The sequence below is a fragment of the Rutidosis leptorrhynchoides genome, chromosome 11 (assembly GCF_046630445.1).
Source record: "Rutidosis leptorrhynchoides isolate AG116_Rl617_1_P2 chromosome 11, CSIRO_AGI_Rlap_v1, whole genome shotgun sequence".
Classification (NCBI taxonomy): domain Eukaryota; kingdom Viridiplantae; phylum Streptophyta; class Magnoliopsida; order Asterales; family Asteraceae; genus Rutidosis; species Rutidosis leptorrhynchoides.
Genome location: NC_092343.1, coordinates 30,829,350 through 30,901,438, shown reverse-complemented (window position 1 = coordinate 30,901,438; position 72,089 = coordinate 30,829,350). Strand labels below are relative to the sequence as shown.

The 72,089-nt window shown below is 34.0% G+C and overlaps 4 protein-coding genes across 4 annotated transcripts; 3 read left to right on the top strand and 1 right to left on the bottom strand.

The window, feature by feature from the left end:
- Positions 1–51,382: 51,382 nt before the first annotated feature.
- On the top strand, positions 51,383–56,670 carry LOC139877773 (inner membrane protein ALBINO3, chloroplastic-like). Its single transcript, XM_071865195.1, has 11 exons — positions 51,383–51,871; positions 52,236–52,346; positions 52,459–52,533; positions 52,803–52,863; positions 53,261–53,334; positions 53,959–54,063; positions 54,173–54,280; positions 54,382–54,485; positions 54,705–54,854; positions 55,737–55,860; positions 56,448–56,670. The coding sequence occupies exons 1-11, from the start codon at positions 51,530–51,532 to the stop codon at positions 56,538–56,540; spliced, it is 1,347 nt and encodes a 448-aa protein (XP_071721296.1). The 5' UTR covers positions 51,383–51,529; the 3' UTR covers positions 56,541–56,670.
- A 3,154-nt stretch (positions 56,671–59,824) lies between these two features.
- On the bottom strand, positions 59,825–61,168 carry LOC139877662 (ATP synthase small subunit 6, mitochondrial-like). Its single transcript, XM_071865095.1, has 3 exons — positions 60,967–61,168; positions 60,806–60,848; positions 59,825–59,992 (listed from the first exon to the last, which is right to left on the bottom strand). The coding sequence occupies exons 1-3, from the start codon at positions 61,085–61,087 to the stop codon at positions 59,989–59,991; spliced, it is 168 nt and encodes a 55-aa protein (XP_071721196.1). The 5' UTR covers positions 61,088–61,168; the 3' UTR covers positions 59,825–59,988.
- A 1,455-nt stretch (positions 61,169–62,623) lies between these two features.
- Positions 62,624–64,166, top strand: LOC139876987 (small ribosomal subunit protein uS8). Its single transcript, XM_071864391.1, has 4 exons — positions 62,624–62,681; positions 63,304–63,454; positions 63,540–63,700; positions 63,856–64,166. The coding sequence occupies exons 2-4, from the start codon at positions 63,322–63,324 to the stop codon at positions 63,952–63,954; spliced, it is 393 nt and encodes a 130-aa protein (XP_071720492.1). The 5' UTR covers positions 62,624–62,681; positions 63,304–63,321; the 3' UTR covers positions 63,955–64,166.
- Positions 64,167–65,575: 1,409 nt separating this feature from the next.
- Positions 65,576–67,135, top strand: LOC139874430 (F-box only protein 8-like). The gene is made up of 2 exons (XM_071861865.1): positions 65,576–66,803; positions 67,131–67,135. The coding sequence occupies exons 1-2, from the start codon at positions 65,576–65,578 to the stop codon at positions 67,133–67,135; spliced, it is 1,233 nt and encodes a 410-aa protein (XP_071717966.1).
- Positions 67,136–72,089: the final 4,954 nt, after the last annotated feature.

The window sequence follows — 72,089 nt, the reverse complement described above, 5'->3', positions numbered from 1 at the left end:
GAAGGATGGTACATTTAGGTTGTGTATTGACTACAGCGAGTTGAACAAACTTACCATCAAAAACCGTTATCCACTGTCGAGAATTGATGACTTATTTGATCAACTACAAGGCTCGTCGGTTTATTCGAAGATCGATTTACGATCTGGATATCATCAAATGCGAGTAAAGGAGGATGATATTCCAAAAACTGCTTTTAGGACCCGTTATGGTCATTACGAGTTTATGGTTATGCCGTTCGGATTGACTAACGCACCAGCTGTGTTCATGGACCTTATGAACTGAGTGTGTGGGCCATATCTTGACAAGTTTGTCATTGTTTTCATCGATGACATACTTATTTACTCAAAGAATGATCAAGAGCACAAAGAACATTTGAGAAAAGTGCTAAAAGTATTGAGGAAAGAAAAACTGTACGCTAAGTTTTCAAAGTGTGCATTTTGGTTAGAAGAAGTTCAATTCCTCGGTCACATAGTGAACAAAGAAGGTATCCAGGTGGACCCGGCAAAGATCGAAACCGTTGAAAAGTGGGAAACCCCGAAAACTCCAAAACACATACGCCAATTTTTAGGGCTGGCTGGTTATTACAGGAGATTCATCCAAGATTTTTCCAAAATAGCAAAACCCTTGACTGCATTAACGCATAAAGGGAAGAAATTTGAATGGAAGGATGAACAAGAGAAAGCATTTCAATTGTTGAAGAAAAAGTTAACTACGGCACCTATATTGTCATTACCTGAAGGCAATGATGATTTTGTGATATATTGTGACGCCTCAAAGCAAGGTCTCGGTTGTGTATTAATGCAACGAACGAAGGTAATTGCTTATGCGTCTAGACAATTCAAGATTCATGAGCAAAATTATACGACGCATGATTTAGAATTAGGCATGGTTGTTTTTGCATTAAAGACTTGGAGGCACTACTTATATGGGGTCAAAAATATTATATATACCGACCACAAAAGTCTTCAACACATATTTAATCAGAAACAACTGAACATGAGGCAGCGTAGGTGGATTGAATTGTTGAATGATTACGACTTTGAGATTCGTTACCACTTGGGGAAGGCAAATGTGGTAGCCGACGCCTTGAGTAGAAAGGACAGAGAACCCATTCGAGTAAAATCTATGAATATAATGATTCACAATAACCTTACTACTCAAATAAAGGAGGCGCAACAATGAGTTTTAAAAGATGGAAATTTAAAGAATGAAATACCCAAAGGATCGGAGAAGCATCTTAATATTCGGGAAGATGGAACCCGGTATAGGGCTGAAAGGATTTGGGTACCAAAATTTGGAGATATGAGAGAAATGGTACTTAGAGAAGCTCATAAAACCAGATACTCAATACATCCTGGAACGGGGAAGATGTACAAGGATCTCAAGAAACATTTTTGGTGGCCGGGTATGAAAGCCGATGTTGCTAAATATGTAGGAGAATGTTTGACGTGTTCTAAGGTCAAAGCTGAGCATCAAAAACCATCAGGTCTACTTCAACAACCCGAAATCCCGGAATGGAAATGGGAAAACATTACCATGGATTTCATCACTAAATTGCCAAGGACTGCAAGTGGTTTTGATACTATTTGGGTAATAGTTGATCGTCTCACCAAATCAGCACACTTCCTGCCAATAAGAGAAGATGACAAGATGGAGAAGTTAGCACGACTTTATTTGAAGGAAGTCGTCTCCAGACATGGAATACCAATCTCTATTATCTCTGATAGGGATGGCAGATTTATTTCAAGATTCTGGCAGACATTACAGCAAGCATTAGGAACTCGTCTAGACATGAGTACTGCCTATCATCTACAAACTAATGGGAAGAGCGAAAGGATGATAAAAATGCTTGAGGACATGCTACGAGCATGTGTTATTGATTTCGGAAATAGTTGAGATCAACATCTACCGTTAGCAGAATTTTCCTACAACAACAGCTACCATTCAAGCATTGAGATGGCGCCGTTTGAATCATTTTTTGGTAGAAAGTACAGGTCTCCGATTTGTTGGAGTGAAGTGGGGGATAGACAGATTACGGGTCCGGAGATAATACAAGAAACTACCGAGAAGATCATCCAAATTCAACAACGGTTGAAAACTGCCCAAAGTCGACAAAAGAGCTACGCTGACATTAAAAGAAAAGATATAGAATTTGAAATTGGAGAGATGGTCATGCTTAAAGTTGCACCTTGGAAAGGCGTTGTTCGATTTGGTAAATGAGGGAAATTAAATCCAAGGTATATTGGACCATTCAAGATTATTGATCGTGTCGGACCAGTAGCTTACCGACTTGAGTTACCTCAACAACTCGCGACTGTACATAACACTTTCCACGTCTCGAATTTGAAGAAATGTTTTGCTAAAGAAGATCTCACTATTCCGTTAGACGAAATCCAAATCAATGAAAAACTTCAATTCATCGAAGAACCCATCGAAATAATGGATCGTGAGGTTAAAAGACTTAAACAAAACAAGATACCAATTGTTAAGGTTCGATGGAATGCTCGTAGAGGACCCGAGTTCACCTGGAAACAAGAAGATCAGATGAAGAAGAAATATCCGCACTTATTTCCAGAAGATACGTCAACACCTCCAACTGCTTAAAATTTCGGGACGAAATTTATTTAACGGGTAGGTACTGTAGTGACCCGAACTTTTCCATGTTTATATATATTAAATGAAATTGATATTTACATGATTAAGTGTTTCCAACATGTTAAGCAATCAAACTTGTTAAGACTTGATTAATTGAAATAGGTTTCATATAGACAATTGACCACCCAAGTTAACCGGTGATTCACGAAAGTTAAAACTTGTAAAAACTATATGATGACATATATATGGATATATATATAGTTAACATGATATTATGATAAGTAAACATATCATTAAGTATATTAACAATGAACTACATATGTAAAAACAACACTACTAACTTAATGATTTTGAAACGAGACATATATGTAACGATTATCGTTGTAACGACATTTAATGTATATATATCATATTAAGATATATTAATACATCATGATATCATGATAATGTAATAATTTAACATCTCATTTGATTTAATAAACAATGGGTTAACAACATTTAACAAGATCGTTAAACTAAAGGTTTCAAAACAACACTTACATGTAACGACTAACGATGACTTAACGACTCAGTTAAAATGTATATACATGTAGTGTTTTAATATGTATTCATACACTTTTGAAAGACTTCAAGACACTTATCAAAATACTTCTACTTAACAAAAATGCTTACAGTTACATCCTCGTTCATTTTCATCAACAATTCTACTCGTATGCACCCGTATTCGTACTCGTACAATACACAGCTTTTAGATGTTTGTACTATTGGTATATACACTCCAATGATCAGCTCTTAGCAGCCCATGTGAGTCACCTAACAAATGTGGGAACCATCATTTGGCAACTAGCATGAAATATCTCATAAAATTACAAAAATATGAGTAATCATTCATGACTTATTTACATGAAAACAAAATTACATATCCTTTATATCTAATCCATACACCAACGACCAAAAACACCTACAAACACTTTCATTCTTCAATTTTCTTCATCTATTTGATCTCTCTCAAGTTCTATCTTCAAGTTGTAAGTGTTCTTCATAAATTCTACAAGTTCTAGTTACATAAAATCAAGAATACTTCTAAGTTTACTAGCTTACTTCCAATCTTGTAAAGTGATCATCCAACCTCAAGAAATCTTTCTTATTTACAGTAAGATATCTTTCTAATACAAGGTAATACTCATATTCAAACTTTGTTTCAATTTCTATAACTATAACAATCTTATTTCGAGTGAAAATCTTACTTGAACTTGTTTTCGTGTCATGATTTTGCTTCAAGAACTTTCAAGCCATCCAAGGATCCTTTGGAGCTAGATCCATTTTTCTCATTTTCAGTAGCTTTATCCAGAAAACTTTAGGTAGTAACCATGTCCATAACATCATTCGATTCCTACATATAAAGCTATCTTATTCGAAGGTTTAAACTTGTAATCACTAGAACATAGTTTAGTTAATTCTAAACTTGTTCGCAAACAAAAGTTAATCCTTCTAACTTGACTTTTAAAATCAACTAAACACATGTTTTATATCTATATGATATGCTAACTTAATGATTTAAAACCTGAAAACACGAAGAACACCGTAAAACCGGTCATATGCCGTCGTAGTAACCCCGCGAGCTGTTTTGGGTTAGTTAATTAAAAACTATGATAAACTTTGATTTAAAAGTTGTTCTTCTGGGAAAATGATTTTTCTTATGAACATGAAACTATATCCAAAAATCATGGTTAAACTCAAAGTGAAAGTATGTTTTCCAAAATGGTCATCAAGATGTCGTTTTTTCGACGGAAATGACTACCTCTTTAGTAATTGACATGTAACTTAAATTTCCGACTATAAACCTATACCTTTTCTGTTTAGATTCATAAAATAGAGTTCAATATCAAACCATAGCAAATTGATTCACTCAAAACGGATTTAAAACGAAGAAGTTATGGGTAAAACAAGATTGGATAATTTTTCTTGTTGTAGCAACGTGAAAATTGGTAAAAAAAAATCTATATTAATCATATCCTAGCTAACTTATATTGTATTATACTTGTATTCTAATATATTATGTAATCTTGGAATACCATATACACGTATGCAAATGTTTTGACATATCATATCGACCCATGTGTATATATTATTTGGAACAACCATAGACACTCTATATGCAGTAATGTGGGAGTTAGCTATACATGGTTGAGGTTGATTCGAAAAATATATATACTTTGAGTTGTGATCTAGCCTGAGACGTGTATACACTGGGTCATGGATTGATTCAAGATAATATATATCAATTTTTTCTGTACATCTAACGTTGGACAACTAGTTGTAGGTTACTAACGAGGACAGCTGACTTAATAAACTTAAAACATCAAAATGTATTTAAAGTGTTGTAAATATATTTTGAATATACTTTGATATATATATATATATATTTGTTATAGGTTCGTGAATCGATCAGTGGCCAAGTCTTACTTCCCGACGAAGTAAAAAATCTGTGAAAGTGAGTTATAGTCCCACTTTTAAAATCTAATATTTTTGGGATGAGAATACATGCAGGTTTTATAAATGATTTACAAAATAGACACAAGTACATGAAACTACATTCTATGGTTGAATTATCGAAATCGAATATGCCCCTTTTTATTAAGTCTGGTAATCTAAGAATTAGGGAACAGACGCCCTAATTGACGTGAATCCTAAAGATAGATCTATTGGGCCTAACAAACCCCATCCAAAGTACCGGATGCTTTAGTACTTCGAAATTTATATCATATCCGAAGGGTGTCCCGGAATGATGGGGATATTCTTATATATGCATCTTGTTAATGTCGGTTACCAGGTGTTTACCATATGAATGATTTTTATCTCTATGTATGGGATGCGTATTGAAATATGAAATCTTGTGGTCTATTGTTACGATTTGATATATATATATATATATATATATATATATATATATATATATATATATATATATATATATATATATATATATATATATATATATATATATATATATATATATATATATATATATAGGTTAAACCTATAACTCACCAACATTTTTGTTGACGTTTAAAGCATGTTTATTCTCAGGTGAATACTAAGAGCTTCCGCTGTTGCATACTAAAATAAGGACAAGATTTGGAGTCCATGTTTGTATGATATTGTGTAAAAACTGCATTCAAGAAACATATGTCGATGTAATATACTTCTATTGTAAACCATTATGTAATGGTCGTGTGTAAACAGTATATTTTAGATTATCATTATTTGATAATCTACGTAATGCTTTTGAAACCTTTATTGATAAAATAAAGGTTATGGTTGTTTTAAAAATGAATGCAGTCTTTGAAAAACGTCTCATATAGAGGTCAAAACCTCGCAACGAAATCAATTAATATGGAACGTTTATAATCAATATGAACGGGACATTTCAGATTGTAGCGAGAAATTTGGTTGATTTTGGTGTTAAAATGGTGAATTTTGGGGTGGATATGTGTGTATGTTCGTGTGTATATGTGTGTGTGAAGTGTGAGACAGAACACAGCTCGCTGAGCTATTTCTATCTGGCCTGTTTTCCAGCTCCATGCGATCGCATGGAGTTGGAGTTCAAAACCCATGCGATCGCATGGGGGTTCGGGTACAGTACTTTGGCTTTTTTTTTATATAACCTTATACTTAATAAAACATAAAATTAATTAAAAATTAAAATTTTGTTTCTTTTTAGGATGAGGGCGTTTCGGATCGTTGTCCTAGTCCGTCCCTCGACAAATTTTTAAAATTTGTCACTTTAAAGCGCTGTTTTAAGAGCAAAGATTTTTGGGTTTTTAATGTTTTTTTGGCATACTTTAATTCAATAAGATTAAAAATAAATAAAAGTTTTCGTCCCACCCTCGGGTAGAGCAATTTCGGTTCAATGACCTAGTCTTCAGCTCACGACGAATTTTAAAAATCATATTTTTAACTTAGCGAAATAAAGTAAATTTTTGTTTTTAAATTCACATCAAAGTTAAATTTAAAATGCATAAAATTAAAAATTCATATTATTAAAATTTTAAAAATTCACACCAAATTTATATTATAATTTTGTTTTTATACATACAAACTTATATAAAAAATATTAATTTTTCAAATATTTATAATTTTAAATATATTAATTTTTTTTAAAAGAAGTTTACAATATTAATTTAATATTAATTTTAAAAACAAAGTAAAAATAGAATTAAAAATCTTTTTGGTCTTTTATCCCACTTTAATTAATCAAATATTATCAAAAATATACGCCCCTCTTTTCGGTAAAGTAATTTCGGTTTCATAACCTAGTTTAACTTATGACGAATTTTTGAAATATTTTGGGTTGATTGATTAAAGATATTTATACCTTAAGAATAAACGGTAAATTTCGCAGTGATGTAATAAATTTTTGTATGATATCAATAATTTCGGTCGCAAGACCTAATTTTATTGAATACCAATTTAGTACTTTATAGCGAACGATTTAGCGTTTATTATCAAAAGGTTAAAAATAAAAAAAAAATAAAAAAACTGTACATACTTACATGTGAAATAGATTTCTTAGTGATATGCTCTAGCCCACTCATAAGATAGTCGGACTAATTGGTTTCCATGGCTATATAGGCGTAACCTCGAGCATTCAACGTTTTTTCTTCTAAACATATAAACGGTCCATCTCTGCATAAAGTAACGAACTCGGTATTGGAGTATGTATGATTCGTCGAGCATTTTCCTTCGTGTGACCATTTTCCGCATTTGTGACATCTTTCAATGTGTCGAGCTCTCCTTTTCGCTACGGATTTCGATTTTCCTGTACCAAATTGTAACTTATTATTTTCGTTCCTAGATTCTTTTCTTACTCCGTCCAATTTACCTCTGATTAATTATACCAATTCACTTGAAAGTGTGTTATTATTACGTTTAGTGATCAAAGCGTGTAGCATTAGACCATGGTTTAGTTCACAGGAAGTCTTCATCTCGTAAAAACCTAAAAAAAATCGGAATGGGGGGAGAAGACTAGTTCTTTAGGGTCTGCTAGGGAAAGACCACTAGGGTTCCATTCTCGAGAACTACACGAAAACAGAACATCTAACTCTAACAGAAATACAAATTATCCTTTTAAAAACTTGATTCTCCCCACACTTAGTTAGCTGTGGTATCGAAATTGTGATTAACTTCGTTGTCAACTTCCATCGGACTATCTATGTAGTGTTTAACTCTGTGATCATTAACCTTAAATTCAATCCCTTTTGAATTTATTAATTCTACTGTTCCGTATGGGAAAACTCTTTTGATTATGAATGGTCCAGACCATCTTGATTTCAATTTTCCAGGAAATAGCTTGAATCGTGAATTGAAAAGAAGAACTCTGTCTCCTTCTTTAAATTCTTTTGAACTTCTGATTCTTTTATCATGCCATTTCTTCGTTCTTTCTTTATAGATTAATGAATTTTCGTATGCTTCTTGTCTCAATTCTTCTAATTCGTTTAATTGACTTAACCGTAGACGTCCAGCTTCATGTAAATCAAGATTACATGTCTTCAAAGCCCAAAATGCTTTGTGTTCAATTTCTACTGGAAGATGACATGCTTTTCCGTAAACGAGTTTGAAAGGTGTGGTTCCAATTGGAGTTTTGTAGGCTGTTCTAAAAGCCCAGAGTGCATCCTCCAATTTCATGGACCATTCCTTCGGATTTGATCCTACGGTTTTCTCTAGAATACATTTTAAAGCTCGGTTGGTATTTTCAACTTGTCCACTTGTTTGTGGATGATATGCGGTTGAGATTTTATGAGTTACTCCATATCTTTTAAGAACTTTCTCAAGTTGATTATTACAGAAATGAGTTCCCCGATCACTTATTAAAGCTTTCGGTGTTCCAAACCTTGCAAAAAGACGTTTTAAAAAGTTGACTACAACTCGTGCATCATTAGTTGGGAGAGCTTGTGCTTCCGCCCATTTAGATACATAATCAATGGCAACGAGAATGTAGAGATTATTATGAGATTTTGGAAATGTACCCATAAAGTCAATACCTCAAATGTCAAATACTTCACATACTTGAATGACATTTTGTGGCATTTCATCACGTTGACTTATTTTTCCTGCCCTTTGACAAGCATCACAGGATTTGCAAAGAAGGTGTGCGTCTTTGAAAATTGTAGGCCAATAGAATCCAGCATCGTAAACTTTTCTTGCTGTGAGTTGAGGCCCATAATGCCCTCCTGTTGGTCCTGTGTGACAATGGTTTAAGATTTTACTAGCTTCATCCCCGAATACACATCGGCGTATTATTCCATCGGGACAACTTTTAAACAAATGTGGATCTTCCCAGAAATAGTGTTTTATATCACTAAAGAATTTCTTTCGTTTTTGGTATGATAATCCTTTTTCAAGGAATCCACATACTAAGTAGTTTGCATAGTCTGCAAACCATGGAATTTCATTATAATCTATCATCAATAGATATTCATCAGAAAAGTTGTCATGTATGGCCGATTCATTTAGAACTTCTAATTCGGGATTTTAAAGACGAGAAAGATGATCAGCGGCGAGATTTTCTGCTCCCTTTTTGTCTCGGATTTCAATATCAAACTCTTGTAAGAGTAAGATCCAACGGATTAATCTTGGTTTGGCATCTTGTTTCGAAAATAGGTATCTAGGAGCAGAATGGTCGGTATAGACCACCGTTTTTGCTAGAACGAGATATGAACGAAATTTGTCAAAAGCAAAGACAATAGCAAGGAGTTCTTTTTCAGTAGTTGTGTAATTCGTTTGTGCTCCTTGTAACGTCTTACTTGCATAATATATAGGTTGAAATCGTTTTTCAATCCTTTGTCCTGAAACGGCTCCCATTGCAAAATCACTTGCATCGCACATTAGTTCAAACGGTAGATTCCAATTTGGAGTTATCATGATCGGCGCATTAGTGAGTATTTCTTTAAGAATATTAAAAGATTTGATGCATTCATCTGAAAAGATGAATGGAGCATCCTTTTCTAGGAGTTTATTCATAGGAGTGGCAATTTTAGAAAAATCTTTTATAAAACGTCGAGAAAAAACCGGCATGCCCTAGAAAACTCCTAACTCCTCTAACATTGGTGGGATGTGGAAGTTTAGAAATTACATCTACTTTAGCTCTATCTACTTCAATTCCTTCCTTTGAGATTTTATGACCAAGAACGATGCCTTCTTTAACCATGAAATGACATTTCTCTCAATTAAGTACTAGATTTGATTGTTCGCATCTAATAAGCATTCGTTCAAGATTAACTAGACATGATTCAAAAGTATCACCGAAGAATTAAAAGTCATCCATGAAAACTTCCATGCATTCTTCTATCATGTCGTGAAAAATCGCCATCATGCACCTTTGAAAGGTTGCAGGGGCGTTGCAAAGTCCAAATGGCATGCGTTTATAAGCAAAAGTACCATAAGGGCACGTGAATGTGATTTTCCCTTGGTCTTCGAGTGCTATTGGAATTTGAAAATATACGGAAAAATCGTCAAGAAAACAATAGTAACTATTTCCAGCTAATCTTTCCAACATTTGATCAATGAAAGGTAAGGGAAAGTGATCTTTTCTGGTGGCGTCATTTAATTTTCTATAATCAATACAAACACGCCATCCTGTTACAGTCCTAGTAGAAATAAGCTCATTTTTCTCATTTGTGATGACAGTCATGCCACCCTTCTTAGGTACGCATTGAACTGGGCTTATCCATGGACTATCAGAAATTGGATAAATTAAACCTGCATCAAGTAGTTTAATAATTTCTTTCTTAACAACATCTTGCATATTAGGATTTAGTCTTCATTGACGTTGCACATACGTTTTATGTCCTTCTTCCATAAGGATTTTATGTGTGCAATACTAAGGACTTATTCCTTTAATATTATGAATCTTCCATGCAATAGCTGGTTTATGAGCTTTTAACACAGAAATGAGTTGAGATTTTTCATTTTCAGTAAGAGAAGACGATATTATTACAGGTAATTCAGATTCTCCATGTAAATAAGCATATTCCAAATGGTTTGGAAGTGGCTTTAACTCTAATGTCGGTGGTTCTTCTGTCGATGATTTATATCGATATCTGTCTTCTTCTTTTAGCATTTGAATTTCTTCCGTTGTTGGTTCATATCCATTAGCCATTAGTGTAGCTAACATTTCAGTTTCATCAATTGGTTCAGTTCCTTCTCCTAAAGAACATTCTCCTGTTCCTTGTAATTCTGGAAATTCTTCTAACAATTCTGCATGTGATTCTATAGTTTGAATATAATAACATGTATCATCTGCAGATTGCGGTTGTTGCATTGCTCTATCAACTGAAAAGGTAACACTCTCTTCCTCTATACTTAGGGTCAGTTTCTTACCAAACACGTCTATCATTGCTCTAGCCGTGTTTAAGAATGGTCTTCCTAATATGAGAGGAACTTGAGAATCTTCTTCCATGTCCAGAACAACAAAATCTACTGGAAATACTAAAGTACCAACTTTAACTAGCATGTTCTCCATTATCCCTCTAGGATATTTTATTGATCGATCGGCTAGTTGTATGCTTATTCTTGTTGGTTTCAATTCTCCAACGTCTAGTTTGGCGTATAGTGAATACGGCATTAGATTTATACTAGCACCTAAATCTGCCAATGCTTCTAGTGAACTAAGACTACCCAGAAAACATAGGAATTGTGAAACTTCCTGGATCTGATAATTTTTCTGGTATCTTATTCAACTGCACGGCTGAACAATTAGCATTCATAGTAACAGCCGAGAGTTCTTCCATTTTCTTTCTATTCGAGATTAAATCTTTCTGAAATTTAGCATATCTAGGCATTCCTGAAATCACATCAATGAAAGAAAGATTTGCATTTATTTGTTTAAACATATCCAAGAATTTGGATTGCTTGGCTTCAAGTCTCTCTTTTCTCATTTTACTCGGGTAAGGAAGTGGTGGTTGGTATGGTTTAACATAAGGTTTAGCCTTAACTGTGTTATCTTCATTAACCTTTTCAACTACCGGTTCTTTTTCCTTATCTTGTTCAGATTGTGGTTCTTGTGGAGTAGGAATAGCATCATCAGGAATTACAGGTATTTCAGGTGGTTTAAGTGTAATACCACTTATTGTGGTAATGGCTTTAGCTGTTTCATTCCGGGGGTTAGCATTTGTATCACTAGGTAGACTTCCCGGTTTTCTTTCACCTATTAACCTTGCTAGGTTACTTACTTCTTGTTCCAGATTTTAAATAGAAGCTTGTTGATTTCTAAATGCTTGAGCATTTTGTTCATTCGTTGGTTTCTGAGATGTGAAAAATTGCGTTTGAGATTCAACTAGCTTTGACATCATGTCTTCTAAATTTGGCTTTTTATCATCGGTTTGTGGTGGTTTGTTTTGAAAATTAGGTCTTTGCTGATTGTAAGTATTATTGGATACTTGTTGATTACTAAGACCTTGTTGGTTGTTGTATGGAACATTTCGGTTATAATTCTGGTTTTGATTGTAGATTGGTCTTGGCGGTTGATAATTATTCTGATAATTATTTCCAGGCCTTTGGTTTATGTATGAAACGTTCTCTCTTTGTTCCATTGTTAGTTCAATACTGAGACAATCTTTTGTCAAATGTGGTCCTCCACACTGCTCACAACTAATTCGTATTGAGTGTATATCCTTAGTCATCTTTTCCATTCGTCTCTCGACAGCATCTATCTTTGCAGAAATGGAATCTAAGTCATGGCTAGAATCGGCTCTAGCTGCTTTAGATGATCTAACGATATCTTTTTCTTGATGCCACTCATGTGAGTGGGAAGTAGTGTTATCAATAATTTTGTAAGCATCAGTTGCGGTTTTCTTCATAATGGAACCACCAGCTGCTATATCTATGTCTTTTCTTGTAGTGATGTCGCATCCTTGGTAGAATATTTGTACTATTTGACAAGTGTCTAAACCATGTTGCGGACATCCTCTTAATAACTTTCCAAATCTTGTCCACGCCTCATACAGAGTTTCGTTTGGCTTTTGCGTGAACGTAACAATTTCTCCTTGAAGTCTTAGGGCTTTAGATGCCGGAAAGAATTGTTTAAGAAATTTTTCAACTAAAACGTCCCATGTATCAATCGCCCCTTCAGGTAACGATTCTAACCAATCTTTGGCTTCTCCCTTTAAAGTCCAGGGAAATAACATGAGATATATCTGTTCATCCTCCACTTCTCTTATTTTGAATAGAGTACAGATCCTATTAAAGGTACGAAGATGTTCATTTGGATCTTCCTTCGGTGCACCACTAAATTGGCATTGATTAGTCACCATGTGTAGGATTTGTCCTTTGATTTCATAATCTGGCACATTAATGTCTGGTTGAGTAATTGCGTGACCTTGGTCAGTGCGTTTAGCTCGCATTCGGTCTTCCATACTTAGAGGTTCCAGATTCTCCATGATTAAATTTGATGAATCTGAATCACTAGAGGATTCTGATTTAATGGTTGGTTCCTCGACAATCTCTGTTTGAATGATTGGTGGTTCCGGAGGAAAGATTAATGGTTCAGGATCTATGAATTGTCCCTGAAGATTCTCCGGATTCTCAATTGTGAGGTCGGGTTCAAAGAATGGATTATCGGAAATTTGAATTGGAGTACTTGGTCGACTGGATGACGATTCTAAAGAAAAATCAACGGCGATAATATTTTCTAGATGTCTTGATCGAGTTACAGGTGGTGAACGTTTTGCTCGGTGCATTCACTGAATATCCTATTAGTTATAAAAATAAGAAAAATTATATAAGTTATCAAATTAATAGACTTTTCTAATTTTGCCCACGTTTCGAATAGCCAAAAGATGCAGCAGAGGGGCAGGATTCGTTTGGTCTCAATATAATTGAGTACTGTTTGGCTCCAATAACCCGGTCCACGTACAAATCCAACTATTACTACGAACCAGAAAATTTTGATGTCTATCAATTTAACCACTTAAAATAATTTTTCGTTGAAATTTAAAGAAATTTTAGAAAAGAAATAGAAAAAAAAAACTAAGTCCTAAAACTAGAGTGGCGAGAAATAAAAAAGAAAAAGAGCGCGTCGAAAAACGTCGAAAAAATAAAAGGATGAAAAATAATAGTCGTCGAAAAATAAAAATAAGAAAGTAGCGCGTTGAAACTTAAAAAGGAACTAAAAACTAAAAATTAAAAGTTGTGTCTAAAAATATTAAAGCTTAAAAAAATTCTATATCCCAAATGGCAATAACTTAAAAAGGTACTAAAAACTTAGAACAGTGTCGCAAAATTATAAAGCACCTAAATCTTAGTCTAAAGAAAAAGCACTTAAGGGATTTTACGGCAAAGCCTAAAAATCTAGAAATAAAAATAACTATGGCAAAAACTATAACTTAGAACTAAATACGAGTGAAAAGTACAAATATTACGCTAAAACAATTAAAAGGATACAAAATATAAAAATATAACTTAAAGTTGTAAAAAGTACAATTTTTATAAAAATATTATTTTTATATTATTTATTTTATAATATAAAACTATTAATTTTATAATTTAATTAAACTAATTATAACTTAATAATACAAATAAAATAAAAACTAAAACTAATTATATTATAATTAACCCTAATTAGGGTTTTTAATTAATAATAATAATAATAATAATATAATAATAATAATAATAATAATAATAATAATAATAATAATAATAATAATAATAATAATAATAATAATAATAATAATAATAATAATAATAATAATAACAATAATAAAACCCTAAACTGGTCGAACTAGGTTTCAGAGCTGTCCAGTCAACTCATGCGATCGCATGAGTTTTCTGTTATGAAGCCATGCGATCGCATGGGCCTTGGATCCATGCCAAATGCTGGGCTGCTACAGTGTAGGGCCTCGAGTGTTTTTATTTTATATATTTTTTTTCTGTATAGCGTTGCGCTTCCGGCGTTTAACCAAGAATGTCTCCCCAGAAGCGGCGCCAAAAATACTTGATGTGCGTAGAGGTGTATATGAAATAACTTATATTTTACTAGGAAAAACTATTAAATACGATACAATTTTACACAAGATATTTATTTATTTATAGAATGGATATACCTAAACCTTGCTACAACACTTATAGGCAGTGTACTAATCGTACAGTAGTGTAGTTTTTAGTAAGTCCGGTTCGTTCCACAGGGAATCTTTTAAACAAGCTTAACGCTATATTAGTTTTAATTTATAAAAATATAAATATATATATATATAGGTAATATTATTATTATTATAAAAAGGAGGTTTTTACCGTTTAATGACCGGTTTTTGTCGATTTTTAAACTTTAGTCGCAGTTAAAACCTAATGTAAAATATTGAAAATAAATATAACTTAATTTAAAGCGTAAAGTAAATAACGATAATGAAATTACGATAAATAAAAGTTCGATAATTAAAATATAATAATTAAAAAGTGCGATAATTAAAAGTGCAATTAAATATAATGACAATAAATAAAAGTGCGATAATTAGAAGTGCAATTAAATATGAAAATAAAGGAATTATGCTTATTTAAACTTCCGTAATCATGATGTTTGACGTGTTAATTTTAGTTTTATGCCCATGGGTTAATTATCCTTTGTCCTGGATTATTAAATATGTCCATCTAATTTTTGTCCATAACAGTCCATCAGTCATAAATATAAAGTGCGAGTGTCCTCGTCAAATTATCCTTATATCCGAAGTCAAATATTCTAACTAATTGGGGACTTAAACTGTAACAAGGTCTTAATACTTTGTTTAATAATTACACCACGATATCGACTGCGTGTAACCCAAGGTTTTAATACTTTGTTAACAATTACGCCAAGTGTCCTTGTACGTAATTTCACCCATGTTTTAATAATTCTATAGACTATTAATCCATTCCCGTGTCAGGTTAAATGAACGATTATTCGTACATATAAATATCCCGCCCATCGTGTCCGATCGAGTGTATATGGTTATTTATAGGTACGTCCAATTGTAAATCTTTATATTAAAATTAACAAACTATCATTTAGTTAAACAAATATAAAGCCCATTAATAGCTCATAGTCTAATTTCCACAAGTGTCGTTCTTTTGTCCAAACCCCAATTATGGTACAAAGCCCAATTACCCAATTTTAATATTTTTAGTCCAACATCATGATTACTTTGGCTTAAATAAGCATAATAATAACTTAGCTACGAGACATTAAATTAAAAAGGTTGAACATAACTTACAATGATTAAAAATAGCGTAGCGTTACACGGACAGAATTTCGACTTACACCCTTACAACATTCGCTATCATACCCTTATTATTAGAATTTAAAATTAAAATTAAAATTAAAATATAATATATATATCTTTACGTATGAATGAGAAGAGAAAAAGATGTGTTTTATTTTGGCCAAAACATGTTGAATTTATAGGACCTGGGCTGGATTTTTCAGCCATGCGATCGCATGGAATTAACTCTTCCAGGCCATGCGATCGCATGGCCAGCTGAGGAAGTTCACATGTCTTTGTTTTCTAGTTTTCCGACGGTTTAATAAATAAATATAATATATAAATAATTTTAAGAATTATTTAAATATTATATTATATTTATGTGCATAGTTGACTTGTAATTTTTAGTCCGTTGCGTCGAGCGTTGAGAGTTGACTCTGGTCCCGGTTCCGGATTTTCGAACGTCCTTGCGTACAATTTAATATCTTGTATTTTGCATTTCGCGTCTTGTACTCTTGTAATTTTGATACGTTTCTTATCAATAATTGGAACCTCTTTGATTGTATTTTGTACTTTTGAGCTTTTTGGTCGTTTGCGTCTTCAATTCGTCGAATCTGTCTTTTGTCTTCACCTTTTATTATTTAAATAAATATCACTTGTAAATAGAACAATTGCAACTAAAAGCTTGTCTTTCTTGAGGGATAATGCTATGAAATATATGTTCGTTTTTAGCATTATCAATAAACCACGCTTTGAATTTCTGTTAAAAGAGATAGGTATTAAGTTGTTTAAAGATGTGGTTCCTGAAACTGAGGTTCCTGACACAGAGGAACCTAAGCCTGAGACTGAGTTGTGAATTGTTAAGAAACTGCTTGTAGAGTATGTATAGTTTTGCATGGTAGTTTGTAGATCATTTGCATGTTTACTTTTTATTTGCATGATAGATTAGTTTTTCCTGATATTTCTACATGTTTGCTTATGTTTTTAGATAGATTTATGCTTTTGTACAGAGAAAATCAAAAGGCCATAAAAATCAGAAAAACCAGAAAAATAAATAAAAATTGAAAAATGAAAAATCCATAAAAATTGAAAAACCTGAAAATGAGTTGCTTGTTATGTTTGTGGGGAAGTGATTGCAATACTGAACTGACATGTAAGTTGTGAAATAAAAGTAATATAGAATGATTGATAATGTGTTAGTAGACTTTATTGGCCTAATTCTAGATAGAGATGATCACACTAACAAAGCGTAAATATCATGATGAGGAAATCGTGGAAAGATTTACAGTGGTTGAGGGTAGTCACCTACTTATCACTGACTATGTACTGAGAAATGATTGTTCAGAAACTTAACAGACTGTTGAGGTCTCCCCTACTACGATTTATACTCGGTAGTAAAAATATAATTTTGTGAGTCCCCAAGGTGAGCATACTTTGTCTAGGATGCATACTTGTTTCTATTTACCTTTATTACTTGGACCGAAATCCAACAACATACATATTGGGTACCTAAAGGGAGGTGTTTTCTCTAAAAGGGTTAAGAAGTACAGTCTTGTATCACAGACACAGAATGATTTGTATATTGCAACGTCATCGGGTTCTAGATTTCAATATCAGAAGATTGGTTTTCTGTGCAGTTACTATAAAGTCAAAGACAGTGGTGCATCATCATCATGTATAGTTGTATTCACTTATTTATTTTGTTTGTTTTATTTATGGAGAAAAGGCAACATCATTCGGTTTATTTCTGTTTAAAAAAAAAAATTGAATCTGTTTATTTCTTTTGTGTTGTATATAACATTGTGCATCACCTAACTGCAAGAGAATCATGGATCAAGAATTGAACAAAGCTTCAGAGATTCCTCGGTTTTCTGAGTCTGCGATAACATATATTCCAATCGGAGACTTATTATGAAAGATTTAGTTATCTACATCCAAGGGGGAGAATTTATCAGATCATCAGATATAGAGAACTTAAATCATTCAGTTCACATCTCAATTAGTGAATTTTACTTCTTTTGTCTGTGGTATGGGATTGTGCCTATTGACGTGGATAGAGGGAATATCTTCTGGAGGATATCTTAGCGTTCCATCACTCAAATATATTTATCACTTCCATCCATCAAACATCATACATCGTACGATTTCCGTTTAAGTATGGGGTTTATAGCGGCCGGTATGCGTCTTTTCAAAGTATGCAATAAATTTGAGATTCACAAAGTTATCTGAAACGGAAGGCGTAAGTTTAAGGTAGAAGCTCATGGCTGACAGGGTTGCTAGAAACATCGTGTGATGGTTCTGTTCAATTAAATTGAAAGTACATTGATGTGATAAGAGGACAACGTCAACATGTTGTGCTCAATTGTTCTACCTGAAACATCGTACGATCTCAAATGAGGACTGACTTCGTGATCAAAGTCTAACATTGAAAAGTTTTAAGGTAATTAATATAACGTGATCATCAAAGCCTAGGGTGAAAGTTGATAAATGTTTACTGATATATTTGAAAGTTGTTCTGTATATGCTTTATCAAACAAGTTTGTGAATGAACTGTGGAATAACTTGTCAATATAGTTCAGTTCTGATCCCCGAATCAAAAGATTTAATTAATTTGATATATCAACTCACTAAAAGATGTGCTATACTCCTTGAAGTGTGATTCATGATAAGCAGTTTTACTTGTTCTTATGTCGATAACATCATGCATTTGTTAATGTTAATGTTTAATGAAACTGATGTTAGAAGTTAATTCACTACAGATATAAAAGGTTAAATGTTACTGATTACGTCTGTTATAATATTGCTAATCATGACACACTGGGTCTTGTATAGTTATTTACTTTGTGTATTTACATGAGCATGCATATCTGAGATAGTTTGCATTCATAGATTAGTTGCATGAGCATTTCTGTTTATGGTTTAAGCCAAACAACTCAGTTCTCGGAAAGGTTTACTGTGAAAGGAATCCAATGTTTTTCATTAAATTTGAAAACAAGTTGTTTAGAGCTTAAAGGAACAAAGCGTGTTTGATTTATACTGTGGAGATCAGTCCCAGGGGGAGTAAATGTGATAAAAGAAGTATAGTTTGAATTTGAAAAGGGTTAAGTTTTAAAGTTTTTCAAAAGCCCAGACCACCGGCCGACTTTAATTACATACGGCCGATGGACAAAGACACTCGACCGAGTGTCAAGACCCTCAGGCCAACGGATTAGACCATCGATCGATGGTCACTGACAGGGTATAAAAAGACCCAGAGTCGAACGGGTCAGTCACTTGTTGCAATTTGGAGTGATTTTACCCTAATTTTTCAAGTTAAGAGGAAAGGAGTTTTTGTCCGTGTGTTTTACTCACCTTTTTACTGTGATTCTAGCGCCACAAACGAGGTAATCTAACTCGATTTCGTTTAGTTTAATTCTTTAATTTTGTGTTCGAAGTTATATTTTTCAATCGATTGATTTTTGCTCGTTATCTGATGAAATAGTTGATATAATTATGTTAATCGACCTATTTAGCATCTATTGTGACCAAAATCCTAATCAGAAACCACAGATTGATCGAATTGGGGTTTTTAATCAAACAGATCTGATGAACTACCTCCGGCCGATGGTCTCTGACCATCGACCGATGGTGTCTCACACTCGACCGGATGACACTTCACTCGGTCGTAGGTCCTAAATTGATCAGTTTGTAGATGTGCTTTAGACCAACTGCCGTAGGTCTAGACCATCGGACCGATGGTCCAGTCCATCGACCGATGGTCACTTGATTGAACCGATGGTAGATTTTTATATTGAATTTAATTGAATTTTTTTTTTGGTCTCTGGTTTTTTCTGTTATGCCTCTCTAATGCTAGTGCTTGTAGTATGTATTAGAATGTCAGGAGGTTCCTTTGTTGGGTAATGGATGTTTAACATCGACCGTAGGAGAATTCTGGCTAGAGGACGACCCATTTTAGTGGAACAAAAGGTTATTGCAACTCGACAGACCTATAGTCCTTGGGAACAGATTGGGTGTCAAGTCTTTTTAGACATCGGGGATTACTTATGTCCTGAATTACTATGGGAATTCTATGCCAATGTTGCCTTAGAAGATGGTAAGAAGAAATTTGTGCACTCAGACTTATTTAACCAACAGTATAAGTGGACTATGGAGGAATTCTCAGACCTGTTGAATATTCCTCACACCGGGGTTAAGATACTGTATCATTGCAAAGATCTGAGAAAGATCCCCAATAGATTCAAACTATCTGACATAATTGCAAGGCTATGCAAACCAGAGAGTAGTTAATGCTAGTAGGGTTGAGGTTAGAGATGATGATATCTTACAACAACATGAGATACATTTAAGGATTATCAAAAGGAATGTGACCTTTAGGAAAGAAGGAGATAATCTGCTGTCTGGTACTGAGGCTTTGTTTCTATATTGTCTACTAGAGGGTATTCAAATAAACGTGGGTCACTTTCTCATTCATGTAATGAAAGATTTTCTTGAGACAGAAGAACCATTTTCGTACGCAGCTTTATTGTATAACTTGTTTGAGAAACTTGGTGTGATTTAACATGAGGAAAAGCTAGTGCCAGAGGATCCCATTATGGGATGACTGATTCTGAGTTTATGTTTCTGTGTTTGTTTATTTTCAGCTTGATATGTAATTTGATAATGCTAGCTTGTTAGCATTAATACACTATTTTATGTCTGTAATGGTCTTACTTTGGACATGTGATCGTGTAACCGTGATCTTAATTTGTTACTCTTTTAATGTAATATATTCTGTGATGATCAATCAGTGATATCTAATCATTCATGAATATAATGTTGATCTAAAATTGTGTTTGCAGTTATTGTTAATCATGTCAGGTACTCAGATGGATCAAGAATAGGTAGCTCACAGTTCTGAGACTGAATCATCAGGAGGACCGAGTTCTGCTAATCTTCCAGGATTGAAGGCTTGCAGTGGTTCAAACTTGACTGCTTGTCTAAGTGATAAGGGTCCTAATGCTGGCAAGTACAAAGAAGTGATAGAATTCTTAAAACGTTCAAGGATTTTTGCTGCAGTATCCATGCCGTGTACTGCTTACTATTCTCATCAGAGAGAGTTCTGGAAGAATGCGATAATTGAAACTGTTGATAATAGATAAGTGATAGTGAGTTCTGTGTGTGATCAAGAGGTTAAGATTTCTGAAGACACTATTCGCAATATGTTTTTATTTGAGGATACTGAGGACATGCCCAAGAAGCTATCCAAGACAAAGATCACTGGATGTATGCTGAGGTGTAAGTATGCCGGTGACATTACTCGAGCTACAATCAAGAGAAGTGGATTCACTCCACCGTACAGATATTTGTCATTGGTGGTGGTTAAGTGTTTGAGTCTGTTACAAGGCGAGTTTGATGAGCTCAGCGAGATCTATCAGGGAATGTTTGCAGCATTGATTCTAAAAGCTGATTTCAATTTCTCGGGGGTTATCTTTGATCTGCTGGTGGAGAATGTGACAAGTCAACAATATTTGATTTATCCGAGGTTTCTACAGATAATGATCAATAGTCAAACTATGGATCTGCCTAGGTTGAAGAAAGATATCATTGAGTTGAAACATATGACTGATCTTACGTTCAACCGATTGAATCAGAAGAAAAGCGCTAGTGATGGCAAGCTGGTGTGTCATCTTGCTCGAGAGGATTATCAGTGTCCACCAGGAAAGAAGTGGAGAAACGAAAACAGTTTATCTGATCGAGAGCCTGATTTTGAGGTAGCTAACAGTGATGAAGAAGTTGATCAACCCATGAAAACTCAAGCTGCAGGTGGTTCAGGTGCTGGAGGTTTAGTTGATGAGAGTGGTGATGTTAATCCTAATGTTGGTGGGGAAGCTCCGAGAGGTGAAAGAAGAAGACTGGTAGAAGATGAAGGTTCTCAGGTTTCTACTAAGTTGAGACCACATAAGAGGTTTAGATTTGTTTTAAAGAATTAGGGTGGATCTGCTACTGGTGCTACTCAGGGAGCTCAGCCCTCTCAGACTCAAGGACAACAACAACCGATACAACAAACCCAATCGACTCATCAATCACCACCCATAGCTCAACAAGTGTCACAGGAGACGGTTTCTACTCCAACTCCTAGTGCTCCACCACGTACAGGGGCAGAAGGAGGTGTTAGCTCATCTACTCTTCAGAATTTGAATGATTTATATGTTCAAGCGATGGCTAACAACTTGAGGTTGAGAAAGAAAATGGATGAGAAGGTTGAGAATTTGAAGGAAGAGAATCGTGTGAAGTCCGAGGACGTTACTCGGTTAAGTATGCAAGTTGAGTTGCTTCAGAAGAAGGTTGGTGATCAGTCGTTGTTATTGACTGATGCGAAAAGAGAAGCTTCTCAAGCTAGGAAGTTGGCTGAATCTACTTTAGCTAAGGTTACTGCGTGGGAAGAGAAGTTTGATTTGGTTGAATTGCCCGAGGGAGAGACTGATAATCAAATGGTGGAGGCACCTGGTTCCTCCAAAGCTACAGCACTATCAGTAATTCCTCTTAAAATTGATTATAGTTTTAGTGATTTCTTTTCTAAACAGGATGAGCTCAAGCATTCTGTTGTTTATCATGATTTAGAAGAGGGGGAGATCCCTCACAATTTCACTAGATCTGAGCTGGACGAGATGGTGCGTCTAGAGCAAGAAGAAGCTAAAGCTGCTGACGCACAGTCCGATGATCCTCCATCAGAGGATGATTCTTTTGGGCCTGAGATTTCTGAAGATCTTGATGATAGGGATGTAGATGGTTTAGTTGAAGATGTTACACATGAAGATTTTCCTACGTATAGAAATGATAAGAATGAAGATCTTCCGGGTTTTGAGGAGTTGTTTAGAACTGATGATGAGATTTTGAATAGAAGGTGTAAAGAAAAAGAAAGAACGGAGGTTTTGCCTGAAGGTTTCTTGCCGGTTAAGTATAATGATGAAGTTGTCGAGAAGTTAGAAGCTGATTGGCGTGATATATTGAGAATCAGAAAGTACTGTGAGAAACCGAAGCTTGAGCCAAAGTACTTAAAAATGATTAATTTGAGAAAGAGTGCGAAAGGAAGAATTCTTGCCTGGGCGTACATTGAAGAATTCAACATGTTTGAGATTAAGAGAGAGTTTGGTGTTGATTATATTAAACATGGTCACGAATTCAAGTCACTGCCGTATTTTGAGCTAATGCAGATTGCCAGGTTGAGAATGTTGTATTGTGGAATGAACGATCAATCTTCGTTACTGGTGAAGAAGATTCGAATAGCTTTTAATTCAAAGAATTGTGAAGGTTTTAGGCCACAATTTCCTAGGATTAGTTACAAAGTTAATCCTAGAACTGGTGAATCTCGAAGGATTGTGAAGTATAAGCGAGCAAAGACTATGAAGAAGGTACCTTTAAGGAAGTTGCCGCAGAATTGGAGTCAGAGATTCAGATGGTGGTTTTATGATGATCGTTCTGAAGAAGCTGTGATTATTTTGGATAAGCTGAAAGAAGATGATATTGATTGCATTCGTGTGTTGGATCCGATTTGGTTAAGAAATTGTACTGAGGCTGATATTTTTACGTTGTATTACAATCGTATGCTCTATCGTCGTGAGAACAGGGTACAGGCTGAACAGTATGTGAAAGTAGCTAAGCTGTGCTACTTGAACAACATGGTAATCGATCCGTACGAATGAGGTAAATGATGACTGAAGATTTTTGAAATAGAACTAGGTCTTAGGGGGAGTTTGTTGGTGCATAATCCCGAGTTCTAGTATGTAATAAGTTCTATTATGTAATAAGTTCTATTAATTTTGTGTTTCGTATTTCAGTCATGTATGAACATCGTCATTAATACTCTGTATTTGAATTGCTTAGTATAATGTCGTGAAATGGTTAAGAGCAGTTGGTTGGCTGCTCAGACCATCGACCGATGGTAGGGACCATCGGTCGAGGGTCTCTCACCATCGGCCATAGGTCCCAGACCACCGGCCGATGGTCACTGGAAATATATATATATATATATACAGGTTTTGTGGTTCATTGTTAGGTTACACACCACAAACCCTATTGCCGTCGTATTACTCTGTGTTTACCGTCCCAGACCAATCCCCAACTGAATACAAGGCTCTAGGCATCGATTATATCAACTATTTATTGGTTAGATTGATCCCGATATTTAATCAAGTATTCGAATCGCCCTAGTTATCGTTTCCGCCGTTAATCTAGGTTAATACGTTTGATCTATGGTCCATAGTACGTCTACAACTTCAAGTAATGTTAATGCTTGTACATCGGGCTCTACGGATAGTACACAAAATCAACTCTATTATGATTTTTTCTCTAGTTAATGGAATGGAATTATAGTTGAATTTTGGGAGGCCAAGATATATGATTAAACCTAATTTTTCATTGAAGTGCTGGCTTTGGTCTTTTATATGCAAGTTGGAATGGAATTATAGTTGAATTTTGGGAGGCCAAGATATATGTTAAAAACTCAATCTAAATCCTAAATCTAAACCCTAAATCTAAACCCTAAACCCTAAATTTCTAAACCCTAATATCTAAACCCTATAAACCCTAATATCTAAACCCCAATAGCTAAAACCTCACAATACGCTCGCAAAACACGATAATTGTTATATATTACTTCTTCGAGCGTTTTCCCGCCAAAATAAAAACATTTATCACAAAGTGTCTCTACTAAATGTTCATATTTTCATCTCATCTATAATGTTCGTGAACAAAGTTTTTTCAAAAAACGAAAAAAAAAGTTTTTGCTTCCCCCCACTTCCCCCCGAATGGTTACTTCTGTAGTGACCCGAACTTTTCCATGTTTATATATATATATATTAAATAAAATTGTTATTTACATGATTAAGTGTTTCCAACATGTTAAACTTGTTAAGACTTGATTAATTGAAATAGGTTTCATATAGACAATTGACCACCCAAGTTGACCGGTGATTCACGAACGTTAAAACTTGTAAAAACTATACGATGACATATATATGGTTATATATATATATATATAGTTAACATGATTTTATTATAAGTATGTATCTCATTAGGTATTTTAACAATGAGTTATATATATAAAAATGAGACTATTAATTTAAGAAACTCGAAAACGATATATATAACGATTATCGTTATAACAACGTCTTACTAGGTACATATGAATCATATTAAGATATTGATACACTTGGTTAATTATGTTAAATGATAAGTAAATATATTATTAAGTGTATTAACAATGAAATACATATGTAAAAATAAGACTACTAACTTAATGATTTCGAAACGAGACATATATGTAACGATTATCGTTGTAACTACATTTAACTGTATATATATCATACTAAGATATATTATATATCATAATATCATGATAATATAAAAATTTAACATCTCATTTGTTATAATAAACAATGGGTTAACAACATTCAACAAGATCGTTAACCTAAAGGTTTCAAAACAACATTTACATGTAACGACTAACGATGACTTAACGACTCAGTTAAAATGTATATACATGTAGTGTTTTAATATGTATTCATACACTTTTGAAAGACTTCAAGACACTTATCAAAATACTTCTACTTAGCAAAAATGCTTACAATTACATCCTCGTTCAGTTTCATCAACAATTCTACTCGTATGCACCCGTATTCGTACTCGTACAATACACAGCTTTTAGATGTATGTACTATTGGTATATACACTCCAATGATCAGCTCTTAGCAGCCCATGTGAGTCACCTAACACATGTGGGAACCATCATTTGGCAACTAGCATGAAATATCTCATAAAATTACAAAAATATGAATAATCATTCATGACCTATTTACATGAAAACAAAATTACATATCCTTTATATCTAATCCATACACCAACGACCAAAAACACCTAAAAACACTTTCATTCTTCAATTTTCTTCATCTAATTGATCTCTCTCAAGTTCTATCTTCAAGTTCTAAGTGTTCTTCATAAATTCCAAAAGTTCTAGTTTCATAAAATCAAGAATACTTCCAAGATTGCAAGTTTACTTCCAAGTTTTCTAAATCCATTCCAAGTAATCATCCAAGATCAAGAAACCTTTGTTACTTACAGTAGGTTATCTTTCTAATACAAGGTAATAATCATATTCAAACTTTAATTCAATTTCTATAACTATAACAATCTTATTTCGAGTGGAAATCTTACTTGAAATTGTTTTCGTATCATGATTCTGCTTCAAGAACTTTCAAGCCATCCAAGGATCCTTTGAAGCTAGATCTATTTTTCTTATTTCCAGTAGGTTTATCCAAGGAACTTGAGGTAGTAATGATGCTCATAACATCATTCGATTCATACATATAAAGCTATCTTATTCGAAGGTTTAAACTTGTAATCACTAGAACATAGTTTAGTTAATTCTAAACTTGTTCGCAAATAAAAGTTAATCCTTCTAACTTGACTTTTAAAATCAACTAAACACATGTTATATATCTATATGATATGCTAACTTAATGATTTAAAACCTGGAAACACGAAAAACACCGTAAAACCGGATTTACGCCGTCGTAGTAACACCGCGGGCTGTTTTGGGTTAGTTAATTAAAAACTATGATAAACTTTGATTTAAAAGTTGTTATTCTGAGAAAATGATTTTTATTATGAACATGAAACTATATCCAAAAATTATGGTTAAACTCAAAGTGGAAGTATGTTTTCTAAAATGGTCATCTAGACGTCGTTCTTTCGACTGAAATGACTACCTTTACAAAAACGACTTGTAACTTACTTTTCCGACTATAAACCTATAATTTTTCTGTTTAAATTCATAAAATAGAGTTCAATATTAAACCATAGCAATTTTATTCACTCAAAACGGATTTAAAATGAAGAAGTTATGGGTAAAACAAGATTGGATAATTTTTCTCATTTTAGCTACGTGAAATTTGGTAACAAATCTATTCCAACCATAACTTAATCAACTTGTATTGTATATTATGTAATCTTGAGATACCATAGACACGTATACAATGTTTCGACCTATCATGTCGACACATCTATATATATTTCGGAACAACCATAGACACTCTATATGCGAATGTTGGAGTTAGCTATACAGGGTTGAGGTTAATTCCAAAATATATATAGTTTGAGTTGTGATCAATACTGAGATACGTATACACTGGGTCGTGGATTGATTCAAGATAATATTTATCGATTTATTTCTGTACATCTAACTGTGGACAACTAGTTGTAGGTTACTAACGAGGACAGCTGACTTAATAAACTTAAAACATCAAAACATATTAAAAGTGTTGTAAATATATTTTGAACATACTTTGATATATATGTATATATTGCTATAGGTTCGTGAATCAACCAGTGGCCAAGTCTTACTTCCCGACGAAGTAAAAATCTGTGAAAGTGAGTTATAGTCCCACTTTTAAAATCTAATATTTTTGGGATGAGAATACATGCAGGTTTTATAAATGATTTATAAAATAGATACAAGTACGTGAAACTACATTCTATGGTTGAATTATCAAAATCGAATATGCCCCTTTTTATTAAGTCTGGTAATCTAAGAATTAGGGAACAGACACCCTAATTGACACGAATCCTAAAGATAGATCTATTGGGCCTAACAAACCCCATCCAAAGTACCGGATGCTTTAGTACTTCGAAATTTATATCATATCCGAAGGGTGTCCCGGAATGATGGGGATATTCTTATATATTCATCTTGTTAATGTCGGTTACCAGGTGTTCACCATATGAATGATTTTTATCTCTATGTATGGGATGTGTATTGAAATATGAAATCTTGTGGTCTATTGTTACGATTTGATATATATAGGTTAAACCTATAACTCACCAACATTTTTGTTGACGTTTAAAGCATGTTTATTCTCAGGTAAATACTAAGAGCTTCCGCTGTTGCATACTAAAATAAGGACAAGATTTGGAGTCCATATTTGTATGATATTGTGTAAAAACTGCATTCAAGAAACTAATTTCGATGTAAAATATTTGTACTGTAAACCATTATGTAATGGTTGTGTGTAAACAGGATATTTTAGATTATCATTATTTGATAATCTACGTAAAGCTTTTTAAACCTTTATTTATGAAATAAAGGTTATGGTTTGTTTTAAAAATGAATGCAGTCTTTAAAAAAAAACGTCTCATATAGAGGTCAAAACTTCGCAACGAAATCAATTAATATGGAACGTTTTTAATCAATAAGAACAGGACATTTCAGTTGGTATCCGAGCGTTGGTCTTAGAGAACCAGAATTTTGCATTAGTGTATCTTATCGAGTTTGTTAGGATGCATTAGTGAGTCTGGACTTCGACCGTGTTTACTTGAAAAATGATTGCTTAACAAATTTTGTTGGAAACTATATATTTTTAACATGTGAATATTATGTGATATATTAATCTCTTAACGCGTTTGATATTATGTGATAGATGTCTACCTCTAGAACAAGTCCCATTGAATCACCTAATAATAATAAAGAGTTAAATGTAAATTGGAATGATTCGTGGACTGATTCACAATTTCCCGAAGAGGAACCGGAAGAAGAGTCGGAACCGGAAGAAGAATCGGAACCGAAAGAAGAATCGGAATCGGATGAAGAAATAGAACCGGTGGGGGAAATAATAAAACGGTTAAGTAAAAGAAAATCCTCAACCAACCGACCAAGGTTAATTATGGTCAATGGTGTTTCCGCCAAGGAAGCAAAATATTGGGAGGATTACCAATTCTCCGATGAATCGGATTCCGACGAGAATTCCGATGATGTTATAGAAATTACCCCAACTAAATTTAAAAAGGCAAAAGAAACTAATAAGGGAAAGGGCATAAAAATAGAGAAATCTAATTCCAACCCCGATGAACTTTATATGTATCGTCAACCTCCGAAGTCCTTAAGTTGTAACAATGACCCGGGAACCTCTAAACCACCAGGTTTTTCTAAACCAACGTGGAAAACGATGGCTCGTATTAGGGGAACATCATATATCCCTAGAAACTTGGCAAAACGAACTAAAACTGAAGAAGAAGAAACAAGCGAGTCGGAATAAGATAGTTGTATTCGTGTGGTGTAATATATGTAATATAGTGTGCATATGCTTTATGATATATGTAAAAATTGCTTGTATTAATAAGTATTTTTTTTTATGAATCTAACTCTTGTCTATTTTACAGTATAAAAACACAAAATGGATAGACAACCCAATATTTTAAGAGACCTACCCGGAGACATGATTGATGAAATCTTGTCTAGAGTCGGTCAGAATTCTTCGGCACAACTATTTAAGGCGAGATCAGTTTGTAAGACATTCGAAGAACGTTCCAAGAATGCCTTGGTTTATAAAAGGCTTTCGTTCGAAAGATGGGGGATATCACATTGGGAAATCCATAAGTTACGATGTGTTTACTTTGACGCATATATTGCGGGGAACCCAAATGCTATTTTACGCAATGGGTTAAGAAATTATTTTGACTCAATATATCCGAATATTGGACTTCGTGATTTAGAAAAAGCGGCTAACATGCAACATAAAGAAGCATGTTATGCTTACGGATTAGTAATGTTCGCTTCTCACCAAAGTGAGAACAAGAACATCGGGCTACAACTATTAAACAAAACGTTCTCACAAGTGACGGAGTCGGTAATTGGGGTAAGAAATGAGGTTTTTAGATTGTTACGGGACTGTTGGACATTACGTAACCCTCGTCCCTTTGACGACGTTACAACACGTTGTCTTATCAACGGCCATAACGGTTATGTTCCACAAGACCAAGGATGGGAAGTAATCCTAGTAAAACCAGAATGCAATGACTTGTTTCTGGACGTATGAATTACGTGTCTTTATTGCCTTTGCTGAACGACTTGTGTACTAGCTAGAATTATCTTCACAACCATCTTGTATCAAATTTATTGTGTGCTATATTTCATGCTATATGTAAAATAAGTGGTATTGTAAGTTTGTAAAATATTGTGTAAAAGTTTGAACGCGAAATATTATTATAATCAGTTTTTCATATAGAATTGTAGTAGTTGAATTGTATATTAGCTACTAAGTATGAACTTAACGGGTAGGTACTACCCGAATTTAAACTTATAAAACGCTAATATGAAGAAAAAGCTTTTATAAATGAGTTCATATTATGCTACGAAATACTATTAACTACTCTTAATATTCTGTATGATTAACTTGTTCCATTTAACTATTTTGAAGGAAATGGCACCGACTGCATTAACGCATAAAGGGAAGAAATTTGAATGGAAGGATGAACAAGAGAAACCGTTTCAGTTATTGAAGAAAAAGCTAACTACGGCACCTATATTGTCATTGCCTGAAGGGAATGATGATTTTGTGATTTATTGTGACACATCAAAGCAAGGTCTCGGTTGTGTATTAATGCAACGAACGAAGGTGATTGCTTATGCGTCTAGACAATTGAAGATTCACGAGCAAAATTATACGACGCATGATTTGGAATTAGGCGCGGTTGTTTTTGCATTAAAGACTTGGAGGCACTACTTATATGGGGTCAAAAGTATTATATATACCGACTACAAAAGTCTTCAGCACATATTTAATCAGAAACAACTGAATATGAGGCAGCGTAGGTGGATTGAATTGTTGAATGATTACGACTTTGAGATTCGTTACCACCCGGGGAAGGCAAATGTGGTAGCCGACGCCTTTAGCAGAAAGGACAGAGAACCCATTCGAGTAAAATCTATGAATATAATGATTCACAATAACCTTACTACTCAAATAAAGGAGGCGCAACAAGGAGTTTTAAAAGAGGGAAATTTAAAGGATGAAATACCCAAAGGATCGGAGAAGCATCTTAATATTCGGGAAGACGGAACCCGGTATAGGGCTGAAAGAATTTGGGTACTAAAATTTGGAGATATGAGAGAAATGGTACTTAGAGAAGCTCATAAAACCAGATACTCAATAAATCCTGGAACGGGGAAGATGTACAAGGATCTTAAGAAACATTTTTGGTGGCCGGGTATGAAAGCCGATGTTGCTAAATACGTAGGAGAATGTTTGACGTGTTCTAAGGTCAAAGCTGAGCATCAGAAACCATCAGGTCTACTACAACAACCTGAAATCCCGGAATGGAAATGGGAAAACATTACCATGGATTTCATTACTAAATTGCCAAGGACTGCAAGTGGTTTTGATACTATTTGGGTAATAGTTGATCGTCTCACCAAATCAACACACTTCCTGCCAATAAGAGAAGATGACAAGATGGAGAAGTTAGCACGACTGTATTTGAAGGAAGTCGTCTCCAGACATGGAATACCAATCTCTATTATCTCTGATAGGGATGGCAGATTTATTTCAAGATTCTGGCAGACATTACAGCATGCATTAGGAACTCGTCTAGACATGAGTACTGCCTATCATCCACAAACTGATGGGCAGAGCGAAAGGACGATACAAATGCTTGAAGACATGCTATGAGCTTGTGTTATTGATTTCGGAAACAGTTGGGATCGACATCTACCGTTAGCAGAATTTTCCTACAACAACAGCTACCATTCGAGCATTGAGATGGCGCCGTTTGAAGCACTTTATGGTAGAAAGTGCAGGTCTTCGATTTGTTGGAGTGAAGTGGGGGATAGACAGATTACGGGTCCGGAGATAATACAAGAAACTGCCGAGAAAATCATCCAAATTCAACAAAGATTGAAAACCGCCCATAGTCGACAAAAGAGCTACGCGGACAGTAAAAGAAAAGATATAGAGTTTGAAATTGGAGAAATAGTCATGCTTAAGGTTTCTTCTTGGAAAGGCGTTGTTCGATTTGGTAAACGGGGGAAACTAAATCCAAGGTACATTGGACCATTCAAGATTATAGATCGTGTCGGACCAGTAGCTTACCAACTGGAGCTACCTCAACAACTCGCGGCTGTACATAACACTTTTCACTTCTCAAATTTGAAGAAATATTTTGCTAAAGAATATATCACTATTTCATTGGACGAAATCCAAATCAATGAAAAACTTCAATTCATTGAAGAACCCGTCGAAATAATGGATCGTGAGGTTAAGAGACTTAAACAAAACAAGATACCGATTGTTAAGGTTCGATGGAATGCTCGTAGAGGACCCGAGTTCACCTGGGAGCGTGAAGGTCAGATGAAGAAGAAATACCTGCATTTATTTCCAGAAGATACGTCAACACCTCCAACTGCTTAAAATTTCGGGACGAAATTTATTTAACGGGTAGGTACTGTAGTGACCCGAACTTTTCCATGTTTATATATATATATATATATATATATATATATATATATATATATATATATATATATATATATATATATATATATATTAAATGAAATTGTTATTTACATGATTAAGTGTTTCCAACATGTTAAACTTGTTAAGACTTGATTAATTGAAATAGGTTTCATATAGACAATTGACCACCCAAGTTGACCGGTGATTCACGAACGTTAAAACTTGTAAAAACTATACGATGACATATATATGGTTATATATATATAGTTAACATGATTTTATTATAAGTATGTATCTCATTAGGTATTTTAACAATGAGTTATATACATAAAAATGAGACTATTAATTTAAGAAACTCGAAAACGATATATATAACGATTATCGTTATAACAACGTCTTACTAGGTACATATGAATCATATTAAGATATTGATACACTTGGTTAATTATGTTAAATGATAAGTAAATATATTATTAAGTGTATTAACATTGAAATACATATGTAAAAATAAGACTACTAACTTAATGATTTCGAAACGAGACATATATGTAACGATTATCGTTGTAACGACATTTAACTGTATATATATCATACTAAGATATATTATATATCATAATATCATGATAATATAAAAATTTAACATCTCATTTGTAATAATAAACAATGGGTTAACAACATTAAACAAGATCGTTAACCAAAAGGTTTCAAAACAACATTTACATGTAACGACTAACGATGACTTAACGACTCAGTTAAAATGTATATACATGTAGTGTTTTAATATGTATTCATACACTTTTGAAAGACTTCAAAACACTTATCAAAATACTTCTACTTATCAAAAATGCTTACAATTACATCCTCGTTCAGCATCAACAATTCTACTCGTATGCACCCTTATTCGTACTCGTACAATACACAGCTTTTAGATGTATGTACTATTGGTATATACACTCCAATGATCAGCTCTTAGCAGCCCATGTGAGTCACCTAACACATGTGGGAACCATCATTTGGCAACTAGCATGAAATATCTCATAAAATTACAAAAATATGAGTAATCATTCATGACTTATTTACATGAAAACAAAATTACATATCCTTTATATCTAATCCATACACCAACGACCAAAAACACCTACAAACACTTTCATTCTTCAATTTTCTTCATCTAATTGATCTCTCTCAAGTTCTATCTTCAAGTTCTAAGTGTTCCTCATAAATTCCAAAAGTTCTAGTTTCATAAAATCAAGAATACTTCCAAGATTGCAAGTTTACTTCCAAGTTTTCTAAATCCATTCCAAGTAATCATCCAAGATCAAGAAACCTTTATTACTTACAGTAGGTTATCTTTCTAATACAAGGTAATAATCATATTCAAACTTTAATTCAATTTCTATAACTATAACAATCTTATTTCGAGTGGAAATCTTACTTGAAATTGTTTTCGTGTCATGATTCTGCTTCAAGAACTTTCAAGCCATCCAAGGATCCTTTGAAGCTAGATCTATTTTTCTCATTTCTAGTAGGTTTATCCAAGGAACTTTAGGTAGTAATTATGCTCATAACATCATTCGATTCATACATATAAAGCTATCTTATTCGAAGGTTTAAACTTGTAATCACTAGAACATAGTTTAGTTAATTCTAAACTTGTTCGCAAATAAAAGTTAATCCTTCTAACTTGACTTTTAAAATCAACTAAACACATGTTCTATATCTATATGATATGCTAACTTAATGATTTAAAACCTGGAAACACGAAAAACACCGTAAAACCGGATTTACGCCGTCGTAGTAACACCGCGGGCTGTTTTGGGTTAGTTAATTAAAAACTATGATAAACTTTGATTTAAAAGTTGTTATTCTGAGAAAATGATTTTTATTATGAACATGAAACTATATCCAAAAATTATGGTTAAACTCAAAGTGGAAGTATGTTTTCTAAAATGGTCATCTAGACGTCGTTCTTTTGACTGAAATGACTACCTTTACAAAAACGACTTGTAACTTATTTTTCCGACTATAAACCTATAATTTTTCTGTTTAGATTCATAAAATAGAGTTCAATATGAAACCATAGCAATTTGATTCACTCAAAACGGATTTAAAATGAAGAAGTTATGGGTAAAACAAGATTGGATAATTTTTCTCATTTTAGCTACGTGAAATTTGGTAACAAATCTATTCCAACCATAACTTAATCAACTTGTATTGTATATTATGTAATCTTGAGATACCATAGACACGTATACAATGTTTCGACCTATCATGTCGACACATCTATATATATTTCGGAACAACCATAGACACTCTATATGCGAATGTTGGAGTTAGCTATACAGGGTTGAGGTTGATTCCAAAATATATATAGTTTGAGTTGTGATCAATACTGAGATACGTATACACTGGGTCGTGGATTGATTCAAGATAATATTTATCGATTTATTTCTGTACATCTAACTTTGGACAACTAGTTGTAGGTTACTAACGAGGACAGCTGACTTAATAAACTTAAAACATCAAAATATATTAAAAGTGTTGTAAATATATTTTGAACATACTTTGATATATATGTATATATTGTTATAGGTTCGTGAATCAACCAGTGACCAAGTCTTACTTCCCGACGAAGTAAAAATCTGTGAAAGTGAGTTATAGTCCCACTTTTAAAATCTAATATTTTTGGGATGAGAATACATGCAGGTTTTATAAATGATTTACAAAATAGACACAAGTACGTGAAACTACATTCTATGGTTGAATTATCGAAATCGAATATGCCCCTTTTTATTAAGTCTGGTAATCTAAGAATTAGGGAACAGACACCCTAATTGACACGAATCCTAAAGATAGATCTATTGGGCCTAACAAACCCCATCCAAAGTACCGGATGCTTTAGTACTTCGAAATTTATATCATATCCGAAGGGTGTCCCGGAATGATGGGGATATTCTTATATATGCATCTTGTTAATGTCGATTACCAGGTGTTCACCATATGAATGATTTTTATCTCTATGTATGGGATGTGTATTGAAATATGAAATCTTGTGGTCTATTGTTACGATTTGATATATATAGGTTAAACCTATAACTCACCAACATTTTAGTTGACATTTAAAGCATGTTTATTCTCAGGTAAATACTAAGAGCTTCCGCTGTTGCATACTAAAATAAGGACAAGATTTGGAGTCCATGTTTGTATGATATTGTGTAAAAACTGCATTCAAGAAACTGATTTCGATGTAACATATTTGTACTGTAAACCATTATGTAATGGTCGTGTGTTAACAGGATATTTTAGATTATCATTATTTGATAATCTACGTAAAGCTTTTTAAACCTTTATTTATGAAATAAAGGTTATGGTTTGTTTTAAAAATGAATGCAGTCATTGAAAAAAAAATGTCTCATATAGAGGTCAAAACTTCGCAACGAAATCAATTAATATGGAACGTTTTTAATCAATAAGAACGGGACATTTCAGTTGGTATCCGAGCGTTGGTCTTAGAGAACCAGAATTTTGCATTAGTGTGTCTTATCGAGTTTGTTAGGATGCATTAGTGAGTCTGAACTTCGACCGTGTTTACTTGAAAAATGATTGCTTAACAAATTTTGTTGGAAACTATATATTTTTAACATGTGAATATTATGTGATATATTAATCTCTTAACGCGTTTGATATTATGTGATAGATGTCTACCTCTAGAACAAGTCCCATTGACTCACCTAATAATAATAAAGAGTCAAATGTAAATTGGAATGATTCGTGGACTGATTCACAAGTTCCCGAAGAGGAACCGGAAGAAGAGTCGGAACCGGAAGAAGAATCGGAACCGGAAGAAGAATCGGAACCGGTGGGGGAAATAATAAAACGGTTAAGTAAAAGAAAATCCTCAACCAACCGACCAAGGTTAATTATGGTCAATGGTGTTTCCGCCAAAGAAGCAAAATATTGGGAGGATTACCAATTCTCCGATGAATCGGATTCCGACGAGAATTCCGATGATGTTATAGAAATTACCCCAACTGAATTTAAAAAGGCAAAAGAAACTAATAAGGGAAAGGGCATAAAAATCGAGAAATCTAATTCCAACCTCGATGAACTTTATATGTATCGTCAACCCCCGAAGTCCTTAAGTTGTAACAATGACCCGGGAACCTCTAAACCACCAGGTTTTTCTAAACCAATGTGGAAAATGATGGCCCGTATTAGGGGAACATCATATATCCCTAGAAACTTGGCAAAACGAACTAAAACCGAAGAAGAAGAAATAAGCGAGTCGGAATAAGATAGTTGTATTCGTGTGGTGTAATATATGTAATATAGTGTGCTTATGCTTTATGATATATGTAAAAATTGCTTGTATTAATAAGTATTTTTTTTTATGAATCTAACTCTTGTCTATTTTACAGTATAAAAACACAAAATGGATAGACAACCCAATATTTTAAGAGACCTACCCGGAGACATGATTGATGAAATCTTGTCTAGAGTCGGTCAGAATTCTTCAGCACAACTATTTAAGGCGAGATCAGTTTGTAAGACATTCGAAGAACGTTCCAAGAATGCCTTGGTTTATAAAAGGCTTTCGTTCGAAAGATGGGGGATATCACATTGGGAAATCCATAAGTTACGATGTGTTTACTTTGACGCATATATTGCGGGGAACCCAAATGCTATTTTACGCAATGGGTTAAGAAATTATTTTGACTCAATATATCCGAATATTGGACTTCGTGATTTAGAAAAAGCGGCTAACATGCAACATAAAGAAGCATGTTATGCTTACGGATTAGTAATGTTCGCTTCTCACCAAAGTGAGAACAAGAACATCGGGCTACAACTATTAAACAAAACGTTCTCACAAGTGACGGAGTCGGTAATTGGGGTAAGAAATGAGGTTTTTAGATTGTTATGGGACTGTTGGACATTACGTAACCCTCGTCCCTTTGACGACGTTACAACACGCTGTCTTATCAACGGCCATAACGGTTATGTTTCACAAGACCAAGGATGGGAAGTAATCCTAGTAAAACCAGAATGCAATGACTTGTTTCTGGACGTATGAATTACGTGTCTTTATTGCCTTTGCTGAATGACTTGTGTACTAGCTAGAATTATCTTCACAACCATCTTGTATCAAATTTATTGTGTGCTATATTTCATGCTATATGTAAAATAAGCGGTATTGTAAGTTTGTAAAATATTGTGTAAAAGTTTGAACGCGAAATATTATTATAATCTGTTTTTCATATAGAATTGTAGTAGTTGAATTGTATATTAGCTACTAAGTATGAACTTAACGGGTAGGTACTACCCGAATTTAAACTTATAAAACGCTAATATGAAGAAAAAGCTTTTATAAATGAGTTCATATTATGCTACGAAATACTATTAACTACTCTTAATATTCTGTATGATTAACTTGTTCCATTTGACTATTTTGAAGGAAATGGCACCGACTACTCGACACACCGTGAATATGAATGAAGAGGAATTCCGTACTTTTCTAGCTTCAAACATAGCCGCAGTACAGGCTGCGCTACATACCAACAATAACCTTGGATCTAGCAGTACAGGAAATCGTGTAGGATGCACCTACAAAGAATTCACTGCCTGCAAACCTTTGGAATTTGATGGAACCGAAGGACCAATCAGATTGAAACGGTGGACCGAGAAGGTCGAATCGGTGTTTTCCATAAATAATTGTACTGAAGAGGACAAAGTGAAGTACGCTACGCATACCTTCACAGGTTCTGCGTTAACATGGTGGAATACCTATCTAGAGCAAGTGGGACAAGACGATGCGTACGCACTATCGTGGTCAGCATTCAAGCACTTGATGAACGAGAAGTACCGTCCCAGAACCGAGGTCAATAAGCTCAAGACAGAACTTAGAGGGTTACGAACCCAAGGATTTGATATTACCACGTACGAAAGACGATTCACACAATTGTGCCTATTGTGTCCGGGAGCATTCGAAGATGAGGAAGAGAAGATTGACGCGTTTGTGAAAGGATTACCGGAAAGAATCCAAGAAGATATAAGTTCACACGAGCCCGCCTCCATACAACAGGCATGTAGAATGGCTCACAAACTAGTGAACCAGATTGAAGAAAGAATTAAAGAACAGACTGCTGAAGAGGCCAATGTGAAGCAAGTCAAAAGAAAGTGGGAGGAAAACGGTGATAAGAATCACCAATACAACAACAACAGCAATTACAACAATAATCGCAACAATTATCCCAACAATCGCAACATCAATCGCAACTACAACAAACGGCCCAACAACAACAACAACAACAACAACAACAACAACTACAACAATCATCCCAACAACAATAATAACCGCAACAACAACAACAATCAGAAGCAGTTATGCCAAAGGTGTGAAAAGTATCACTCGGGGTTCTGCACCAAATTTTGCAACAAGTGTAAAAGAAATGGTCATAGCGTAGCGAAGTGTGAGGTCTACGGACCAGGGGTTAATAGAACGAAAGGAACAAATGGTGTCGGAATGAGTAATGGAGGAGCAAGTAGTGTCGGAGCAAGTTATGCCAATGTAGTTTGTTATAAATGTGGAAAACCGGGCCACATTATTAGAAATTGCCCGAACCAGGAGAACACGAATGGACAAGGTCGCGGAAGAGTTTTCAATATTAATGCGGCAGAGGCACAGGAAGACCCAGAGCTTGTTACGGGTACGTTTCTTATTGACAATAAATCTGCTTACGTTTTATTTGATTCGGGTGCGGATAGAAGCTATATGAGTAGAGATTTTTGTGCTAAATTAAGTTGTCCATTGACGCCTTTGGATAGTAAATTTTTACTCGAATTAGCAAATGGTAAATTAATTTCAGCAGATAATATATGTCGGAATCGAGATATTAAACTGGTTAGCGAAACATTTAAGATTGATTTGATACCAGTAGAGTTAGGGAGTTTTGATGTGATAATCGGTATGGACTGGTTGAAAGAAGTGAAAGCAGAGATCGTTTGTTACAAAAATGCAATTCGCATTATACGAGAAAAAGGAAAACCCTTAATGGTGTACGGAGAAAAGGGCAACACGAAGCTACATCTTATTAGTAATTTGAAGGCACAAAAACTAATAAGAAAAGGTTGCTATGCTGTTCTAGCACACGTCGAGAAAGTACAAACTGAAGAAAAGAGCATCAATGATGTTCCCGTCACAAAAGAATTTCCCGATGTATTTCCGAAAGAATTACCGGGATTACCCCCACATCGATCCGTTGAATTTCAAATAGATCTTGTACCAGGAGCTGCACCAATAGCTCGTGCTCCTTACAGACTCGCACCCAGCGAGATGAAAGAACTGCAAAGCCAATTACAAGAACTTTTAGAGCATGGTTTCATTCGACCAAGCACATCACCGTGGGGAGCTCCTGTTTTGCTTGTCAAGAAGAAAGATGGTACATTCAGGTTGTGTATCAACTACCGAGAGTTGAACAAACTTACCATCAAGAACCACTACCCACTACCAAGAATCGACGACTTATTTTATCAACTACAAGGCTCGTCTGTTTATTCAAAGATTGACTTACGTTCCGGGTATCATCAAATGCGGGTGAAAGAAGATGATATTCCAAAGACTGCTTTCAGAACACGTTACGGTCATTACGAGTTTATGGTCATGCCATTTGGTTTAACTAATGCACCAGCTGTGTTCATGGACCTTATGAACCGAGTGTGTGGACCATACCTTGACAAGTTTGTCATTGTTTTCATTGATGACATACTTATTTACTCAAAGAATGACCAAGAACACGGTGAACATTTGAGAAAGGTGTTAGAAGTATTGAGGAAGGAAGAATTGTACGCTAAGTTTTCAAAGTGTGTATTTTGGTTGGAAGAAGTTCAATTCCTCGATCACATAGTGAACAAAGAAGGTATTAAGGTGGATCCGGCAAAGATAGAAACTGTTGAAAAGTGGGAAATCCCGAAAACTCCAAAACACATACGCCAGTTTTTAGGACTAGCTGGTTACTACAGAAGGTTCATCCAAGACTTTTCCAGAATAGCAAAACCCTTGACTGCATTAACGCATAAAGGGAAGAAATTTGAATGGAAGGATGAACAAGAGAAAGCGTTTCAGTTATTGAAGAAAAAGCTAACTACGGCACCTATATTGTCATTGCCTGAAGGGAATGATGATTTTGTGATTTATTGTGACACATCAAAGCAAGGTCTTGGTTGTGTATTAATGCAACGAACGAAGGTGATTGCTTATGCGTCTAGACAATTGAAGATTCACGAGCAAAATTATACGACGCATGATTTGGAATTAGGCGCGGTTGTTTTTGCATTAAAGACTTGGAGGCACTACTTATATGGGGTCAAAAGTATTATATATACCGACTACAAAAGTCTTCAGCACATATTTAATCAGAAACAACTGAATATGAGGCAGCGTAGGTGGATTGAATTGTTGAATGATTACGACTTTGAGATTCGTTACCACCCGGGGAAGGCAAATGTGGTAGCCGACGCCTTTAGCAGAAAGGACAGAGAACCCATTCGAGTAAAATCTATGAATATAATGATTCACAATAACCTTACTACTCAAATAAAGGAGGCGCAACAAGGAGTTTTAAAAGAAGGAAATTTAAAGGATGAAATACTCAAAGGATCGGAGAAGCATCTTAATATTCGGGAAGACGGAACCCGGTATAGGGCTGAAAGAATTTGGGTACCAAAATTTGGAGATATGAGAGAAATGGTACTTAGAGAAGCTCATAAAACCAGATACTCAATACATCCTGGAACGGGGAAGATGTACAAGAATCTTAAGAAACATTTTTGGTGGCCGGGTATGAAAGCCGATGTTGCTAAATACGTAGGAGAATGTTTGACGTGTTCTAAGGTCAAAGCTGAGCATCAGAAACCATCAGGTCTACTACAACAACTTGAAATCCCGGAATGGAAATGGGAAAACATTACCATGGATTTCATTACTAAATTGCCAAGGACTGCAAGTGGTTTTGATACTATTTGGGTAATAGTTGATCGTCTCACCAAATCAGCACACTTCCTGCCAATAAGAGAAGATGACAAGATGGAGAAGTTAGCACGACTGTATTTGAAGGAAGTCGTCTCCAGACATGGAATACCAATCTCTATTATCTCTGATAGGGATGGCAGATTTATTTCAAAATTCTGGCAGACATTACAGCAAGCATTAGGAACTCGTCTAGACATGAGTACTGCCTATCATCCACAAACTGATGGGCAGAGCGAAAGGACAATACAAACGCTTGAAGACATGCTACGAGCTTGTGTTATTGATTTCGGAAACAGTTGGGATCGACATCTACCGTTAGCAGAATTTTCCTACAACAACAGCTACCATTCGAGCATTGAGATGGCGCCGTTTGAAGCACTTTATGGTAGAAAGTGCAGGTCTTCGATTTGTTGGAGTGAAGTGGGGGATAGACAGATTACGGGTCCGGAGATAATACAAGAAACTGCCGAGAAAATCATCCAAATTCAACAAAGATTGAAAACCGCCCATAGTCGACAAAAGAGCTACGCGGACAGTAAAAGAAAAGATATAGAGTTTGAAATTGGAGAAATGGTCATGCTTAAGGTTTCACCTTGGAAAGGCGTTGTTCGATTTGGTAAACGGGGGAAACTAAATCCAAGGTACATTGGACCATTCAAGATTATAGATCGTGTCGGACCAGTAGCTTACCAACTGGAGCTACCTCAACAACTCGCGGCTGTACATAACACTTTTCACGTCTCAAATTTGAAGAAATGTTTTGCTAAAGAAGATATCACTATTTTGTTAGACGAAATCCAAATCAATGAAAAACTTCAATTCATTGAAGAACCCGTCGAAATAATGGATCGTGAGGTTAAGAGACTTAAACAAAACAAGATACCGATTGTTAAGGTTCGATGGAATGCTCGTAGAGGACCCGAGTTCACCTGGGAGCGTGAAGATCAGATGAAGAAGAAATACCCGCATTTATTTCCAGAAGATACATCAACACCTCCAACTGCTTAAAATTTCGGGACGAAATTTATTTAACGGGTAGGTACTGTAGTGACCCGAACTTTTCCATGTTTATATATATATATATATATATATATATATATATATATATATATATATATATATATATATATATATATATATTAAATGAAATTGTTATTTACATGATTAAGTGTTTCCAACATGTTAAACTTGTTAAGACTTGATTAATTGAAATAGGTTTCATATAGACAATTGACCACCCAAGTTGACCGGTGATTCACGAACGTTAAAACTTGTAAAAACTATACGATGACAAATATATGGTTATATATATATATAGTTAACATGATTTTATTATAAGTATGTATCTCATTAGGTATTTTAACAATGAGTTATATACATAAAAATGAGACTATTAATTTAAGAAACTCGAAAACGATATATATAACGATTATCGTTATAACAACGTCTTACTAGGTACATATGAATCATATTAAGATATTGATACACTTGGTTAATTATGTTAAATGATAAGTAAATATATTATTAAGTGTATTAACATTGAAATACATATGTAAAAATAAGACTACTAACTTAATGATTTCGAAACGAGACATATATGTAACGATTATCGTTGTAACGACATTTAACTGTATATATATCATACTAAGATATATTATATATCATAATATCATGATAATATAAAAATTTAATATCTCATTTGTTATAATAAACAATGGGTTAACAACATTCAACAAGATCGTTAACCTAAAGGTTTCAAAACAACATTTACATGTAACGACTAACGATGACTTAACGACTCAGTTAAAATGTATATACATGTAGTGTTTTAATATGTATTCATACACTTTTGAAAGACTTCAAGACACTTATCAAAATACTTCTACTTAGCAAAAATGCTTACAATTACATCCTCGTTCAGTTTCATCAACAATTCTACTCGTATGCACCCGTATTCGTACTCGTACAATACACAGCTTTTAGATGTATGTACTATTGGTATATACACTCCAATGATCAGCTCTTAGCAGCCCATGTGAGTCATCTAACACATGTGAGAACCATCATTTGGCAACTAGCATGAAATATCTCATAAAATTACAAAAATATGAGTAATCATTCATGACTTATTTACATGAAAACAAAATTACATATCCTTTATATCTAATCCATACACCAACGACCAAAAACACCTACAAATACTTTCATTCTTCAATTTTCTTCATCTAATTGATCTCTCTCAAGTTCTATCTTCAAGTTCTAAGTGTTCTTCATAAATTCTAAAAGTTCTAGTTTCATAAAATCAAGAATACTTCCAAGATTGCAAGTTTACTTCCAAGTTTTCTAAATCCAATCCAAGTAATCATCCAAGATCAAGAAACCTTTGTTACTTACAGTAGGTTATCTTTCTAATACAAGGTAATGATCATATTCAAACTTTAATTCAATTTCTATAACTATAACAATCTTATTTCGAGTGGAAATCTTACTTGAAATTGTTTTCGTGTCATGATTCTGCTTCAAGAACTTTCAAGCCATCCAAGGATCCTTTGAAGCTAGATCTATTTTTCTCATTTCCAGTAGGTTTATCCAAGGAACTTGAGGTAGTAATGATGCTCATAACATCATTCGATTCATACATATAAAGCTATCTTATTCGAAGGTTTAAACTTGTAATCACTAGAACATAGTTTAGTTAATTCTAAACTTGTTCGCAAATAAAAGTTAATCCTTCTAACTTGACTTTTAAAATCAACTAAACACATGTTATATATCTATATGATATGCTAACTAAATGATTTAAAACCTGGAAACACGAAAAATACCGTAAAACCGGATTTACGCCGTCGTAGTAACACCGCGGGCTGTTTTGGGTTAGTTAATTAAAAAATATGATAAACTTTGATTTAAAAGTTGTTATTCTGAGAAAATGATTTTTATTATGAACATGAAACTATATCCAAAAATTATGGTTAAACTCAAAGTGGAAGTATGTTTTCTAAAATGGTCATCTAGACGTCGTTCTTTCGACTGAAATGACTACCTTTACAAAAACGACTTGTAACTTATTTTTCCGACTATAAACCTATAATTTTTCTGTTTTGATTCATAAAATAGAGTTCAATATGAAACCATAGCAATTTGATTCACTCAAAACGGATTTAAAATGAAGAAGTTATGGGTAAAACAAGATTGGATAATTTTTCTCATTTTAGCTACGTGAAATTTGGTAACAAATCTATTCCAACCATAACTTAATCAACTTGTATTGTATATTATGTAATCTTGAGATACCATAGACACGTATACAATGTTTCGACCTATCATGTCGACACATCTATATATATTTCGGAACAACCATAGACACTCTATATGCGAATGTTGGAGTTAGCTATACAGGGTTGAGGTTGATTCCAAAATATATATAGTTTGAGTTGTGATCAATACTGAGATACGTATACACTGGGTCGTGGATTGATTCAAGATAATATTTATCGATTTATTTCTGTACATCTAACTGTGGACAACTAGTTGTAGGTTACTAACGAGGACAGCTGACTTAATAAACTTAAAACATCAAAATATATTAAAAGTGTTGTAAATATATTTTGAACATACTTTGATATATATGTATATATTGTTATAGGTTCGTGAATCAACCAGTGGTCAAGTCTTACTTCCCGACGAAGTAAAAATCTGTGAAAGTGAGTTATAGTCCCACTTTTAAAATCTAATATTTTTGGGATGAGAATACATGCAGGTTTTATAAATGATTTACAAAATAGACACAAGTACGTGAAACTACATTCTATGGTTGAATTATCGAAATCGAATATGCCCCTTTTTATTAAGTCTGGTAATCTAAGAATTAGGGAACAGACACCCTAATTGACACGAATCCTAAAGATAGATCTATTGGGCCTAACAAACCCCATCCAAAGTACCGGATGCTTTAGTACTTCGAAATTTATATCATATCCGAAGGGTGTCCCGGAATGATGGGGATATTCTTATATATGCATCTTGTTAATGTCGGTTACCAGGTGTTCACCATATGAAAGATTTTTATCTCTATGTATGGGATGTGTATTGAAATATGAAATCTTGTGGTCTATTGTTACGATTTGATATATATAGGTTAAACCTATAACTCACCAACATTTTTGTTGACGTTTAAAGCATGTTTATTCTCAGGTAAATACTAAGAGCTTCCGCTGTTGCATACTAAAATAAGGACAAGATTTGGAGTCCATGTTTGTATGATATTGTGTAAAAACTGCATTCAAGAAACTGATTTCGATGTAACATATTTGTATTGTAAACCATTATGTAATGGTCGTGTGTAAACAGGATATTTTAGATTATCATTATTTGATAATCTACGTAAAGCTTTTTAAACCTTTATTTATGAAATAAAGGTTATGGTTTGTTTTAAAAATGAATGCAGTCTTTGAAAAAAAAAAACGTCTCATATAGAGGTCAAAACTTCGCAACGAAATCAATTAATATGGAACGTTTTTAATCAATAAGAACGGGACATTTCAACTTCCCTCTTGATCCTACCACTATATATATATATATATATATATATATATATATATATATATATATATATATATATATATATATATATATATATATATTCAAAATATTCTATTTAGTTAAATAAAAAATTGTCAATTAAAGTTGTAATATTATTATTTTAAATAGTTAAATGCATTGTAAGTATATACAAATTGGTAAATTTAAGTATTATTTTTTTATATGTATTAAAAAATTAAACGTGTGTGAGGGCCCATTTTTATTTTCGCTTAGGACATTTGAATTGCTGAGACGACCCTGAACTATGTTTGGGCTAATTTAGCTGGTCAAAAATCAGTGGCACGGTGAATCGTTTTTGGCCCAACATATCAATCTTCTCGTTGTATAAATATCATTGTAAAATAACAATACCCAAAAAATGCAACCTTCGAAGCAAGTGGTTCTTTGGAAAAGACCATTGAATCGAGTTGTATTCGCAAATCATCTGGTTTAATATTTAATTAAGTTGAAAATTTTAAATTATCACTCTTTATTACAGAGTGTTTGCAGCTAAAGTTTATTAATTTGGTTTAATGTTTATCATTTTAGGACTTTATTAATTACAAATTCTAATGATTAAGAAAACAATGAGATTATTAAATGCAGACAATGAGATTATTAAATGCAGTTTAACATTTGTCATATAGGCATACGTTATAATTTATTGTGGTATAGTTTATTCGGTGGATCTAAATGTAATGATTTACGGTGAATTTTAAATATGAATAATTGTTCAGGACCAAAAATTTAGAAGCGTTCAAAATTCTTAATATTTATTTGATAATAAAGTTATTGTCAAATAATGAAGTAAATTAAATAAAAATTGTCGAATAAATCTTTGATAATAATACAATTTGATACGGTTGTCTTGAAAACCTTTTCCGTATTGATAATTTTTTGTATAACATGTATAAGGTTTCAATTTTATTAGCATCCAGGGCCTTCTAAATTTTTAAGACGACTCTGTTCAAAACGATGTTTAAAAGTCAAAAAGTCAAAGTGCACCTAAACTTTGGGGCTTAAAATGATCTAATATTGTTTTTTCATGCATCAATTGATTATGGAGTATATTGGAGTATTATTCTTTTCTAAAAAATTGTATAGCTTTATAGAATGATTATTTCATTCGTCTCATATTAATAGTTCATTTTTCATTTTTGATACGTCTCAAATTAATAAGTTCATTTTCATAAATAGATAAAAATACTAATCGATTAAAGTACATTTATACTTTTATTTTATATAAGTAATATAATAATGGTAACAAAAAGTACATAAAAATTACATGTAACTGTCACTTTTCTATTGATGCCTAATGTGGTTCTTAGCTGTGTGTTATGTAATAAGGAGAGAGATTCTATTGATCATCTGTTTTTCTCATGTGAATACAGTTTGAAGGTTTGGGAAAGATTGAAAAGTTGTTTGATTTTTAGAGGTTTGCCTAACCTTTTGACTCAAGCTGTACAGGTTTTATCACAGTATCCTCATACTAATAATGAAATGTCCCGTTCATATTGATTATAAACGTTTCATATTAATTGATTTCGTCGCGAGGTTTTGACCTCTATATGAGACGTTTTTCAAAGACTGCATTCATTTTTAAAACAACCATAACCTTTATTTTATCAATAAAGGTTTAAAAAAAAATATTACGTAGATTATCAAATAATGATAATCTAAAATATACTGTTTACACACGACCATTACATAATGGTTTACAATAGAAATATATTACATCGACATATGTTTCTTGAATGCAGTTTTTACACAATATCATACAAACATGGACTCCAAATCTTGTCCTTATTTTAGTATGCAACAGCGGAAGCTCTTAGTATTCACCTGAGAATAAACATGCTTTAAACGTCAACAAAAATGTTGGTGAGTTATAGGTTTAACCTATATATATCAAATCGTAACAATAGACCACAAGATTTCATATTTCAATACACATCCCATACATAGAGATAAAAATCATTCATATGGTGAACACCTGGTAACCGACATTAACAAGATGCATATATAAGAATATCCCCATCATTCCGGGACACCCTTCGGATATGATATAAATTTCGAAGTACTAAAGCATCCGGTACTTTGGATGGGGTTTGTTAGGCCCAATAGATCTATCTTTAGGATTCGCGTCAATTAGGGTGTCTGTTCCCTAATTCTTAGATTACCAGACTTAATAAAAAGGGGCATATTCGATTTCGATAATTCAACCATAGAATGTAGTTTCACGTACTTGTGTCTGTTTTGTAAATCATTTATAAAACCTGCATGTATTCTCATCCCAAAAATATTAGATTTTAAAAGTGGGACTATAACTCACTTTCACAGATATTTCGTTCCTCGGAAATAAGACTTGGCCACGGGTCGATTCACGAACCTATACAAATATATACATATATATCAAAGTATGATCAAAATATAATTACAACCATTTTTATTATGTTTTAAAGATTTGAGTGTATTAAGTCAGCTGTCCTCGTTAGTAACCTACAACTAGTTGTCCACAGTTAGATGTACAGAAATAAATCGATATATATTATCTTGAATCAATCCACGACCCAGTGGATACACGTCTCAGGCTAGATCACAACTCAGAGTATATATATTTTTGGAATCAACTTCAACTCTGTATAGCTAACTCTCACATTACTGCATATAGAGTGTTTATGGTTGTTCCAAATAATATATACACATGGGTTGATATGATATGTCAAAACATTTGCATACGTGTCTATGGTATCCCAAGATTACATAATATATTAGAATATATGTATAATACAATATAAGTTAGCTAGGATATGATTAATATAGATTTGTTACCAATTTTCACGTAGCTACAACAAGAAAAATTATCCAATCTTGTTTTACCCATAACTTCTTCGTTTTAAATCCGTTTTGAGTGAATCAAATTGCTATGGTTTCATATTGAACTCTATTTTATGAATCTAGATAGAAAAAGTATAGGTTTATAGTCGTAAATATAAGTTACAAGTCGTTTTTGTAAGAGGTAGTCATTTCAGTCGAAAGAACGACGTCTTGATGACCATTTTGAAAAACATACTTTCACTTTGAGTTTAACCATGATTTTTGGATATATTATCATGTTCATATTAAATATCATTTTTCCAGAAAATAAACTTTCAATTCAAATATTAAGATAGTTTTTATTTTTCTAACCCAAAACAGCCCCCGGTTTCACTACGACGGCGTATATCCGGTTTTAAGGTGTTCTTCGTGTTTCCGGGTTTTAAATCATTAAGTTAGCATATCATATAGATATAGAACATGTGTTTAGTTGATTTTAAAAGTCAAGTTATAAGGAATAACTTTTATTTGCGAACAAGTTTAGAATTAACTAAACTATGTTCTGGTGATTACAAGTTTAAACCTTCGAATATGATAACTTTATATGTATGAATCGAATGATGTTATGAACATCATTACTACCTCAAGTTTTCTGGATAAAGCTCATGAGAAAAAATGGATCTAGCTTCAAAGGATTCTTGGATGGCTTGAAAGTTCTTGAAGCAGAATCATGACACGAAAACAAGTTCAAGTAAGATTTCCACTCGAAATAAGATTGTTATAGTTATAGAAATTGAATCAAAGTTTGAATATGAGTATTACCTTGTATTAGAAAGATATCTTACTGTAAATAAGAAAGATTTCTTGAGGTTGGATGATCACTTTACAAGATTGGAAGTAAGCTAGCAAACTTGGAAGTATTCTTGATTTTATGAAACTAGAACTTGTAGAATTTATGAAGAACACTTAGAACTTGAAGATAGAACTTGAGAGAGATCAATTAGATGAAGAAAATTGAAGAATGAAAGTGTTTGTAGGTGTTTTTGGTCGTTGGTGTATGGATTAGATATAAAGGATGTGTAATTTTGTTTACATGTAAATAAGTCATGAATGATTACTCATATTTTTGTAATTTTATGAGATATTTCATGCTAGTTGCCAAATGATGGTTCCCACATGTGTTAGGTAACTCACATGGGCTGCTAAGAGCTGATCATTGGAGTGTATATACCAATAGTACATACCTCTAAAAGATGTGTATTGTACGAGTACGAATACGGGTGCATACGAGTAGAATTGTTGATGAAACTGAACGAGGATGTAATTGTAAGCATTTTTGTTAAGTGGAAGTATTTTGATAAGTGTCTTGAAGTGTTTCAAAAGTGTATGAATACATATTAAAACACTACATGTATATACATTTTAACTGAGTCGTTAAGTCATCGTTAGTCGTTACATGTAAATGTTGTTTTGAAACCTTTATGTTAACGATCTTGTTAAATGTTGTTAACCCATTGTTTATTATATCAAATGAGATGTTAAATTGTTACATTATCATGATATTATGATATATAATATATCTTAGTATGATATATATACAGTTAAATGTCGTTACAATGATAATCGTTACATATATGTCTCGTTTCGAAATCATTAAGTTAGTAGTCTTATTTTTACATATGTAGTTCATTGTTAATACACTTAATGATATATTTACTTATCATTTAACATAATTAACCAAGTGTATCAATATATTAATATGATTCATATGTACCTAGTAAGACGTTGTTTTAACGATAATCGTTATATATATCATTTTCAAGTTTCTTAAATTAATAGTCTCATTTTTATGTATATAACTCATTGTTAAAATACCTAATGAGATACTTACTCATCATAATCTTATGTCAACCATATATATATGTCTATATATACCACAACATGTAGTTTTTACAATTTTGTAACGTTCGTGAATCGCCGGTCAACTTGGGTGATCAATTGTCTATATGAAACTTATTTCATTTAATCAAGTCTTAACAAGTTTGATTGCTTAACACGTTGGAAACATTTAGTCATGTAAATATCAATCTCAATTAATATATATAAACATGGAAAAGTTCGGGTCACTACAAATAATATATGGTGTATTCTCAATAGACTGGTATTGGCTGCTTGTGTATATTACATTTGGCAAGAAAGGAACCATCGGGTGTTTAAGGATGTCAAGAGATCTGCCAATGTTCTGAGTTATATGATCTTCAATTTTGTCCAGATGAAAATGTTGACTTTTAAGGTCAAACCATCCAGTGCTGTGATTAAAGCAGCTAAAATGTGGAAATTGCAGCTATTAGGTTCTAGATTCGTTTATATGTAATTGGTGTTGGTTGGGCTTGTTGTTTTGGAGTGGTGTTTATTTGTTTTTTGCTGAGGTCTTTGGGTATATCCAGCCTTTTATATTGTCTTTTTCAAATGTAATATATTTTCCTCTTTGCCCAAAAAAAAAAAAAAAAAAAAAAAAAAAAAAAAAAAAAAAACTGTCACTTCTCTTAAACGGTTATTTTTATCTGAAACTATTAAATTCAGACAAGTATAATTACTACAAACTTATTACTTTTGATCAAGCATATATTTATTTCAAACTTACTTAAATTTAGTGCAAAAAAATAACAATTCATTTCATATCAAATATCCTAAATATAAAATTTATAATGGAGTATCTTGTTGCTCTTATTCATTTGGGTCATTGGGTGCCGTATCTCTTTACTTAAGTCCACGTGGCATAAACCTATTGGCTGTTGTGTAACGTCCCACTTCACAGAACACAATTTCCCCCAAATTAATTTAATTAACTTTTCATTTTTATCATACTTCTCTTCATCACACAAAAACCGGATAACACAACACGCACTCTCCCCCATATTTTCACACACACACAAATGAGAAGGTGATTGAATTACAGAAATAGCTAAACAATTAGATACATACATACAACTTCACTGTATCTATATAACCTAACATGGCGAAATCTCTAATTTCATCACCTTCTTCATTCATCGGAACACCGTTTCCGTCACAATTTCATACCGGACGTTTTACTCCGAGAAATACTAAACTTATTTCAACTAAAGTTAAATTCAGCTTCAATGGATTACCTCCGATCTCTTCGTTTGATGGTGCTTCTGTTGATTTTACTGCAATTGCAAGACGTGCTGAAAGCTTGATTTACACTTTAGCTGATGCTGCTGTTGCTGTTGATTCATCTGCTTCTGTTTCCGGTGACTCGACGGTTACTACGACGGTGCAGAAGTCAGGCGGCTGGTTCGGTTTTATATCTGATGCTATGGAAGTTGTTTTGAAGGTAGTTTCATTTCTAATTTTCACTAGTGTAGTTATTTTATGCACGTGGTTAATATATTAATTATGTAATTGATTGTTTATGCACGTGGTTAATATAATTATAATCAGTTATTATACAGGACAAGTTTCACTAATGACCAGTTTTAATTATTTTAGTAAGTAAGCCATGGTGTGGTAAAATAACTGATTATTGTGAATTTAGGTTATAAAATTACTGTTTAACATGATTAGAATTAGCTTATTACATGTGTTTGTAATAAAAAATTTTACGTTTGGTTCATCGTGTGGTCGGATGGGCAAAGCGGATTTGTTGTTGTTTAGTAAAATACTTAAGTTGATTTAGTTTGACTTGGCATCTTAATCAGGTACTGAAGGATGGACTGACTGCAGTTCACGTGCCATACGCCTATGGATTTGCAATTATATTGCTCACCGTTCTTGTAAAGCTTGCTACCTTGCCTTTGACAAAGCAACAGGTGACCACCCATTTCAAATATGTCACTAATACCTAACCTTATCTAAACCATATATGCATGTTGATATACCATATACTAACTATTTATAGAAAAATATGCTTGTGTTTAAAAGGTTGAGTCTACTCTGGCGATGCAAAACCTTCAGCCGAAGCTCAAAGCAATTCAACAAAGATATGCAGGAAATCAGGTGACTTTGCAATTACAATCTTGTATGTTACTTATAAAAAATGGCGGTTTTATTAAAAGTGAGTGTATCATGTATCAGAACTGTTGAGAGTTTTATTCGTCCCTTTATTGCGAGTGGTGGTCCTCACCTAATTGCCTTGTGATATGCTAAGATTTAATGCAAATCTTAACTCAGAGACTCTATAGGAGCCTGATTCATTATATAATGTCGTCTTATTGTTAAGCCTGCATGTCATCTATATGTATTTAATGAAACTGATATACTTTCAGGAAAGAATACAACTTGAGACATCTCGGTTATACAAACAGGCTGGGGTTAATCCATTGGCAGGTTTGTATCTTTGTTGAAAGTAGCATCTTTAGTCAAAGTGTTATAGCAGTTAAATTATCTTGTAGCGTATTAAAAGTTCAGTTTATGCTGAATAGCTACAATATGCATATTAGTAAAGACAAAAATATTAGTATAATTTTGGACCAAATGATGATGACAGATAAATGGGTAACTTTTACAACTTCCCCATAAAGAAAATATCGCAGTTTCTTCGAAAAATTTAATAAGAAACTTTTGGAAATTTTGATTGGACGGGAGTAAAATAACTGTTATTCAATCATCAGTCAGCTGCAAGTCGTTTATGTACATGTTTTATTACATAGTTACATGAACTTCATAAGTTTCCTAGTGATCAATATGATATGCACAAAATCTTATCCTTTTTATATATTGGCAGGATGTTTACCTACTTTGGCAACAATACCAGTATGGATAGGCTTGTACCAAGCTCTTTCAAATGTTGCAAATGAGGTATGCACATTTGAACTTTCATTATGTTTATGAAAACCGTTGTTTTACTGCATTTTTTTCATATATTCCCCTTGTCCCAAGATATATGCTACAACTTTTATCTTGGGCGGTGCAACAATTATCTTAAGTTTTAATCCATATGTTACTAGCAATCTTTTCAAAATCCAAGTATACTGAATATTGGTCCACAAATTTCCTCAACAAGCGTCGATTTGGCACTATTTATTGAGGCAACAACAAGCGTCGATTTAGTGGCGTTTTGACTGTCGCTTAGAGCCTAAATTGATTTTCAGCCAGGCTTTAAAACCCATGGAAATTTGATTCTACCATTTTCATTGCGTTTCTTTTCTTTTTCTATTTATTTATTAAAGGGGTTTTTTTTTTGGCCGGAGGTCCTCACGGAAGCAATCTCTCTACCCTGGGAGTAGAGAGAGGAATGACTTTCTCTTCATGTGAGTGGAATTCTCGACTCGTGGTTAGAGAAACGACTTCTTTTCTATTCTAGGGTAGAGGAAGGATTGTCTACATCTCACCTTCCCCATACCTCGCATATGCGGGATTGGGTATTGTTGTTGTTGTTGTAAATTTCCTCAATTTTGTCCTGTTATATGTTAATTAATACAGGGACTGTTCACCGAGGGTTTTTTCTGGATTCCGTCTTTGGGAGGCCCGACAACGATTGCTGCTCGACAAAGTGGATCAGGAGTTTCTTGGCTCTTTCCCTTTGTGGTACATACACTCCTTCAGCTTCATAACTTGATACTTAAATATTTTTTGTGACCATTAAACTTAAAATTAGTTTCCTTTATATCTATATATTTACATGCATTATTGGCAGGATGGGCATCCACCACTAGGTTGGCACGACACAGCAGCTTATCTTGTTTTACCGGTGCTTCTTGTTCTTTCTCAATATGTATCAATGGAGATCATGAAGCCACCACAAGTCAGAACCTACCTTAATAATATATTCTATGTTATGTTTTGTACTTTTTTTGAATTCTCATTTTGTCTTATAAGCTTTGAAACTGTGTTGTTACTTGGCAGACCGATGACCCAGCTCAGAAAAACACACTTCTTGTCTTCAAGTTTCTTCCACTCATGATTGGTTACTTTTCTTTGTCGGTCCCATCAGGGTTATCAATTTACTGGTTAGTTTTCACTTCTTCTCACAAGAAAATTATAATTATTACTTATCGTTTATATAATCTAGGTAAATAATACAATTTCAAATGTGAATACTCAAGTAAATGATTTAATTCACCTATATATCCAACAAATTTATATGTAACTTATTATTATTATTATTATTATTATTATATACTAATACTAATTGTGATTTGTAAATTGTAATGGCATGGTTTGTCCAGGTTCACAAACAATGTACTTAGCACAGCTCAGCAAGTATGGTTAAGGAAGTTGGGAGGTGCGAAGCCTGCTGTGGACGAGAATGCAGGTGGGATAATAAGTGCAGGTCGTGCAAAGCGATCTTCTTCTCAACCATCAGAGTCTGGTGCTAGGTTAGTCTTTATATTATATTATTTTAGGGGTAGCAACATGGGTGAGCAGACGGGTTGAGTAAGGATCAGAACCGGTTAATCTGTGTTGCTCGCCATCAGATAATGTATCTAAAATGATTATAGATTATATACTAGTAAAATATTAGTATCATCATATACATTTGACATTTGACACTCTTGAATTAGGTTTTAAGTTTAAAGGTTCAACACATTCGAACACTAGATCTAGAATCTACCCCTCTCAACCTATTTTCAAATAAATGGGTTGAAATTATCACCTTTATTATATATATGTATATATGAAGAACATCCAAATTTGACTTTTTTGTATCTTCAAAATTAGAGATCAGATTAAAAAAAAAAAAAAAAAAAAAAAAAAAAAAAAAAAAAAAAATTTCTAGGATTAGCATTCATTGTGTAGATTCATGAAAAAAAAAAAATTATCTTTTTAAACAACTTGTTAACATACATCTGATGTATGATAACCTCCTGTCATTCATCAGATGTATAATAACCAAAATTAATGAAAAAATGACTAATGACCGATGAAAAATAATGTTTACGGTTTAGAAATTAGGGTTTAGATTGAGTTTTTAACATGAACGCTTTAGAGTTTAGGGACTAAACCCTAAACTCTTAATCGGGCTAAATTCAAAAAAAAAAAAAAAAAAAAAAACTCACAGATACATCAGATGTGATAAGCGCTGTAAATAAAAAAAATTGTATATATATATTTTTTTTCTGAATCTAAACAATGAATACTAACCCCAGATTTTAAAAAATCTAAAATCTAGACCATAATTTATAAATATATAAAAAAAAACAAATTTACTTCTCTCTATCCAGGAAAAGGTGCTTATCCCTTGATTGAAATGTGAATAGGTTTAAGCAGCTAAAGGAAGCAGAGAAGAGAAAATCAAGTAAGGCATTGCCTGAACAAGATGTTCAGGTTTTGGCATCCACATCCGAGTCTGAACAAGATACAGATGGAGAGACAAAGCCTACGGTACGTCTTAAATTTTTACTATATTTTTTTATATTTGTTCACTTGATTCTTGTGTATGTTTGCTACACACGATCGTCATTCATTTCACACGCATAATTGACTACTTGGCATTATTCTAGAGGTAGCAATATGTGTGGGTTACCAGGTGGCGTTACGAGTTAGGTTGGGTTGACTTGAACGTTGTAAAACACTTTTTCTCTGATGTTTTGTATCGTTTCATTGATAATATGAGCTTTCGAATAAACATGATCTAGACGTTGTATGCATTAGCAGTTGGAAGTACACTCTGGGAGACTTTTGACCCATTTCACTTAATTGACCCGATAGAGATAAAACATGACTTAGATATATCCATTCATAAGTAATTGGGTCTATTTTACCACACCTTCTGTTATCAATGTAGTGATTGACTTACACATTAGGAGACTTGTTATAATTGCAAATGTCGCGAACAAGTTAGTAAACCTTGTGTCCCTATTATATATTTATATATGATTTATATAATGCCAGTGTTAAAAATTAAGGAACTTTGCAATCATTTAGTTAATAATAAATTAAAAACTGATGTCAAATTGTAACATGTTCAGGAGGTTCTGGAAGAGGCGTATGCATCTAGTACCAGCAAACCAGTTCCGGTTCCAGGTAGAAGTAAGAGGTCAAAGAGAAAGCGTTCGGTATGATACAAATAAGTGTGTGTAGGCGTATTTTTTAACCCTATATTTTTGTATAATCTGCATTTTAGTTAATAATAATATATAGCTTCCATTTTATGCTGGCTTATTTACTTTTTATCATCGATACAGCCATTTATTATTTAGATTAAAAGTAATACAAACCCCAATTTAGCATGTAGAAATTTTTGTTATGTGAATATCACAACTATCTATCTGTATTCCTTGAGCTTACATGTATTTGTAACTAAATGGTTTACTTAGATGGGTACCTTCTGTTATTTGGTGGACCTAGTCAACAAGGACTGGAGCTGCAAAACGGCCGGTCAGGCTTGATAACGTGTTAAAACGTGCCACATCAGATGACACAAACTGTTTTCTGTCAAAAAGTTTTATAATTAGTCTGTCAATTATGATTTCAAAAATCACATTATATCAAATAATAGATATTATGTAGAAATACATTCTTAAGGAATGTCTCAGGTTCAAACCTCATAGAACTTGAAGACATATTCTTTTATTTTATTTTATATTTTGTTTAAAGCCGTGAAAGACTGCCTAAATGCTATTACAATAGAAGCAATAACCGATCGACCCCACCAATTTAACGGTTTTTACCCATATTTATACATACATACTAAAGAAGATACACAGCCTTCATCCTAACATTCCATCTTCCTACAATCATCATGGACTCAGTTTCTCCAAATTAGCAATAGGCTTCTCTCCTTGGGAAACATTCAGCTTATTAGTTTTCCATTTCTTCTTATTGCATAATGTAATTGAATCATCTGTTCATATTCTTGAAGGCGGAAGCTTGTTTCCTAGTGGGCTTGGTCCAGATGGTGGTTTGTATACCCTCGTCTCTTCCTGCTAAATATATAAGTTACTGAAACAAGTTAAAAGGTGGCAAAATGGGCGGGTCAAGTTCATGTTGAGTTAAGGTACAGGTGTACAACCCAAACCGATCCCTGTATCTATGAACATCACATAGTTATGAACTTGTGATAATGGATTGAAAAGATATTGGTAGTTTTGTGACCTTGTCATGAGACTTACATGAGGAGTAGACCCGTATTTTCTGCCTGCCTTTGAGTTTCGTCTAGCTCCCCGAAACTTGAAATCATTAGAAGCTAAGCCTTATTAAATAAAACATTAAACATAATTACATAATACTCTACATTACAACTTTAAAATGTGCAGAATTTTTAGAAACTCATACAGAAAAACGACCAAAATTTATTTTTTAATAGTAAAATTAAACCTAATACGACATCCTGGTATTACCTGATTTAGCTTCGTAACTTTTTGATGGGAATGCATTGTTGGATGGAGGTAGCAGCAATAACAGAATTAGAAGAACAGTAGATAGAATTTGCAGTGTCTTCATTCTGAAAATGTGATAGTTTCAAATGTGCACAAGTTAGTTATAGAAATGGGGCCTTGGTTCAGGTGTTATATTATATATAACCACAATGTGACAATAATTTAGTCACTGTAACAAGTTGTGTAGCAGTAATCATATGTATGTTTGAAATTTGTAGTGCCTATTGTGTAGCACTCAGGATCCAATGCTATTGGTACAACCATCAACCCCTAAACTTTTTTTATCCATGTTCTATTAAACATGTAAACTTTTTAGTGATGCATTTGATTATATATATAGCATCACTACCAAGTTGATCATAGCCTAATCGTTTGGTACATTGCGATTTGTGAGTGTTTACTTGATGCTAGACTACGTTTTATGTTTGACCCGTTATCCAGATACAACGAAATAACTATATATCGTCACTTTGTGTTTCGCGACCTCCCTTTTGCTTGAAAAGTAACATTAATTAACATTTATATTTTACTATAACTATGTTTGTTAACTAGATGTGGGATTTGACTTTTTATAACCTAATCATTTTATGATGAACAAATTTCAAGTGTTGAATGATTTGTGTCTTAAGTGCTGCTGGTACCCACCATCGTCAGAGGGGGCCATCTCATGATGGTTACCTGGTTGTTGCTTTACGGCTTTGGCTCCTTTTTCTTGATTGTTTGCTTTAAGTTAAAACGGGTAAGGTTTTTCTGTTCATACTACCTAAGAAGGGCGAGTATTTTCCCTCAGATGTACCTAAAGAGGGCGAGTATCTATCCTCAGATGTACGCTGCGGTAACTATTTTTTACCCTTTTCATCACCACCCAAAATTATACAAGTGAGGTTTGAAGATGGTAACTCTTTGAGAAGATATTAGCTACTTACGATATTTGTATGTGTGACCACTCCTTAGGTCATATGTAGCAACTTTTACATAGCAAATTCGCAAAGAACTAACACATATGGTTCAACAAAATCTGCAAAAAAGATGATGTCGTCACTAAAATGCATCAAAATGATGCATTAGAACTATAATTTCACCACCATTCTTGGTTATGATTACCAGATTGACTTTGTAAATGGCATGATTTTGTCTGGTACCCAAAAGGTAAATTAAATTATATGATAATGGTGTTCCTCAAGGTTGTGAAATTCGCTATTCTGGGATTAATTGATCCGGACTTTAGAAGGAGTAAACTGCAATTCGAGGATTAATCAAATTGTTCTTTATACATTTAAATATTAAATTTCAAAAATTATATATGTAAATATAGATTAAAACCATAAACATAAACATAAACTTCAACATAATTGTCTATAATTGTTTAGGTTCTAGTATAAATTCATGTTAAATTGTTGACCAATTTTAACTTTGACCGACTTTGATTACCAAATTCAATTTTGACTCATCAATCGAACTTGGCCGATTAATTAAACGGATTTTGAAAAATGAGAATAAACTACTCTTAAGAATGAGTAACCGGAGATTAATCAGGAAATAAACAGGTTTTTTTTTACAACAGTGGTGTTCCTTAAGGAAATCTCTAACTACAATTTCTACTGTTACAACGTGTAGTATGAATAGGTTCAGTTGCATGTCAGTTGTTATTCTGTATGTACATCAAGTTAGGTTAGGGTCTTGCTGAATTTGTCTTCTGTAAACCTTCAAAGGTTACCATTCAATTTCCTTAATAATATTGTTATTGGAAATTTGGAACAGATAACCAACCAACAATCAAGATTAAAACTTTTCATCATTTAGAATGAAACTATTAGTTCCTTCAACCTATAGAATCCCGATACTTCGAATACGAGAAGTAATATTTAGTGCAGATGTTTCTTAGATCAGTTTGTTACTGGAATCCAATCCCAAAGCATCACACTTATGAAATGGTTATTTTATTATGGTTGAAAACACCAAACAAATGGACAGTAAAAGCAATTTCAATGCTTTCATTCAAATCAAAGAAATGTTACATGATGATACATGTTCAGCGTAAATCTTTTTATTAAAACTGGATACAATAACAAGTAAGATTTCAATACTCAAATCATGTCTGCAAGATCCACTTGCCCATGTTGCCTACCATTCAACTGCAGAACACAAGAAACATGTAAGAAAAAGATTATACAAGTCTTATATCTGTGATAAAGATAACTTAAAAATATGGTATATGAAAATAACATTAGCCGAATGGTTAGATGAAGTAATGATATAGTTTTAAATTTGATCATCTCAAGTCGCCTTCAATACAGTTCCATATTAGTGCATGATACTACAGTAAGAAGACCAGTTTCAAGAATAATATTTCGGTAATACAGGTAGATCCTCGACTATAACAGATTAACAGAACACATCAACAACAACAAAGCCTTTTTTAACAATTTTGTGCATAACCTCACTTTCTTAATTTAACAATGTATTACTAGTCTACTCAACTAAGTATGCACACTCCAGCTCAAAAACGTATGAGGCACAATCATGAACACAATTGCATATTCGATAGTCGATATCCATTCAGCTATACAACATGTACACACTTGCATAAATTCACTCCATATGAGACACTGCTAACTCAAGACCTAATCAATCCATATCTAATATCTTTCATCAATCTTTAACAGTATCAAATTAAAATGATTAACTCATTACTGTTCATTTCCACAAACCCTAATTTATAATAACATAAGATTCTGAAACCCTAAATTCTAACAATCACAATACTATCCACTTATTTAGCTAATTTATACATCTACCTTCAATTCATAGTATACATGCACAATTTCATCAAAAAAATTCAAATCTAGGTTACGAATTCGTATATCTATGGATCAGATCAGATAATAAAAATTAAAATAACAATTAAATTAATTAAATTAAATAAATAAAAAAGTAGAGTAGCGTACTTCTTGTGCCTTTGAGCAAATACGGAGTTTTTCCGATCTTCTTCTGCAGTGAATTAAACAAAAACAAAAAAAAAATCAATTTCAACCTATAAATCATAAATTTCCGATCTAATCAAATCAAATCAAATATTATTGAAAGAAATGAAAGGATGGATAGAAACCAGTGAGACTGAGGGAGAATTTGGTGATGATGGTGCCGGTGACGGCGAATCCGACGAGAAACGGCCAGTTCCGATTGAATTCTCTCTTGAAAAAAACACCCCACGGATCGAATTTCCTCATTTTGCGGATGTTTTCCGATTATCGTAGAAATGGTTAGATGTGTGTATGCTTGTCAGTTTGTGTGATATGAATAAAGTAGTGACTAGTGAGCAAATAGCATCAGTGAAAGAGGGCTCGTGAATACGTTTATGGGCTTCAGAAAAGCCCACATATAAATATTTATGTGATTTATTTTCAAAAAATGTTAGATTTTAAGTTTTTGAATTCGATTAAATTGTTTATAAAATATGATTACTCCTTTTTAATACTGAAATTTATTTATTTTTTATGAGTGTTTGTAAATGACAACCATCTTTTATTATAAATATGAAATTGAGTTAAATATGATAGAATTTCAAATGAGATAGTATTTTCTCCTCGACTTCAAGAGGCGATGTCGTGATGATATCGAAGTTAGTATGATTTTCTTTGGAAACAAAACGAAAACAATATAACAAGTCTCTGTCACGATATGATGAAAGTATCCATTCTATAAAAGTTGTCCGGTACCTTCACACACTCTATGAATATAGATTCGTTATCGTGGAGGTCTTTCACTAGTAGATTCAACGGCTTCTCGATCCAGCTCCTCGATGTATTTTTGCATCATATTAAGTAGCAATTCGTTGTTCGACGCATCATTACGAATGGCTAAAAGCGAGTTCATAATGGAAGAAAGTTGGGTAATATGTTGAAAAGTATATATAATAGGTTGAATTCAGTGTGAAACATGTATTGACTTTGGTTTGTATTTATTGTTGTTTCAAAACGTGCCACGTGGCTATCACGCCACTTTTCCTCCCATACATCAGCTCAGCACGCTGGCTACAACGGATACAGGGGCGGTTTTATGTAGGGGCAGGGGGCGCCCGTCCCCAGTGGATTTGCATTTTTCATCAATTTTCAGTGTAAAAATTTAGGATTTTTCGACTTTGCCTCAGTGGAATTTTTTTTGCCCAAAAAACCTTCAAATATTGTTCAAAAACATCCAAATTTTGCTCAAAACCTTCAAATTTTATTCAAAAATCTTCATATTTTGCCAAACAAAATTGCTACGTTTTAAAAAAAATTTCGCCCCGTGAAAAAAAAATTTGGTTCTGCCACTGAATGGGTACCAAAATCCGCCCTATGGCATGGTTGGTAGCGTGTTGGGGTGAAGTTTGACTCGAACATGCACGTTACTAGTGGTCTTATTGTTACAATTTTACCCTTAAGTTTTATCATACAGGCTATATATTTTATATCTAAATGCAATAAATAAGCTTTAGTTAGTTATCATAAGTAATTATTGGAAAAAATTAAGACATCAAAAAATAGACTATAGATGACACAAGGAATAAAATGTACTACATAAACGCATTTTATTATGTTTAGTAAGTACCAAGTATACTATCGGGTCTGGACTTGTGTAATTTAATACTCCGTAGTAGTTTTTGTCAAACCTTAAACTGTTGGGCCAAATATATTTTAAAAGTAATTAATGGCCCATTAAGAATTTTGCAAAAGTAAAATAGTGTAAAAAGCCCACGACACTCACACTCTTTTAAAAGCCCAAACCCTAATTTCTGCTTCATTCTCCGCAAACTCCATACGCCGCTGCCATTTTTGCGTTGAGGTAAGCCTTAATTACATGAACATTGTATACCTATGTTTCTATTTCTAGATTCTGATTTTAATCTATGTTTGCACGATCTCGTTACTTCATAGTTTGATTTCAAATTTCTATACTTGATGAATTAAGTGCTTAACTGTTTACTTATGTTAATCTTAGTTTCAAATGAATGAAAACATATTGTAGGCTGTAGCTAGGAAAAAAGTTATGATTAAATTGATTGTGTAGTTAGCTTTATTTTAGTTTCTGGATTTAGTGCTTGATCATGTATCTTAAGTTAATTTTTAATTTATGTAAGCTTGCTTTTAGTATCTGAAATATATGTTTATGAGTATGGAGTGGTAAAATTAAACTAAAGCATGAATTTTCAAAGGTATTTGAAGTTATACAAATCATCTAGTTGATGTTTATAATTTGTTATTTAATATGTTAGTTTGATTTAATTATGTTTTGGATGAAGTAATTAAATGCTAGCCTAATATGAATTGAATTTTATGAGCCCAAACACAAACTTTAATGCTTGTTATTATTTTAATAGTTGGTATAATTGTACAGTTATTAGTGTAACAAGCAATGAAGTAATCTTATTAACTTATTGAATGTTTTTTATTTTGTTATTTTGTAGCTTATTGAATATTTGAGAATGGTGAGAGTTAGTGTGTTGAATGATGCTCTCAAGAGCATGTACAATGCTGAAAAGAGAGGCAAAAGACAGGTCATGATTAGGCCTTCATCAAAAGTTATCATCAAGTTTCTTATGGTTATGCAAAAACATGGTATGCTTTTTCAACTTATTCTCTATTAAATTTTATATAAAAATGAACGAATAATCTGACTGTTATTTGTTGCCACACAACACAGGTTACATTGGTGAGTTCGAGTACGTTGATGACCACAGATCTGGTAAGATTGTGGTGGAATTGAATGGAAGATTGAACAAATGTGGCGTTATCAGTCCTCGATTTGATGTTGGTGTTAAGGAAATTGAACCATGGACTGCTAGACTTTTGCCTTCAAGACAGGTTTGTTAACTATATATCTTGCTTTGATTCATATCTTTTTGGCCTCTGATACAATTGCTTAATTGCTTATTGTAATACAATTGATGGTTAATGTTTGCTTATTCTAATACAATTGATGTTCAAACTAACTGTGTAATGTATGACGTAACATGCAGTTTGGTTACATTGTGTTGACTACTTCAGCTGGAATCATGGATCACGAAGAAGCAAGAAGGAAAAATGTTGGAGGCAAAGTTCTCGGTTTCTTTTACTGATGAGCATGATATTTTAATTATTGTTGTAGGTGCGCATGCCTTTTATTATAGATTGAAAAAGACACTTTGGTGCTATGAGATTGAATTTTGTTAAGTTATCTATTGTTATCGTTTTGTAGTAACTTTCTATCGTTTCACTTATTTAATGCGGAAGTTTTAAAATTATATTGTAAGACATTTCTTTTGTGAGGGTATCATCAGTATTGCAATAAGTTTGTAGCAATTTGTCAATTCTTATGCCTTGGTATTTCAGTGGGAGAAAATAGCTACAATACCAGTATGGTAACTTGAATATGTGTTGCCGTGTTGGTTGGATGTTGGTCATCCTTTTTTTACCCCAAGGACTAAACCCTATGCTAATAATCATGTTCTAGTAAAAATACATGTTTTGATCAACTCACACAAAAATACAAACTCTATTGACAAAACTTTATTTTCTATCTGCCACCTCTCTGATACAAGGAGATGTAAGTTTATGGTAAATCGTATTTATTAAATGAAGCATAATGGAGAACTACATATGATCTAGCTATGGGGTGGTATGGTGATTAGCTTATTATATGGAGAGGATGGAGGTTTAATTAAAGATAGAGTCGCTAGCAGCCTGTCACCACTATGGGGATAGGTTACCAACTCGTGAAAATTTGGTAAGGCGTAATGTGATTCTTGAATCGACTGCCCCTTTTGTATATCGGTTCAAGAGAACAATGACCAAGTAGACAGTTATCTTTTATGAAGTCATTGAAAAGGATTGCTCTGTTTTCTTTGAATTTGCAATTTTTTCTAAGGCGGATCTTACTTCACTGTGGCACCGTTGTATTGCATAATCTCCTTTAGGTCGTTCCACATCTTTCTTTTGGCATTATCAGTATGTGGTCCGTAAATATTGACCAGAATTAATTCAGTACCTACATCTTTCCAATATCATTTTATCGCAATAAAGGATTCTCTTTCAACATGATTAGCCGTTAAGAAATTTGCGTCCCAAATTGTTAAAATCCCCCCAAGTTTCCGATCGAGTTTTTCATTGCATAATTATAATCTAAGTTTGCCCATATTTTTTTGAATCCATTTTTCGCAGCACAAGGCAATGAATGAGTTGGCATGTAATATTCTTTTTAAATTGTGTGAATGTTGTTGTTATTTATCAAACACTGTGATTTATTTTTATAACTAGATTTAAAAGCCCGTGCGTTGTACGGGGACTCAATTACATAAAAGCGATATGAATAATTGTTGATCACGTAACGAAATGATAAATACATTATAGTATCACAAATATTTTGTTTTGTGCATTGTTTCCATATTATTTTTGTTATACAATAATTCTATTGTTTTAGGATAATTAAATCATATGGTACCAGTAAACCCAACACATCCTACTATTTGTATTCATATATATGGTATTATTGCGGCATAATCTATTTGTTTCCTAATAAAATGACTTATTTTAAGGAGGTCGTAACTGAAATATTTAATTAATTATCTAAAGGAAGGATTTTCAATATATTTTTTAAAACGGGTACATATACAGATATATATTTTCAGAAACTGTATAAATATTAATATCGATATCGATATATAGGTACGCAATTACCCCGACTTGCGAAACTTAAAAACCATGGCGACGAATTACATACCTTTAGTCCTACAAATCGAAATTCTTTGTCGTCTAGCTCCTAAATCATTGATTCGATTTCAATCAGTATCAAAAGAATGGAAGTCTTTGATTGATAGCTCTGAATTTAATTCCGATTTCATTAAGCGCCAACCTCAACGAAAACGTTTTCTTTTAACTGTTGCCTATGTGGATGATGAACCTGAAAGAGGTGAGAATTGTTGGATAGTTGATGATGAAGATGATGGTGATGATAGTTTCCCTCAAAACAGAATTTCCTTGACGTATCCTCGGTCCGTTAACCCACTTCTATATCAATATGGAGATGATGATATAAAGTTAAAGTTTGTTGGTAGCTCCCATGGCTTGATTTGCTTTACCAGTAGTTTGTCTTTATGTGGAGATGCTGATGGTCTTGATCAATACGTTATTTGGAATCCTTGTATAAGAAAATCAGTATCAATTGTTGGTGATTATTATAAGGATAAAGTTTTTGTTGGTTTTGGTGTTTGTACCAACTCTTTTGACCCTAAGATTGTAAGGATAAATATATTAAAGGTTCCGTCGTGTGATAATGAACACGAACATAGAGTTTGGCAAGTTGAAGTATATACGTTAAGTGCAGGGGTATGGAGAAGTCCGTTAACCAATAGTGAATGGTTCGATATCGATCTTACTTATCATCCTCCACTTGTTTCAAACGGGTTTATTTACTGGTGTGCCTACGTAACTAAAATTTTTGGTGCTGATCGCTTTACTAGTATGATTGTATCGTTTGATTTGGCAACTGAAAAATTCACAAAAATACCCGTTCCTGATAAGTTATCCCAACGTGGTTTCCGTTTATTTAAGCTAAGAGGTTCTCTTGGTGCGATTCAAGTTAGAGAAAGTATGGACTCAGATGAAGAATTTCACGAGGTGTGGTTGACGGACGATGTTTCAAAATTGCTTACCAAGGTTTTCACAATTACGTTACCAGATAATTCGGAAGTTGTGGGATTCAGGGATAATGGCCAAGTTATAATCAATAAGAATGAAAAGCATGTTGTATATTTACAAGAGGGTGGTGTAGAAGGATTTGAATCTAGACCGGAGCTTGTAGCTTATGATCCCGACTTGAAACAGATTAAAGATCTTGGACTTCATGATGTCAGATGTTTGTCTTTTACATCTTCCTACACAGAATCACTACTTCTGCTTGATCAATCAAACGCACTAAATGATGATGAAGGTGATGGTGGTGATGATGGTGGTGATGGTGGTGATGATGATGATGATGATGATGATGATGATGATGATGATGATGATGATGATGATGCACACATTGAAAGATTTGAAGTTCACAAGAATTGAAATTTACTCAGTTGTTTGAGTTTTAGATCATGTAGCAAATTATGTTTAGTTACTCAGTACTTGTTTAGTTCCATAGAATTGATACATATTATTATTGCCATGATTAAGGTACTGTATGTGTTGTTTTGGCTTTGCATAATGTGTTACTATGTGTCGTTTTAATCGTTTTTTTTTTTGACACAACTATTGACATACCAATAATTAGAATGAGCTATCTTGTTTTGGTTATCTCGTAAGTTAATTCGCACCCCTATGGCCCTACCTTTAATTGTATTAGTACATATTGTTAACATTGAGTCTGTGTTTTTGTGGTGTTTTGATTGTATTTTTGGTCGTGTTTTTTAGCTATATATATTGGTGATGTTTCGATTGTATTATTTTTTTTCATGTTTTTTGTTTTGGTGGTGATAAGTGTTAGGACTTTCTTTGACCTCCTTTCCCTTGTATATGACAAGAGTATTACTGTTAGTATGTATTTTGGTCCTGTTCTTTGACTTGTTTAAATTGTATTTTGGTCCTGTTCTTTGACTTTCTTTGACTTCTTTGACTAGTGTTAGAACTTTCATGGGTCCTAAGAAAGTTATAAATTTTATTTGGAGATTAAGCCAGGATCGGTAACCAACTCGAGAAAACTTGGTAATTAGGCGTGGTGTGATTCTTGAATCGATGGCCTGCCCCCTTTGTATATCGGTTCAAGAGAACAATGACCACTTGTTCACCTCTTGTCGTTATACCACTCCCCTATGGCGAGGATTATATATATAGTTGGTTTACATATGAACGATCAAATTAATGTGGGCGTGAGTAATGCAATTAGATCGCCTAATATGATGTTGGGTCACAAAACGCTTAACAAGATGGGTTTGCCATTAAGTTACAGTCTATTGTTGTTAATTTGGAAGTGGAAAAACTAAATCATTCATGAACCACTTGAGAAGAGGGATTAAATACTAAAGGAGGATTTGTCGCCGTCGCGGTCGTCGTCGTTACCGTCGTTGTAGTGGTCATCGTCGTGGTGGTCGTGGTGGATGTCGTTGTTGTAGTTGTTGCTCCTCCTGCTGTTGTTGTTTTTGTTGTAATTAGGTATGTGAAGATGTAATGTTTGAAGGTTAATAATCATGTTTTAGTAAAAAAAAATAAAGACGGTAGGTGAAGAACGATTTGGGGTTGACACATCCTAGAAATTACGGAGTATAAGTATATAAGGGTGGAGTAGGAGGGAAAATGACCAAAATACCGCCGTCAAATATTGTGAATAGACAATTGAGGACAAAGCGAACAATAACCTCAAAAAGTAACCTCACAAGGGCAATGAAGATTTCCAGCCTACAATCTAGAAGCCCACCTTCTAGATATTCAAAGTAGGCAACCTTGACAACTCATATGGAGGTAGCAAAGTTGATGACGATGACGGCCGCCAACCTTCTCCGTTCACACCATTCCACCGCCATAGAATTTTTACTATAAATAGAGGTGCAAACCTCAGTTGTAAATCATCCTAAATCACTCAGAGAAGTGTAATCACAACCTAGAGAGTGTGTGTGAGTTTGAGAGTTTTTTTTGTAAGAGTTTTGTAATACTCTGTAAATCTATTCTTGTGAGTAATAGAGTTGTTTTTCTCTCAAATTTATATCTCCCAACGTCCAGGCGATCCCCTCTTCCTAACAAGTGGTATCAAGAGCTTGGTTAGAGACGTTGGTTGGGTTTTTGGGTCTTCTGGAGTTTTCTCAAAATTCAATTTTGAGTGTACCATTGGATTCGTCTCGTCGAACCGAGTCCAACGCAAAAAACGGCGACTTAAACGGAGTTATAACGAGCCCAGAAAATGCGGTCAAAGTTTGGTCAACTCGCCGGAATTTCGCCGGAGAAGACGACCGGTGCCGAAATTTTCGCCGGAGATGACGATCACTGTAGCAATTCGCTGTAGCAGCTGGCGGCACTGTAGCAAGTCACTGTAGCAGTACTGTAGCGGTACTATAGCGGTACTGTAGCAATTCTGAAATTTTACAATTTGGTCCTTGAAATTTTCATAATTTCATTTTTTGGTCCCTGAAGTTTATAACAAATTATAATTTTGCCCCGTAAGTGGAATTTAAGCCGCGAAGTGTCTATTCCACCATTTTCAACCGTTCCGGACACAACGGTGATCTCTGTTTTCTACAATTCAACCCCGTTTGTGTTGAAAAATTATTTGTAAGGTGATAATGTCCACAGAAGAGTCAACATCATCTTCCGGACCTATGATTATGCTCACAGCCACAAACTACACGCTGTGGAAACCTCGGATGGAAGATCTCCTCAGCTGTAAGGATTTGTTCGATCCTATTGAATTGAAGGGTATAAACCCTGATTCTGCCAAAGAGAAAGAGTGGAAGAAATCAAACCGAAAAACTATTGGTCAGATCCGTCAATGGATTGATCATAGTGTCTTCCACCATGTTGCACAAGAGACAGACGCATATGTCCTCTGGAAAAAGTTGAAGGACATGTACCAGGCCAAGACTGCTCGGAATAAAGCCCTGCTGATGAGGCGTTTAGTCAACATGAAGCTCAAAAGTGGAACTTCAGTTGCCGAGCATACCAGTGAGTTCCAGAGCTTGGTCAACCAGTTATCTTCTGTAGAGATGCCGCTTGGCGATGAAGTTCAGGCGCTACTGCTACTTAGTTCCCTTCCCGATAGTTGAGAAACGCTGGTAGTAACACTCAGCAACTCAGCCCCGAATGGCAAACTTACCATGTCAATGGTCAAGGATGCCCTATTCAGTGAAGAGGCAAGGAGAAAGGACATGGGCACAGATCAGACTCATGTCTTTGTCACCGAGAATCGGGGGAGACAGCGAATGAGTACAAAAATAAATGGAGAGGCAGAAGCAAGAGCAGGGGCAGGTCAGCTGATGGCAGAAAACCAACATATAAATGCCATCATTGTGGATTAGAGGGACATATGAAGAAGAACTGCTATAGATTGAAAGAGGAACAAAGTCAAAACAGTTCACAGCCGAAGAATAAGGGTGGAGAAACATTAGTGACTATCCCTGGTGATGTAGCTTATTGTTCAACCCATGATGAGACATGCCTTCACATCTCACGAGAAGAAACAGAATGAGTGGTAGATACTGCAGCTTCCTACCACGTGACTCCATACAAGGAATACTTCACAACATACAAAGCTGGTGACTTTGGAGCTGTGAAGATGGGAAATTCCAGTTCCGCTGAGATTGTCGGAATTGGAGATGTCAGGATAAAGACAAGTTTCGGGAGCACAATCACTCTGAAGGATGTCCGCCATGTGCCAGATCTTCGGCTGAATCTACTTTCTGGGGTAGCTCTCGATAAACAGGGCTATGATAGTCATTTCAGTAAAGGCACATGGAAATTGTCAAGAGGCGCTATGATAGTCGCTCTAGGACACATTTGTAGCACCCTATACAAAACTCATGTGAAGATCTGCACAGACAGCCTTAATGTTGCAGAAAAGGAGGCTTCACAAAATTTATGGCACCAGAGACTCGGTCACATGAGTGAGAAAGGGTTGTCTACCCTAATAAAGAAGAAGCTTATCAATGTAGACAAGGATGCTGCGCTGGATCCTTGCAATCATTGTCTGTTTGGTAAGCAGCATAGAGTCTCGTTTAATTCCTCTTCAACGAAAAAATCAGAGTTACTCAGTCTGGTACACTCTGATGTTTGCGGTCCCTTGGAGGTTGAATCAATTGGCGGCAATCGATACTTTCTGACGTTTATCGATGATACTTCTCGAAAGGTGTGGGTATATTTCTTGCTGACGAAGGACCAGGTGTTGGATTACTTCAAACAGTTTCATGTCATGGTAGAACGTGAGACAGGAAAGAAGTTAAAGTGTCTTCTATCCGACAATGGAGGTGAATACTCTTCCAGGCAGTTCGATGCGTATTGCAGATCATATGGCATCCGACATGAGAAGACGGTCCCACGTACCCCTCAACACAATGGTATAGCAGAAAGAATGAACCGAACAATCATGGAACGTGTTCGGAGCATGCTCAGTATGGCTAAGCTGCCAAAGCCATTCTGGGGAGAAGCAGTCAGAGCCGCTTGTTATTTGATCAACCGATCTCCATCAGTACCACTGAATTTTGAAGTTCCGGAGAAACTTTGGTCTGGAAATGATCCATCATACTCTCACTTAAGAGTATTTGGATGTTTGGAGTACGCACATGTATCCAAGGAGCTCAGGCAGAAGCTGGATGCAAGGACCACTCCATGCATATTCATAGGCTATGGAGATGAAGAATTTGGATACAGATTATGGGATCTAAAGGAAAAAAAGGTGATCAGAAGTAGGGACGTGGTGTTCCGTGAAAGCCAGACAATAGAAGATATTGAAAAGCCCACAATATCTCAGAAGTCAAATGTTGCTGCTCAGGTGCCAGAGGCAACAACGGAATCATTCATGAGAAATGAATTTTCAGTGCAAGAAGAAATGCCAGAAGTAGAAGATAATGAGGAAAATGACGGTGCTGAGCAGGGGGAGCCACAACCCCATCTGCCAGACGTTCCAGCACCATCACAAGGTCAAGATGATGGTGGATCTCCTCAGAATGTTCCAGAAGTTCGTAGATCTGAACGAGGTCGGATTCCATCGAGTAGATATCCAGAATCCGAGTACCTTCTACTTACTGAAGATGGAGAACCGGAGAGTTTTCATGAAGCAGTAACTCACAAGGATAAAGAAAAATGGTTGCTCGCAATGCAGGATGAGATGGATTCTCTGCAGAAAAATCAAACTTATGAGATTGTAGAACTTCCACGCGGGAAGAAGGCACTGAAAAATAAATGGGTGTTCAAGCTGAAAAAGGATGGTAGTGGAAAAGTGGTGAAATACAAAGCACGACTTGTAGTCAAAGGATTCCAACAGAAGAAAGGGATTGATTTTGACGAGATATTTTCACCAGTAGTCAAGATGACTTCAATTAGAGTCATACTTGGATTGGTCGCAAGTATGAACTTGGAGCTTGAACAGATGGATGTAAAGACAGTTTTTCTTCATGGAGATTTACAAGAAGAAATTTACATGGAGCAGCCGGAAGGTTTTGAGGTTTCAGGCGATAACCTCGTATGCAAGCTAAAGAAAAGTTTATATGGTTTAAAGCAGGCACCTAGGCAGTGGTACAAGAAGTTTGAC

Bases quoted from the DNA above. Each gene is read 5' to 3' on its own strand.
- LOC139877773 (XM_071865195.1), top strand. From the start codon at position 51,530: ATGGCGAAATCTCTAATTTCATCACCTTCTTCATTCATCGGAACACCG. The intron at 52,864-53,260 runs GTTTGTATCTTT...ATATATTGGCAG, and splicing joins TGGGGTTAATCCATTGGCAG to GATGTTTACCTACTTTGGCA. The intron at 55,861-56,447 runs GTACGTCTTAAA...TAACATGTTCAG, and splicing joins ATGGAGAGACAAAGCCTACG to GAGGTTCTGGAAGAGGCGTA.
- LOC139877662 (XM_071865095.1), bottom strand. From the start codon at position 61,087: ATGAGGAAATTCGATCCGTGGGGTGTTTTTTTCAAGAGAGAATTCAAT. The intron at 60,849-60,966 runs GTTTCTATCCAT...AATTCACTGCAG, and splicing joins ATTCTCCCTCAGTCTCACTG to AAGAAGATCGGAAAAACTCC.
- LOC139876987 (XM_071864391.1), top strand. From the start codon at position 63,322: ATGGTGAGAGTTAGTGTGTTGAATGATGCTCTCAAGAGCATGTACAAT. The intron at 63,455-63,539 runs GTATGCTTTTTC...CACACAACACAG, and splicing joins TATGGTTATGCAAAAACATG to GTTACATTGGTGAGTTCGAG. The intron at 63,701-63,855 runs GTTTGTTAACTA...CGTAACATGCAG, and splicing joins GACTTTTGCCTTCAAGACAG to TTTGGTTACATTGTGTTGAC.
- LOC139874430 (XM_071861865.1), top strand. From the start codon at position 65,576: ATGGCGACGAATTACATACCTTTAGTCCTACAAATCGAAATTCTTTGT.